This window comes from Hyaena hyaena, unplaced genomic scaffold (genome assembly GCF_003009895.1).
Source record: "Hyaena hyaena isolate Hyena2069 unplaced genomic scaffold, ASM300989v1 scaffold_454, whole genome shotgun sequence".
NCBI lineage: Eukaryota > Metazoa > Chordata > Mammalia > Carnivora > Hyaenidae > Hyaena > Hyaena hyaena.
Window position 1 is genome coordinate 692,576 of NW_024081086.1, and position 72,089 is coordinate 764,664.

The 72,089-nt window shown below is 36.0% G+C and overlaps 2 protein-coding genes across 3 annotated transcripts in view; both read right to left on the reverse strand.

Annotated features, from left to right (window-relative positions):
• Positions 1-3,764: 3,764 nt before the first annotated feature.
• Positions 3,765-44,889, reverse strand: LRRCC1 (leucine rich repeat and coiled-coil centrosomal protein 1). 2 transcript variants are annotated; one of them, XM_039253482.1, is made up of 19 exons: positions 44,754-44,889; positions 42,449-42,654; positions 42,073-42,138; positions 37,288-37,455; positions 34,984-35,159; positions 34,682-34,888; positions 24,495-24,688; positions 24,071-24,218; positions 22,888-23,036; positions 19,075-19,279; positions 17,818-17,957; positions 16,213-16,414; positions 15,632-15,817; positions 14,700-14,874; positions 13,203-13,366; positions 9,661-9,869; positions 9,430-9,567; positions 6,546-6,681; positions 3,765-4,294 (listed from the first exon to the last, which is right to left on the reverse strand). In XM_039253482.1, exons 1-19 carry the CDS (start codon positions 44,840-44,842, stop codon positions 4,172-4,174), a joined length of 3,081 nt encoding a protein of 1,026 aa, XP_039109413.1. In that variant the 5' UTR covers positions 44,843-44,889; the 3' UTR covers positions 3,765-4,171. The 2 variants fall into 2 exon arrangements, with proteins under 2 accessions (XP_039109413.1, XP_039109414.1); XM_039253483.1 differs by lacking the exon at positions 34,682-34,888.
• Positions 44,890-63,245: 18,356 nt separating this feature from the next.
• Positions 63,246-72,089, reverse strand: part of LOC120246137 (solute carrier family 7 member 13-like) — a 14,661-nt gene continuing 5,817 nt past the window's right edge. The window contains exons 3-4 of the mRNA XM_039253474.1: positions 66,580-66,941; positions 63,246-63,521 (exon numbers count right to left, since the gene is read on the reverse strand). Coding sequence (XP_039109405.1) covers positions 63,246-63,521; positions 66,580-66,941 — 638 coding nt within the window. The remainder of the gene's footprint in view (positions 63,522-66,579; positions 66,942-72,089) is intronic.

The window sequence follows — 72,089 nt, forward strand, 5'->3', positions numbered from 1 at the left end:
ACCTCTTTTAGGGAGTGACAGTGGGGTGAGATTGGGCAGGGGACTTTAGGAAGGACAAGGTATAAGCTATCCGATGAGAAGCAATTAGTTCAGACTGTGATTTATACCCCAGGATGTGGTAATAAATGTTGGAAACACCAGTATGACAGAGACATAATGAAAGAATACAGTTGGACTCCAGGCACTCTGAAAGAACTCAGTTATGTATTCTAGAGCAGACACTTGGACAAAAAAGGTGATCACAAATCCACTTAATCTATTAATGAGTCAATTATACTAATACGTTCAGCAGCTTGTGTCTCCCTTGATCACTGATTTAAGCCTTAAATTAGGCATGAGCAGCAATCTTGTATCTCCAAAGAAAGTAAAGGATAGACAAGATAATTACGGACCACCATTAGTGGTGGTATTGCTAGCCCATAAATCAAAAATCAGATGGGATATCAAAACCTCTTTATGAAAAATTTCCCAGTGAATAGTCACAACTTTGGTAGTGTTACTCTCCTACTCCATAAAATGTGGATTCATCCATTAACTGTTACAGATTTACTTACTGGAACTTGCAATGATGAGATCAACCTAAGACATTACTGCATCATCCACTACATTCATGATATTTAAATATTAGTAGGGTTTAATGAAGAAGGTAGCAACTGCTGTTTTATTTTCTAATAACAAAAAGGAGGAGATAAACTGCTATCCCCCCAGACACTCAGGGTCTGGCCACGTGAGTGAGCATTTTGGGATTCCAATGGATGAGGGCAGGTAGAATATCTTTTCCAATTACCCTCGAGAATACTAAACTGGAACTTCTATACCTAACATCCCAACTTTGCAGCTCAGCATATCTTCGCTTTAGGAATTTGGTGTGTTGTTTGTACTAAGATAGGCTAAATTAGTGAGTTTAAGTTAAGGTACTTTCAAATCAAGATTTTGGATCCAAGAGTGGGGAAATTGGATTAGGGTGGTCAAAAGGTGTAAGTTTTCAGTTATAAGACACATAAATTCTGGGGATGTAGAGTACATGATTATAGTTAACAGTTTTGTAGTGTATATTTGAAGTTGCTCAGAGTATATCACAGAAGTTCTCATCACAAGAGGGTGCCTGGTTGGCTCAGTTGAAGGAGCATATGACTCTTGATATCGGGGTTGTGAATTCAAGCCTCATGTTGGGTGTAGAGATTAAATAAATAAAACTTAAAAAAAAAGTTTTCATCACAAGAAAAAAGTGTGGTGATGGATATTACTAAATTGATAGTAATCATTTCACAATATATACATACATCCTATCATAATGTTGTATACCTTAAATTTACAGAATGTTACATGTCAATTAATCTCTGTAAAATAAGGGGAAAAAAAGATTTTGGATCCAGAAACCGGTAACAGTGTAGGCAGCCCTTCTTGGGCTCCACACCTCAGAAAGCCAAATGATTTTTTAAACCTCTGACCTTTGAATCTTACCTATGGAAACCTCCCCTCCCCACCCGGCCCTAAGCCTCCACATACAGGAGCATGGGTTAATATGGAGCCCATTTCCTTATCACACCTTTGTGATTTATTATTTGACTCATAGGTTTAGAAGTTGCTGTTTAACTTGTATTTGTGGACTTCTCACATTTCTTTCAATTTTAATATTTTTACCATGTGGGTATGACTCTCTTACCAAGAAGCTAATTTTCCTACTTGAAATTAGCTTCTTGGGAGTATCAATTCATGATTGTCAAAAGTTTTGACAAGTGTAGAGCCATTCTTTCTGCTAATATACAGGTTATATTTTATATATACCTTATTTATAATTTATATAGCTCACGCATTTCTCTCCCCTCTCCTTTGGTACTTCACTGTATGTTGGTGCACTTCATGCAATCCACGTTTCTGAGGTTCTGATTTTTCTTCAGGTTTTATTCTTTTTTTCCAGCTGTATAATCTTCATCAACCTCAAAGTTCAGATACTTCCTCTAGTCCAAATGCACTGTAGAGACCCTATAGTAAAATTATTTAAAAATATTTCTCTTTTTCCACTATTGGTGAGCATTGTTAACATCGCTTCCTTTACTTTTAAAGCATGGTTTCCTTTAGCCCTTTGAATATATGGTGGTTGCTTTGAAGTCTTTTTTACAACTAACATCTGGGGCCCCTTACAAGTACTTTTCTTTGCCTGCTTTTTTTATTCTGTATATGGGTTCCACTTTCTATTTCTTTGCATGTCTCATTTATTTTTCAATGAAAACTTGGCATTTTAAGGAATCTATTGTAAGCTCTTGCTGTTCTTAAGGAGATTTGATAAATTTTCGTGAAGTGTTTCATTTGCTACATACTCTTAGGACAATTTTCAGACTTTAAATGGTGTTTAAAAATACTTCTCATAAGCTGTGGTGGTAAACCAGGTCCACAGAGTTCCTTGCATTGCCATTCCAGAAGTGGAACCTACTCTGATTTTTTAGGAATAATTTTTGGGTTATTTCCTTAGTGACTATTACAGGAATTACAATATGCATTTTAATTTATCAGTCATCTTTAGATTAATTTGGCAAAACAAACTCAACTATAGCTGTATTGCTTCCCCTCCGACTTTGTGTTGTCACACACATCCCACCTATATATGCTGTAAATTCAATACAGTGTTAGAATAACTGACATATATAATGTCTTTTAATTAACAGAAGAAAAAATGTATTTATATAGTCTTAGGAAAACTTACCCACAGGATGCCCGAGTGGCTCAGCTGGTTAAGTGTCTAACTCCTGATGTTGGCTGAGGTCGTGATCTCACGGTTCATGGGTTCAAACTCTGCATTGGGCTTGATGCTGACAGCACAGAGCCTGCTTTTTATTCTCTCTGTCCCTCTCCCTGCTTGCTCTCTATCTCTGTCTCTCAAAATGAATAAAAAGAAACTTACCTACATGTTTATCGTTCCCAATAGTCTTCATTTCTTCCAGTGGGTTTAAGTTTATGTCTGGTATCATTCCTTTCAGACTTGAGAATTTGAACACTTCTTTCAAGGTAGGTTGGCTAGCAATAAATTCTATCAATTGCCTGGGAATGCCATTATTTTGTGTCAATCTTGACAGTTTTACTGGATGTAGAATTCTTGGTTGACAGTTCCTTTTCTTCCCATACCTCAACTATGTCACTGACTGCCCTCGTCTCTGTTTCTGACAGTCAAGAAACTCTACACGAATCATATTTTCTTGCTGCTTTCAAGAATTTCCCAAGAGTTTGACTATAGTGGAAACTGTCAGCAGTTATTTTTCCTCCCGACCCCATTATGCATGTTGGTTGATGCTGTCCCACAGATTTCAGTAGGACTCTTGCCTCTAATGAAATGGAGCCATCCCTCTCTTTTAGAAGTATTTACAGTTTTTTTTGTTTCCTGATTGCATCTAATTTTTAAAACTTAGTTCAGTGGCTATTAGATCCAAATAGTCTTTCTTTTAGAAACAGTATTTAGGTTTTTCTGCATGCATAGGAGCATAAGAGATGACAGAAGTAAAAATAAGAATTCTTTTATATTCTTATTAGATTAGAAGGGAAAATGGGAGTGAAACAGTAGTGTTCCTCTTGAGGAACAGACAATGTTTATAAAACCTTAAGTGTAATCTTTAATGAAAAAGTCATATGCCTTATTAAAAAGCGGTCATTATGAGTGATGTGGAGATGGCTACATGTGCTTTGTTAAGAATGCCACATCTTTATCATACAGACTTCAAATCTTTTCAGCTACGCTTATGAGCATTTTTAAAAAATGGAACTACATCAACTAAAGCATGACCAATAAATATAATTAGTTTTTCATCAACACAATAAGGTAACAACAAAGATGAAAATATTTTACCTTATATAGTCCAAATACTAATGTTAATTTCCATTTACATATTTGTAGGCAAATGTGTAATTACCAAACAATGTATATAGCACAGAAACAAGAAAGTGTCATAAATCTAGTTATTTTGATAGGCTTTTCTAATACACATAATGATCAATTTATTATAAAAACCTACAGATACAATTAAAAAACACTTGATCAAAAAGTCTTTTAAAATATAATCAGAATAAAATGTGTAGAAAGAGACATTTCAAAGTCATAGCAGTTACTACTATTACAATATTTAATCATTTTTACAATAGGTCTGCTGTTTCATTCCAATTAAATTCATTCTTAGAACCATCACATTTCTTGCTGAATTTCAGTTAGAGCAAAAGCAAGTTGCTTAATTTTTTCTTCTATTGCTTTTTTGTTCTTGCATGTTTCCTGCAGAAGTTCACGCATTTCTTCTTCAACTTGATGAACCTAAATCAACATATAAATTTACCTTTTTTAAAGAACATATATTTTAAAAATGTATTCTGAAAGAAAAAGTCAAAACTTTACTTTTAAATTGTGGTATTCATTTAAGGCAAAGAGGTTAGTATAAAGTAACTTGTTCAAATACTAATAGGGAAATCAATGTTTATACTGTAATACAAAGTACTTACATGGATATTGTCTATATGTCATGGGTTCTTGCGATAAGCACATGTGAATTTATTTTAACTCTATTTTTGAGCTTAGAAAAGTTGTAGAAGTTATACAGCTTCTCAGTAGCATATATGGACAGAAACCTAGTCTTTTGACTTAATCTTTCCACTGTCCTATAGAACATATGAATGAGGAGTCCTGAGTTCAACTAAAACATCAGTTCCTTACAGACTTTTAAAACTGTAATAACCTCCCTTCCTAAAGAAATGCTATAATCTAGTCTACCTCATTTCTAAAATTACTGTTGGTTATAAATTACCATCTTTTTGAAAGAGAATTTTATCATTTCTTCCTAAACTATATTCTCCTAGGATTCTCTGTATTTGCTACTATTAATTTCTGCTTGAAATTCTCTCTCCTATGATGCAACATTCCTGAGAGTACTAGCCATATGACCGTTCCTTTCTGTTTACCTTTCACTTCCTAATCTCTAATATAGATTTCCTAATGTTTTCCCTTAGAAATTAGTATTTCTCCTAATTTAAATGATCTTTTTTATGTCATAATTTACCATTTTTTCCATGATTATAACATTTAAGCTCTGGTGCCATTTCTCTAACTCTCAAACAGATACATCCCTTTGGTATTATTAAGTCTTACTGGCACTAGAGGTCCAATATCAAACTCATTATTTTCCCTTCAACTAAGGGCCTGATCTTATACTTTATTTCATATTACCTGATGCACCCTTGTTAAACTTGGTAGATTTTAAAGAAAATTTCTGAAACATCTGTTGACCTGAAATAAAATAAAGAACTACATTTTGAACAAGTTATACCTCCTTATTCATTATTTCAAAAGACTCTGTTGCTTCTTTCTTTGCACATAGACTCCTGAGGGTAATGCCACCTAATCACACAACTGTAATAATTATATGGAATCACTCTTTCCCAGTTACTGGTTTCTGAATCTCCAGTTGTACAGGTATCTCACTTTCTTACTGCCACTTCAAAATCAAGGAAAAATGGAAATTTAAAACCGTTCTACTAATCTAGTATGTCTCAAAAGAGTGGACATATCAAACCAAACAGAGGTTACCTGTTGAGTTTTAAAAATACCTGGATCTAACTAAAATATGAGGCACTTAGGAAATGAAAGTCTCTGAGGGGGGAGCTCATGCATATGTATGACTAAAAAGTTCTAGGGGCATCTGGGTGGTTCAGTCAGTTTAATGTTCTACTCTTTAAAAACATTTGTTTTAAGTTTATTTATTTTTGAGAAGGAGAGAGAGAGAGAGAAACAGAGAGAGAGAGAGAATCCCAAGCAGGCTCTGGACTGTCAGCATGGAGCCCAATGTGGGGCTCAAGCTCAAAACTGTGAGATCATGACCTGAGCCGTAATCAAGAGTCGGCCACTTAACGGACTGAGCCACCTAGGTGCCTCTGTGTTCCACTCTTGATATCAGCTCAAGTGGTGATCCTGTGGCCTGCATCAGGCTCTGTGCTAGGCATGGAGCCTGCTTGGGATTCTCTCTCTCCCTCTCTTTCTGCCCCATCTCAACTAGCAAGTGCTCACTCTCAAAATAAATAAATTAAAAAAATAAACAAAAACCTCTATAGGGTGCTTCTGATGTTGCCTCTGATTTCATAACACCCAAAATTCCTTTGTCAATGATATTAAATATCACTCAAGACTATCAATGATGGTCTTAAACCTTAATTAACAAAATACTTTTTGAGAGACTTTTCTAAAAATAGTGATGGATTGTATTTAATTTATTCACATAATTACCCTAAGGTACTTCCATATGAGACTAATTAGGGATATGTCAATTTTTATACAGAGATCATGGAGCAGGTGCACATCGGAATCAAAGTTATAATTTTGGTTTCCTTAGAATTCTACAACTTGTCTAAGTATTACTAGCATTTTGGCCTGGCTGCATGATAGTTTTGGCAACTTTCTTCATATCTATTTGGTCATTAAATCATACTGCCTTTTCTCTTTATAATTCTCAAAGATATAATGTATTTAGCTATATCAATTTAATACTGATTATCAAAGTGAATTTCATTCATAGTACCTTTAAATTTGCAGAATCAATATATTTCTGCTTTTCATTTGCTAGTTGTTTTATTTCAGCTTGATGAGCTTCAACAATTGCATCAACTTGTTTTTTAAAGGCATCATCCATACTATGAAGCTTTTCCACCGCATCCCTTAAAAAAAAAGCACAAAAACCATTATCTTTGTTTATAAATATTAGGATTTATTTTCTTCTTAGATGGCAACTCTTTCATTTTTTAAAAAATGTTTACTTATTTTGAGAGAGAAAGAGAGAGAGAGAGCACACGACTATGTGCATGGGAGAGGGGCAGAGAGAGGGAGAGACAGAATCTCAAGCAGGCTCCACGCAGAGCCCAACATGGGGCTTGATCACACAAACCTTGAGATTATGACGTGAGCAGAGATCAGAGATCAAGAGTGGACGCTTAATCAACTGAGCCACCTAGGCGCCCCACCTTACATTCACATTTTAATGGAAGTATAACTGCATTATATAGAAGGTATCCTGGGTATGGGTGCCTGGGTGGCGCAGTCAGAAAAGCCTTCGACTTTGTCTCAGGTTATGAACTTGCAGTTCGTGGGTTCAAGCCCCGCATCAGGCTCTGTGCTGACAGCTCAGAGCCTGAAGCCTGCTTCAGATTCTCTGTTTCCCTCTCTCTCTCTCTGTTCCTTCCCTGCTTGTACTCTGTCTCTCGCTCTCTCTCAAAAATAAACAAACATTAAAAAAAAAAAAAAAGAAGATATCCTGGGTAATAAAAGATGTAAGTAGTTCATCCAGTGGAATCTATTAGTAACAGAACAGGGTAGGAAAACATCAATAAAAATTTGTTACACTTTCATCCTGTAAAAGTACTTTGGTTCTCATTTAGTCTGAGTTTCAGCTTACGATTTATAACCACATTCATAGATAACAACTATCAGTTTTTTTTCTCCATGTGTTTGTAGTGTGACAATAATTTGAGAAGTGTACATTATAGGCAGATTTAGGTTTATGAACATGTAGATCTGACTTCTCTATGCTAATGTTTAACAGATAATGCTCTATGTTAGGAAACACATTAAACAGTACTGAATTCACAAAATTTTAGTGCTAAAAGTTACTTAGAGGCAAAAAAACCCATTCCTTTATATTAAATATGAATAAGTTTTATTAAAAAACTTAAGTCCATAATGAACATATTTTCTGCTTTTGGCATAGCCCATAGTAATAGTGGACTGAACACTGGGTCCAGGAATCAAGTCTTTCTTACGATGCCAGATGCAAGCAACCCTTAGTAGCCATATAACTTAAGGGCAAGTCACACACTCTGCTTTTAAGGTTTTTTTTTTTTTTTTTATTGTTTATTTATTTTTGAGACAGAGAGAGACAGAGCATGAGTGGGGGAGGGGCAGAAAGAGAGGGAGACACAGAATCTGAAACAGGCTCAAGGCTCTTAGCTGTCTGCACAGAACCTGATGCGGGGCTCGAACCCATGAACCGCGAGATCATGACCTGAGCCGGTCAGATACTTAACTGACTGAGCCACCCAGGCGCCCCAGCTTTTAAGTTTTTCAACTGTAGAAATAGGATAATCCTACCTGTTCTGCCAACCTCACAGATTTATTACTGGTTTCAAAATATATGAAAAAACCCCAATTATGTATTTTTTAAAAAGTTTATTTCTTTCAGTGATCTCTACATCCAATATGGGGCTTGAACCCATGATCCCAAGATCACGAGTCACATGTTCTTCTGACTGAGCCAGCCAGGCATCCCAATCAATTTATGTATTATAAAAGACTGTATAAATAGAATGTTTTTATTAAAATTCTATTAAGTTAAAAGTCTTCTTTCTTATATGCTAATCTTAGTCTATAATGCACAAAAGCATTAATGTATAAAATCAGGCCTTTACTGTTTTGCTATTAACAAGATGACAAACAATGCGATATAAGAGATTTTGAAAACTGTCAGGCTTTATGATTTATACTAAGTTTAGGAACTGCTATTTATAGGAAATGATTATTTCTTTTAGGATATTAAAGACTCTCAATTTTAACAGGCAGGAAAGAACAGGTTACCAGCCAACATCCCTGTATTAGTGCTGGTTGAAATCAAAGTGGAACAGGGTCCATTAGCAGACAAACAAGACACTGTACTATCAATCAAAACCTTTTCCACTTACACTGACTTAAGAAATCGAATTCCAAGTTCTATTAGACTTGATATAATGGGAACTGACCTCTACATGAGATTTTGCTGTTATCCACAACACTCTTTAATCTTGAGAAGACAACTGATCATTAAACTGTTACCTATTTTTCAAGGCAGCCAACTTTATAAATTCTTTTAAGAAGTCTAGTTACATAGTTTACAAGGTAAAATCTTCATTTCTTCTATGGTATTTTATAAAGTCTAACAGTGATGGCACCCAGATATACATTTTCTTCCCCTTCTTTCCAACTAGCTTGCATCCTCAGTTTGTGCAGGCCAACTACTGAAATCTGCTCCAGTTTCTCCAGCTCACTGCCTCTCGTAGTTAGGGGACTTCCTCTTCTAAACTTCACATATAATAGCCAAAAATATCACTAGATATTTCCTTCAGTTTGAAAATAATCACAGTAATAAAAACAAAATATTCACAGAGTAATTACTACTATGTGTCAGGCACTTAGTACTAAATAACTCATATAAGCCATATATATACATAATTACACACACAAAATTTAAACCTCACATCAAGCATTTAAGATAGGAACTATGATTATCTTCATTTTATAGACAATGAAAATAAAGCACTTGCTGAATAACTATGTCGAACATATTTTTAGTCCTTTTTTTCTTTCCTGCTTTTTACATATCTTACCCATCCCAATTCAGTGTTTATGCCGAAAGATCTCCCACATATTTTAGCACTTACTTTTGTAGTTCCATACTTTTGTCTCTTTCTGCTTTAAGTTTCCTTTCCTTGTCTTCAAATTTTTCTTTTACTTCTTTTACTTGCATTTCCAGATGACTTAGAAGCTCTCCTTTATCATGCCATTTCTGATTAAGGGTACTAATACAAAAAGAAATAATTTAAAAAATAAAATTGGTTATATGAAATCATTAAGACACATTTTATTTCTCAACAGGAAACACTATATAATACCTATAAGCTTTTCTAATTTCTTCAAGTTCTAATTCCTTTATTTTCAACTGCTGTTTTAGTTTTTCTTTTCTTTCATTGTGTCTTTCCAGTTTTTCAATTATGTCATCCAGTTGTGAAGATTTTTCATCAAGTTGTTCTTGACTACATTTTTGTATTTCAATGATCTTTTCTTGTAATATTTTGATTTGTTCTTCTTTTTCTTGCAAACACTTCAAGAAAAAAAATCAGCACTTTATTTTTATTAACCCAAATGCCTCATTTCCTAATTGGATTTAATTTGGTTTAAAATATTCTAAAAACTACAGATTAAAACATAAACTGTTTACTGAGTGTTTTTGAAAAGATTTACGGGACATTTTTTAATAAAAATCAATAAGAAACATCACTACTACTTTGTTTTCAGTGCTATTAAGAAAGATAAAATTCTAGGAGCACCTGGGTGGTTAAGTTGCTTAAGTGTATGACTTCAGCTCAGGTGGTTTATGGGTTCGAGCCCCACGTCAGGCCCTGTGCTGACAGCTCGGAACCTGGAGCCTGCTTCAGATTCTATGTCTCCCTCTTTCCACCCTATCCCCCCTTCACTTGCACTCTCTCTCAAAAATAAAAAAACATTAAAAAATTTTTAAAAAAAGAAATAAAATTCTTATCCCCTTTACACTTTTTATTTAAGTAAGTTAGCAATTAGCAATCATAAAGGGAGAAGGAAAAGCAGCACAATAAAAAATTTCAATTACATTTGAAAAAATGTTTTCATGATAGAAACAAAGAAAATTCTAATTGGATGACAAATACAGCAAAGATTGACATGCACAGGGCATGTGTGGCGCAAATTAAGTTGCTATTTCTACTATACTCAACAGAAGTGCTTTCTGCATCAGGATGACCAAATAAATGCTTTACTTCAAAACAAAGTATGATTTTATCACTATTAAAATGTCACATAAAGACAGGGTTTATATCTCCCCAAACTTTTTATTCTATCTTCTAGACCATGAGCCAGACTTTATCCTGTCTGCATACTACAAATCAGAGGATAAAGAAAGATCAAAACCACCTTAGGCAGTGCTAAATGTCTGCAGGCATTAGACTTCAGGTAGGTGATTTATTCCAATGACTATTTCTTTGCTTTGTGGGGGCATGCCGGCATGTCTGAACAGTCTGCTATACACCAACCACTGACATCAGTCTCTGCGAGTGAGAAAAGATGAACTTGGTAGTTCTTATTTTTACCCTCTTTACTCTGCCCCGCCCACCTTGCCTTTTTTCATTTTGGGAAGAAGATGGAGGCAAACAAATACTGGAAAAGGCCAATTTAAGTATGTACTCATAAGAATTATAAAGGATGCAGTTCAACTCCTCAGTGTGTTACATATCGAGAAATTCTAAGCAAAGATGTTGGGTAGTCTCCTAGTCTTGACCAACATTTGTATAAAAGTCATGAATTGTTTATTTTGTCCCCATGACTCTGAAGCACTTAAGAGTGAGCAGACTTGACATATGTTATGGGAGTTCACAAAAGCTATAAAAGATTCTTATGAAATAACCCTATTAATAAGAAAGAATGATAAACACTGTAGCATCAGAGAGTACTATGACCCATATATACTGAAAAGTATCAAAATTATATATGGGGAGGAAACAGAATTTGAAAAAGTTTCTGCTTCTGATTTCCATAGTTAGAAGCTAACTATAAAATCCATTTAATTGAAAATATCAAACTCCAAAACATCAAACATCATTATCAGGTTCATTTGCCTTTTGCAGAGACTTGTTTTCTCTATATGAACTTTCAATATGAGCCCCTAATTTCTCATGATTTGGGGCTAGAGAAAACCCCAAGAAAACATGATCAGTGACAAACTTTAAAAGACCTTGAAGATTTCTACTTTATGAACATCTAAGTTAACAATGGGTAAGGGTCATTATCTGTTTTAGATGAATTTACTGCTGAAAGAAATTATACCTAACTATCTCTCTCTGTTTCATGATTAGTGGGAAAGCACCATAATAATCATATATTTGAGGCTCATAGAATGGTCTTTAAAGTAAATGTAATAAGCTGTGGGGGAAAAATGATGGGCTGAAAAATCTGAATTTTTAAAACCAAAAATTTAAAACTAAAACTCATCTGAATTTTGGCTCCACTGTATCATTCATTACTAGTCATTTCCTTCCTGCTCAGAGACTGACAAGAAGGCAGTAGTCTTCCGTGGAAGTAGCTTTGTCAAATCAACGTATTATGCCAAGGTATTATATTCTCTGCTTTGACTTGTGAAATTTAGAAAGCAACACAAGTCTTTCTGTTTCATAGTTAGCTTAACTCAAAGGAAAATATGCTTGGCAAGATTTTTAAAACAAGAAAAAAGGCTTAATGCTAAAAAATTTCAATAATGTTCACTGCACCTTGGCAAGTATGACCCGATAGATTTCAAATTTTGGATATACTGAAACCAAATTTACATGGAGTGAACAATAATGTAATTGTTTAGGGTGATACAGTTCAGGCATTCATGGCCTAAAACTAGCTAAGGATATAGCAATATGATGACATATATTTATTTTCTGTACGAGATAAAGTTAAGTTCTCAAGGAGTTTCTTAAAGATGACTAAGAAAAAGAAAATTAAATCTTAGGCAGTTATCGCTACTCTGAAGAATGAGTTGTTAATTTTAATGGGTGATAATCTCGTTTAGAAGTTTTTTAAATACATTTTTCTCAGTTTTTACACTTAAAAAAAGTATTTATTTTGAGAGAGAGAGCGCTCGTGTGTGAGTGGAGGAGGGGCAGAAAGAGAGAGGGGGGAGAGAGAGAATCCTAAGTAGGCTCTGCACTGTTAGTGTGGAGCTCAACACAGGGTTCAATCTCACCAACGCGGAGATCCTGACCTGAGCTGAAATCAAGAGTTGGGACATTTAACCCATTAAGCCACCCAGGCACCCCCTCAGTTTTTACGTTAAGAGACAATCTCTAGAAGAAAATTTGTAAGATCAAAATTGATTCAGTGATCAAGATAACTTTCAAATTTTCACATAACATACTTTGAAACAAATAATCCTATCAGTATTCTTATGAAGATATCCATATTGGAGAAGAGGATACAAATGGCTTCCCCCAGGAACAAGCATAGTTTTAAAAACTATTTATACTTTTAAATATAGAAGAGTTGGGTTTTGTCACAATTTTGAGAATTTAGCAATATTAGAAGATCCTAAACAGTGCTCTAAAAGGATATTTTAAACATATAAAACATTAATTTTCTTAAGATTCCTAACCCTTTAATGACATTATTTTCAGTTATTTCACAGGACCAGAATAACATCCCATAAAATTTTGAGGTAAAAGTAATTTAAAGTTAATAAATAAAAGCCATGCAGTCCTCTTAAAAGGCAAAGGGCATAGATAATATAAGGAAACACAGGATACTCTGTCCCAAATTCCACAACAGTCGGGATTCACTGAGACAGATATTTATTGGATATTTTGATCCACAGATTTACAAATGTGCCACATGCTCTTTGTCCCAAAAAAAGTATCAAACTTACAACTTTTAATTTTCCAATGGTTTCGGTTTGGTCTTCTATGATTTTGCACTTAATTTTTAATGCATCATTATCACGTTCATTTGCCTTTCTCAGAGACTCATTCTCTTTACATAAACTTTCAATTTGAGCCTCTAATTTCCCACGGTTTAAAGCCAGAGATGATCCTGAGAAATAAACATCATAAATAACAAATTTTAAAAGACCTTGGAGGATTTGTATCCTATGAATATCTAACAATGTATAATATAGTAAATAAAAAGAAAAGCTGAATAAAAAAACCTAAATATATAAAGCATAGCATGAAAGGAAAGGGGAAGAGAACAAAAAGGCCTTTTATTTTATTTTATTATTTTTTTTTAATACTTTTATTTATTTCTAGGAGAGAGAGAGAGAGAGAGACAGCGTGAGCAGGGGAGGGTCAGAGAGAGAGGAAGATACAGACTCTGGAAACAGGCTCCAGGCTCTGAGCTGGCAGTCAGGACAGAGCCCGATGCGAGGCTCAAACCCACGAACCAAGAGATCGTGACCTAAGCGAAAGTCGGACGCTTAACTGACTAAGCCACCCAGGCGCCCCCAAAAAGGCCTTTTAAATACCTGTGACTCTCTGGAAAATCTAAAGCTATAAATCAAAACAAGTAACTCAGACATGTAATAATATTTAATTGTTCAACTTATGGCATACAAACAAAAAGAACCATATTAAAGATTCTTTTTTTTTTTTTTTTAAATATTTTTATTTATTTCTAGGAGAGAGAGAGAGACAGCGCGTGTGAGCAGGGGAGAGTCAGAGAGAGAGGGAGACACAGAATCTGAAATAGGCTCCAGGCTCTGCGCTGTCAGTCAGCACAGAGCCCGACGCGGGGCTCGAACCCACGAACCACGAGATCATGACCTGAGTGAAAGTCGGACGCTTAACCGACTAAGCCACCCAGGCGCCCCTAAAGATTCTTATATGGAAGGGACAAATGAGCAATTCTCTGCTAAGATCAACATCTAAATATTCATAATTTGTAATCTCTGAAGAACATGAAACAATATCTATCTCTTGCTTTAGTGATTGATTGGAAAAGAAAAGAGACTAAGAAGATTTACCTACACCTAAAGTGGTTTTCATTCATATACTATTTTCACATTTCTCCATGCATAACAAAAGTGTTACCAAATTTTTGGGAAAAAACCTGAATACTATTCAAAAAATTTAAAATCACTGTGTAAGAATTATTTCAATGACTTAGTCAGTTGAAGCACTGTAAAAGTATACCTGATCAGAAAAGTAGCCAAATTATATTTGGAAGAAAACAAAAACAAAAAAACAGAAGACAAAATGAAAGCTGTAACTCCGTAACTACTGTAATAAACTATTTTACATCTCAGGCATTTCATTTGGCTGTTTGGCTGGCAAATGCCTACTTGTCCTTATATATAAAGCATCACCTTCTTTTTTGGTGTGTCTTAGAAGAATGAGCTATTTTCCCTTTGAAAACGTGAAAAACTTACCCTGTTGTGCCAGCTCATGCCCCCATACTTTTCTTTCTGTCCTTAAACCATAAATTAGTGACTCCTTGGCAGCTAGCTCAGAAACAAGCTGGATTTTTTCATGCTTGAGAAGTTCTATTTGAATACTCTTCTGCTTGTCGTCTTCAATCAAGATTTCCAGGGTGTTGATTTGATTCTGTATATCCCCAAAAAACATCGAAAAAAAAGCAAAGTATTATATTTAAGTGCTTCATTTTTTTACTTTTTGCATTTTATGAGAAAAATGTTATTTAACCAAAGTAAATCCTCCTACAGTTGACATTACAGAAGGTTTTCATTTTAAGATAAGTGTACGTCATAAAATAAAGTCAAATTTTAAGGGACTGTTCCTTTAAGAACTCTGAATTTTATTCTAATATCAGTATCTTGAAAGAGCAAAAACACATGTAATACTCAAAATTTCTCACTCAGCGTTTATGTCAATAATCTAAAGGTCACTTTCAGGAATTAAGTTCTCTTGGGTAAAATACCGCAAATGTTTAAACCTGAGGCAACAGCACTATAAAGGTTAATTTAAAAATTACTATAGCTAGGTATATCTAAAGACTACCATGACCACCACAAAATTATCAGCAATTTGTGTGCTATTTCCCGAACTTCAACCATATGAGTATCACCATCACAATTTCTGCTGTATCACTGGACAACTTGAACCTACTTACTTAAGTACAATTCTTAAATTTACTTATTTTATTTAAATATTATTTCAGTGTAAGCAATACAATCTGTGAAATCATGGTTTAATCTCCTAGTTATATTACTTTTCTCATACACATCATATAATTAGCATTATTTAAAAGTTTGTAATACTGTTACTTCCTAAAATCATCACAATATACACTAGACTATGAAGGAAAAAATTAAAAGGGAAATATAAAGTTTCAATGTTTTACCTGTAAATTTGCTGCTGTTTCCTGTTTCAATTTTGAAACTTCTGCAAGTTTTGTTTTTTGCTCCTTCACCATACAGGTCAGATCTTTAATTAAAGAGGAAGATTCATTTTCTTTTCGTTGAGCCCAAACAAGAGCATGCTTGCTCTTTGCTAACTCAGTTGCAACATTTTCAAAACCATCTTTAACCTATATTTCAAAATTGCATTATAAATAGCAGTTCTCTAATATTTAGAAACTATTTGTTTCTGTGGCTGTGTTCTAATAAAACTTTATTTACAAAAACAAGCCTAGGGTCTTTAGTTTGTCAATCCCTGCTCTATAGAAACAGGAGAATTCAGGCTTCTCAATTCTTATTCCAGTGCTGTCTTTCCTTGACCATGTATAATCTCACTTAGTTTTTGCAACAGCACTGAAGAGTAGCTATATTTTTGTGAAGAAACCAAGACTCTAAGAATTTAAGTAATTTGCTTAAAATCATAGAGGCAATATGTAAATAGAGCTAGAATTCTAAAATGTAGTCCTCTCATCCAACCATATCTTGCTGATTCTGTTTTCAATAAAAAGCTAGATATAATCCTTACATCTTTATATCTTCTGGCTTCAACAGTTAAAGCAATACGGAATTCATTTTCTAAATCCATATACTGTTGGTTTAATGTATCGATTTTTTCTTGATATTCTTTTATATCTTGTTCATGCTTTCTTTCTTCTTTAGCTACTTCTTTAGCTAAGGCTTCCTGGAACTCAGCATCACTGAGAAACTCCCTTGTTTCAAGTTCTTTCCTGGAATAACAAATAAAAATCATAGGACATTATTCCTCTGGAAAGAAAAACTTTAAAGAGTTTAAATGGTTAGTAAGTATTCTGTATTCTCTGTTGTTAACTTAAAATCAGGTTCTCACTTACAGAAACAACCTGGCACAGGATGGTAGTTAGACGAAAACAAAAATTTTATTTGACTGTATATTCAGTGGTGATAGGAATAAAAGTCTATCTGTATCTTAACTGCACTGAGATAGTTCAGAATTATTTTATGGTTTCTAAAATTCTTCAGGTGCATTTGTAGAAGTTCTATTGCACTGTATATTCTTTGATATACAACTCTGACATGTAACTAATACAGTCTGGTACTGGGATTGGTTAAGAGAAAAAAATCAGTTAAAGTGTGAAATTATTCACTGATTTTTTGACATATAGGGCAAGTTTTTAATTTAAATGTGAGCTAATTCTTTAGTGTTCTCTACTATTTTTCCTGAATAAGTCAAACCCATGATACAAAATCCATTATTTCTAGTTTTGGTTTCTTTAGAACAAGAAGAGATATTTGTGAAGGAAACTAAGTACAAAATTTTAGATTTTTATAATGATTTCCCCCCAATCTTTTATAGTCATTCTGCCTCTGCATATGATGTTAATTTTCCCTAGAGCATTAACATTTAATTTATACATTAAAAATTTCATTTAAGTAAGGGCAAAACAAAAACAGGTTTGCAAACAAACACAATTAACTCATGGCAAATATACAATTCAACCAGTAGGCTGAATATACATCGCAAATAAACAATTCAACCAGTAGATAGCTAGCTGCAAGTATTCAAGTTATTGTGGACTTGCACTCCACAGAGAAGGTTGGCAAACTACACGTCACAGACCAATTCTCTTGGACCAAGACTCTTTTTATCGGAAATAAGCCTTCCTTGGATCATAGCAATGCCCATTCGTTTACATACTGTCTATGGCTACTTTCTTACTATAGAAATATAATTAGGTATGGCTAAAATATTTTCTATCTGGCCCTTCAAAGGAAAAGTTTGTTGACTCCTGCACTACAGAGGAATAAAGGCTATTGATTGATTTAACAGGTAGATACTTGGAGGTCAATTAAAATATCTTCTCTATTACAATGACTGACTTTTGTTTGGGCTTGGAAAAATGCAAAACAAGCTTAATTGTTAGAAGTTCTTACCTCAGTAGAGCCACCTATTTGTTTTTAAGCTATCAGTTCTCACTTTAAGACTGATTTTAATGCATAGATAAACATGTTATTTTCCATGAGCTAATTCTGTCAGGCTTTGCCACTGACCCATCAGTCTAGCTTCAGGTAAGGGAGCAGGTAGGGAGAAACCAAGAAGCTTCCTTTCTCTATTTTTAAATGTCATTATTTTCCTGATGCATTTTTCATTTACCTGTGTTCTTGTTCTTTCAATGCCAGAAGTTCATGAAGTTGTTGTACTTGTTCCTTTTCTTGATGAAGAGAAGTTCTAAGTAAACTTATATCTCTATCAGCAGCAGCAGCCTTGAGCTCCACCTCTTGGATAAGTCGTATCTGAGTAAATATATACAATTACAGTGTTTAGATAATACTCGCTCTGCTTCTATTTAATGTCAGTTCCCCCAAAGAAAACCGCCTTCTAAATAATAGAATCTGGTGACTAAGTTGATTTTTTTCAAAATTTATTAAATTAATGATGCTATGATCACAGAAAATATAATCTTAGAAGCATCAAACAGACTAGTATTAACTATTGCTTAATTAAATCACAGATCTCAATAATTTCTACTCAGAAGGCATGAAAATGAAATATCTTCAGGATCCTCAAAGAGACTTTTAAAACCTGGCTCCCATAATATAAGCCTAATAACCTACAATATTTCCCCCAACTATTCTTTTTTTTTTTTTCTTTTTTAAATGTTTTTTTTTTATTTATTTCTAGGAAAGAGAGAGAGACAGCGTGAGCAGGGGAGGGTCGGAGAAAGAGGGAGTCACAGACTGAAACAGGCTCCAGGCTCTGAGCTGGCAGTCAGCACAGAGCCCGAAGCGGGGCCCGAACCCACGAACCATGAGATCATGACCTGAGCAAAAGTCGGACGCCTAACCGACTAAGCCACCCGGGCGCCCCTCCCCCAACTATTCTTAATACTGCATTGCGAGTGCTAGTCAGAAATAACTCCACGGGTGAAGGGGGCCCCTGTCTGGCTCAGTAGGTAGAGCATCTGACTCTTGATCATGGGGTTGCTAAGTCAAACCCCACAGTGGGTATAGAGATTACTTAAAAAATAAAATCTTTTTTTAAGTTTTATTTATTTATTTTGAGTATGAGAGAGATGCAGGGTGGAGGGGCAGAGAGAGCGAGGGAGAGAGAATCCCTAGCAGGCTCTGCACTGTCAGAGCCTGATGTGGGGCTTGTACCCATAAACCGTGAGATCATGACCTGAGACAAAATCAAGAGTCCAACACTTAACAGACTGAGCCACCTACGAGCCCAAAAATAAAATCTTAAAAAAAAAAAAGAAAGAACTCCGCAGGAATTGTTATATTTAAATTAATTTTTACATACAGCCTAACATCTTTTAAGTTTACTCTATAACAATATCACTTGCTTCAAGATGAAAGCTATGAATTTGTGTTAATTCATATGACTGACAGATTAAAAGAGAAATACCTGTGCTGCTTGTTGTTGCCCTTTCTGCCTCTCCATTTTTTCTAATGCTTTTTCCAGGGTTCTTAAGTGTCTAATATGATCCTCTTGCTGATCTTTTGCTTTAATTAATTCAATACTTAGATTTTTTATTTCATTTTGAAGTTGGTGAACCATAATTTCGAGTTGTGCTTTGGAATTTTTCTCTTTATAAATAATTTCCTTTAACCTAAAGCAGAAATCGAATGTGGCTTTAAGTATATTATGCATATAAAAGGTTAAAAATTGCAGTTAATATTAAAGGTTACAGTACAGAGGAAGACTTGAAATAGGTTTCAAACTCTCATTAGGTAAAAATGGCTGAAAAACCTCTCTTCCATCCTGGAAACAAACACTGTGCCAAAAGGGAAAACATTCTACATAAATTAATGGAACTTAGTCTTGTATGAACTTTACCATTCAACAGCAAAACTTTACTAAACACCTAATTGGTTTTAGACATTATGCTAGTTATGGGCTTAAAAGCAAGCTAGATGGATTAAGATACAGCCTGTGCCTTCAAAGAGTTCAACATCTAGAAGAGGAAGGAGACATGGATACGGTTACAAAGCTGTCAGAGAGAAATGATATACAGATACCTGGAAGTCAACTTTGACTTCCCTGTATCTTCCCCAGACACAAAGTACTGATCACAGGTTTGTAACAGTTAGAGCCCTTTGATTGCGATTGAAAATTCTTAACTACTCGAAGTTAAAAGGAAGGATCTGTTGACCTATATAACCATTCAGAGGATGGAATGCACTATTCTGAGGGACCACTGAAACCAAGGCCTTGAAGACCACAAGGGCTCTCTATTTGTGATTCTCTACAGGCTGGTTTCTGCTTTCCTAATGTAGGCTTCCTTGTAAAGTATGAAGGAGAGAAGGAGATGCGCTCACATCCCAACAGCTATGAGGACCAAATAGAAAAGATTATCTTTTTCTAGTTCAACTTAGAAGAGTTCTAGGAAAGGTCTGATTAGTCCAATTTGGTTCATATGCCCATTGTATGCACCAATCACTGTGGCCATGGACTAAGGCATTACGTTCACTCAGCTGGGGTCAGATGTTCATCTCCTGACCAGTATTACAGGCAGTGAGGCGAATGATGAAAGGATACAAGTCTGATGTTTGAAAACGGGACAACTGAGGCATCTGGGTGGCTCAGTTGGTTGAGTGTCCTCTGATTCCTGGTTTTAGCTCCGGTCATGATCTCACGTTTTTGTGAGTTCAAGCCCCTCATCAGGCTCTGTGCTGACAGTGTGGAGTCTGCTTGGGATTCTCTCTCCCCAGACTCCACTCTCTTTCTGCCCTTCCCTGACTTGCGTGGTCTCTCTCAAAATAAACAAACTTAAAGTTCTTTTTTAAAAAGAAAATGGGACAACAAACAGCAAAGACACAGCCTCATGAAGAAATTACTGAGTTAGGCAGCCACTCCTATATGTAGCTACTATAATTTTCAGCTGTAATTGAAAAAAGTACATATATCCATCAGGTTCTATACTAGTAATTTCTCCAATTCTTATCCTTACCATCTCTCCTCTTACCTTTGAGAGTAGTCTCCAAACTGGACTCTCAACTCCAGTTTGGTATACTATATGAAAGACTATTGGCCTTTATTCTGTAGACTACCATATTTGGTGAATAGGGCAGAGCAGCTACAGATCAGTACAATCAGAACAAATATCTAAGTAAGAGATAAGGACCTAAACTAAGGTGACAGTTTGAGAATAAAGAAGAGATAGTTCAACATCTTTAACAAGTAGAATAAATAAGATATCAATACCAACTGGTTGTGGGATATGAGAACAAGAAAGAAGGAATAAAGAAAAAAAAAAAAAAAGATTCCTAAATTGCTAGCTTTGGTGGTTGACTGGGTGGGACACCATTTATTAGAAGAGAGAATATAAAAGAAGGGAGCAGAGTAAGTCTGCTTATGGAGATGCTGATTTAAGACACTTATGAGGAATGTACACAAGGTATTTCTTGTAGATAAATAGATGCTCAGATCTGTTGTTTACCAAGGAGATCTGGAGGGCATATAAAGATTTGGGAATTTATAGCTTAGGTATTAAAAGCATACTAGAGAAGATTCAGTTTTTGAAATAATGTATACTCATAGCATGGCACCTAGATGCTAGACTCTATTAGGGATGAGAAATGCAGAATTCTTACCAAGTCCTTTAAGGGGTTATAAAAATGTGTGAGGATCTAATGCCAAATTAATATTTGAGGTATAAATAAAAGTCAAATTAGAAATGATTATAGCTGAATGTTTAAGAAAACAATGAATACATAACATGGTAAACATGGACAACAATGGAGAGGTTAAGCAAGGATAAAGATGAAGTGTGCCCAAAGGCTTTCCATTTAAATGGAAGCTGGCTAGCAGCCCCAGACACTGCTTCCTCAAATATCCCACTAAATAATACCTACAATACAGAATAAAGCAAACATTCATACACATACAACTAAAAACAAGAGAAAACATAATGTCAAAATCTGGGAGAAATTTTAATTATAAAAAAAAACAAAATTAAATTAAAATAAAAATCACCAAACTCTCGGGCTGTGCCTCATAAAACTATAACTTTCTGGGAGGTGGGGGGAAGAAGATATATCCTCTCTTCCATGACTCAGGGTCCTAGGGACTCTATAAATCTACCATTGCACTCTGTTAGCTAAGTATGCACCTAATGCAAAGAAGAGTGCTGTTTTTCTGAGGTAGTCATAGATTGTTAATTTATCCATTCTGTTCCTTTACCCCTATCCAGCATCTTTTTATATCAAACATAGCATTTCCCAAAACAAATAAGACAGGGAGTTGGTGGCTGGTGGTAGAAGGACTAGTAATAGTATAATGCATCATATGTAAATAATTGAGGGGTTCTCAGAGAACTCATGATCAGTATTATAATTTTCCTTATAATCCATGGGTACAAAGTATGAGAGAAATAGGTCATGGCGAATAGGAAATAACACACAAGTATCATAAAATTTTACTAGTTAAATGCATAAAAGAACCTGGGAATTAGGCTAGGAGCTGTGTACATCAACTTAACTGATCTATTAAGATCACAGAAGGGAATTTATCCAACTGTACAGATAGGAAATGGAACAGTGAACAACTTCCCAAATGCTATTTGTTGGCAAATACTAAATCTCTAAACAGTGTGCTCATTCAAGGATAAGACATGAAAATCAACAAGAACTCTATGGAAAAAAGTCTTGTAACCGTTTGAGGAAAAGTATAACGTTACAAATAATTACCTACAGGAAAGAGAAGATAAAAGTTACTGTAATTTCAGAAAACTGGTATCCTTACAGAATGGAATAAGACAAACCTGCATTAAAGAATATATACAGGAAAAAAAAAAACAGATAAAATGGGAAATGGATTAGATAAAAACCCAGAAATGCCAGAATTAAGAAACCTCGGCTATCTGGTACCAAATCCCACCAGAAGAGAATATGCAGAGACCAAAAATGACCTAGAAAGCTGAAAGAAAGTTCGCCAGTCCCTATCCTTCACAGAAACCAACACGGTATAGAAAAAAATTGCCAATCCCTGTTCTTGCTCTTCTTCACTTATATTTACTTATCTAACACTTCCCAGCTTGAGGGGAGCAGCTTGATGGTACAAGGAAGTGTACCCTGAATCCTTCATTTACATAAAAAACTTATAAAACATTAAATCTTTAAATAAATTTAATGCTTTAAATAAACTGCAGTTTACACTACAGCTGGTGTAAACTGAGGCACTCCAGTTCCAAGTTAGGTTTACAGTTGTTTCCCTTACCTATCTGTGGTGAGCAGAGCCAGGGTATGGAAACCTTTTTTCTCCTTTACATGTTTGTGCAATTCATCAATATAATTCCTAAGTTTCTTTTCAGCTTGTTCAGCTTTCCATCTCTTCTCTCTCTCTTGGTCGAGTTGTTGAAGAAGTGTCTGAAAGAAAATAATAGAGTTATATGAACCTGGAAAAGTTACCTACTAATCTTTCACTGCCTCAATTTTATCATTTGTAATATAGAAATAATAGTTATCTAATTCAAAGGGCTGTGGTAAGAATTAAACAAACTAATGGAAGTACTATATAGAATAGCGCACAACAGTGCCACTTAATAAATGTTAGCTGCTATTATTATTGTCCTAGTGATTATTATTTTCCAACATTAAAGCCTCTATACTTGAGAATTCAGGGAGAGGAAACCAAGGCATGAAAGGTGTGATGCAGTTTAAAAAGCAATTATTGTACTGGAGCAACAGTGCACATTACAACTGAAAGTATAATTAGCATTTTACAAGTAAAGGAAGATCAAGTTGGTAAAAAATATAAATCAATGTGTTCTAAAAATTTTTAATAACATGAGAAAAATGAAGGCAAATACTGTAGAATATTTAAATTCCTGAAGGCCTCTTTGTTTTTCTTTTTAAGTTAAGCTACCTGCCCAACAAGGGGCTTAAACTTACGACCCCGAGATCAATAGTTGCACACTCTACCAGATGCCCTGCTTAAAGGCCTCTTAATCTGGGATCCATGCATCCCAAACTGGGTTTCAGCAGTATGCATGAAAACCTTGAAATTATACACACTTTTTGAGTGTGTATAAAATTAGAGTTCTCTGAGAAGACCCATAAATTTCCTTAGAAATTTAAAAGGGTCTAAGACCGAAAAGTTAGGAACCATTGTTTTAAGAAATAAGAATTTGAAAATTTTGATGTTTTTTTCCTCCACCAGCATATAACAAATGATTTCACTAAACTCTGACTTTAGATGAATGTGTGACTTTCATTCCTTTACAACTTACAAAAATATTATACAAAATCTGCAAATCAGGAAGGGAAAAATAACCAAAACCATCACCTCAATATAATTATATGCAATGTTTTTTTGCTCATAAAGACACGCATTATTTTACTAGGACTAATTTTACATTTAAAACTAAGATTCATTTTTTTCTTAATTTCTTACACCATACCCGGTAAGTGTTGTCTTCTAAGCAACTATTGTCTACTTTAATGAGTTCCTTCTTCTGTTCTTCTGATTCTTCTAATATATTACAGTTTGCTAAAGATGACCTTACATATAAGTCTTTAAAGAAAGGTTGTTTCATTTTACGATTACAACTGCAAAGAAAAAAAGCATAGGTAATAACTCAAAGAAATGTATGGTATCTATACTAATTTTCACAACTTAGGTAATGATAATCTATCAGAGAAAGGGATCCTTTTGTATACATTTATATACATGTACTGACCAAATCTGAGGCAAGACTGAAAAGTCAAATCTCTGACATTAGAAAAGTAAGAAATATCACTCTAAGACAGCTTTAAAGGAACAAGCCAACAGCATTAAATTCTATCTGTGTGCCTTCTTCAAATTTCTAATACTAAAACAATTACCTCATAAAAGTATTGTTTTTGTTGTGGTGCTTAATAGTCTGAATAGTTCTAGAATAGTATGGGATTTTTGATCTTCGAGGAATTCTTCTATTAAATTCTTTTCTGTTTCCATACTCGCTTTCAGAAGTCATATCTGTATCTCTTTTTGGTCTGAGATCTTTCTCGGGAACATTATCTCTTAAAGACTCAGAAGTCTAGAATAAAAGAACCAACAAAGTTGGTTAAAAGTTCAATTCAGTTAAAAACACTTAAAATGTGATTATTTCCTGAAACACTATGACTTTTTACAAGATTAAGGATTTATAAACTAGGTATGTTTAGAATTAAAGACAGGAAATTCAGCTTCTGGTATGGACAAGTAAGTTCCTACAAGGTTGATTCTCAAGACAGCAATCAAACTCTAGGAAAAATATAAACAAACAGCAAACAAAAACTAGTTGGATGCCCTGGAAAGGAACAAAAGCTGGTTTATTCTAGAGCGGAGTTGACACTTAGAAAAATGACCAGAATAGGGTGTTTCTGTTTTTATGTTTTTTTTCACTTGAGAGCTTAACATAATCAGCAGTATGTAGGAGAGGTAGAAAAATCATAAACCTTTAAGCCTAAAGAATCACAGGCCAGGGGCGCCTGGATGGCTCAGTCGGTTAAATGTCCGACTTCGGCTCAGGTCATGATCTCACGGTTAGTGGGTTTGAGACCTGCGTCGGGCTTTGTGCTGACAGCTAGCTCAGAGCTTGGAGCCTGTCTTCGGATTCTGTAACTCCCTCTCTCTCTGACCCTCCCCTGCTCACACTGTCTCTATCTCTCAAAAATAAATAAAACATTAAGAAAAAATTAAAAAAATAAAAAAGAATCACAGGCCAGTACAGACTGCACAAAGCCAGTACAGCATAAGAAAAAATAAACTGCTACCCAAGAGACAAATTTATAGTTCAAGTGAAAGCAAGTTAAATGTTTCTGCATCTAAAGTATCATTCTTTGGAGGGCTATCATAGCATCTGAAGACTCCATAATATAACATTCACAATGTCCAGGAAAAAATCCAAAATTATTCACCCTAAGAAGAACCAACAAAATATGACCTATTCTCAAGGAAAACACAATCAATGGAGACCTAACTTGAGAGGACTCAAATATTCAAATGAGCAGAAAACAACAGACTATTACTTGGCCATAAAAAAGAATGGAATATTGCCATTTGTGACAATATGGATGGACCTAGGGTATTTCGCTAAATGAAATTAGTCAGAGAAAGACAATACCATATGATTTCACCCATATGCAAATCTAAAAGCCAAAACAAACAAACATATAAAAAAAATCATAAAGTGACCCATAAATACAGAGAACAAACTGGTGGTTTCCATAGTGGAGGGGATTGAGGGACAGGAGAAATGAGTGTAAGAGATTGGAAGGTAAAGGTTTCTAGTTGTGGAATTAATAAATCAGCATAGGGAATACAGTCGATGGTACTGTAGTAGCATGGTATGATGACAGATGGTAGCTACAACTGTGGTGAGCATAATAAACAGAGTTGTTGAATCGCTATGTTGTACACCTGAAACTATGCAACACTGTGAGCCAATATACCTCAGTAAAAAAAGGTGATTATAATTGAGCTCAGTGATATAAAATATGCTCTTCATGAATGAAGAGAAAATTCAGGGACACCTGGGTGGCTCAGTCAGTTAAGTGTCCGACCTCGGCTCAGGTCTTGATCTCATGGTTTGTGAGTGCGAGCTCCGCATCAGGTTCTGTGCTGGAGCTCAGAGCTTGGAGCCAGTTTCAGATTGTGTCTCCCTCTCTCTCTCTGCCTCTCCCCCGCTCATGCTCTGTCTCTGTCTCAAAAATAATAAAAACTATAAAAAAAAGAAAAAGAAAATTCAGCAGAGAGACAGAAATTACAAAAATATGGAAATTCTACAGCTGAACTAAATATACATCTGAACTAAAAATTGGCTGGGCTTAAGAAGAGAATGAGGTGATGAAAGAATAAATGACCTTAAGGATAGTGGAGTGAAAATTATTTAATATGAATATAGAGAAAAAAAGCTGAAAAGATGGTAAAGTCTTCTGAAGCTGTGGGATAGTATCAAAAAGTCTAAGTGGAATCTGAGAAAAGGGAAAATGGGACAGAAAAATATTCGAAATGATGTCCAAAAATTTCCCAAATTGGGTGAAGACTAATTTATAGATTTAAAACACTCAGAGAAACCTTAAGCACGATAAACATGAAGAAAAGTAGCCTTAAGCACACTGTAGCCAAACTGGTGACAACCTAAACTAAAGGGAAATTCTTGAAACCATCCAAAATGAAAGGACACATTACATACAGGAAATCAAGGATCCGAATTAATGCTAACTTTGCATTAAAAACTGTGGAGGCCAGGAAGAAAAGAGCTGTCAACTTAGAATTCTATATTCAGCAAAAAATGTCCTTCAAAGAGGCAAAATGAAGAGAATTTGTTGTTCTCAGATGTCCACTACAAGATTTGTTACAGGAAGTTCAGGCCAAGAGTTCTGGCTGAAAGAAAATAATACTACAAGGAAACTAAAATCTTCAGAAAGAAATAGAGTATGCTATGACTCATATACAGATAAATACAAGAAACATTTAAATATTTTTTACTCTTAATTCCTTTAAAGCAAAAACTAAAATGTTGTCTTCTAGAGTTTATAATGCATCCAAATGAAATACAAATGGCAATTCTAACAAAGTGTCATAGATGCAAGAGTTCTACATTTTACACAAAATTATACAGTATTAATTCTAAGTATACTTTGAAAAGTCTATTTTTAGAGCCGCCACACACACTATGTGTGACTAAAGTATGACTAAAGAACCAAATAAAAATTAAGATTGAATTGTAAAAAATACATAGCAAGGGCACCTGGATGGCTCAGTCGGTTAAGCATCCAACTCTTGATTTCGGCTCAGGTCATGATCTCGTAGCTTGAGCTCGAGCCCCACCATCGGGCTCCATGCTGACAGTGCAGAGCCTGCTTGGGACTCTCTCTTTCCCTGCCCCCTCTCTCTGCCCTCCCCTGCTCCTGGTCTCTGTGTCTCTCAAAATAAATAAATAAACTTAAAAAAAAAACCCAGAAAGTAGAAAAGGTAGAAAAATTAATAAAAAAGAAGTGAGCAAAAAGCAAACAATGGAATGGTATACCTAAATCCAACTTCAGTGATTACAATGAATTTTAATGGACTATGGACTCTTCAAAAAAAGTGATAGCCAGGCTGAATTAAAAAAGAAGATCCACCTTATAGAAGACTCACTTCAATATAAAGATACCATCACATCAGCTAAGATGGCTATAAGCAAAACCACAGATAATAACTTGGTGAGGTCAAAGGTTATACACATAGTTACTATGTGACCTACAATTCCACTATTAGATATACAGAAAAAAGAAATGAAAATGTATGTCCACCCAAAAGTTTAAATGTGAATGTTCACAGAAGCATTAGTCATAATAGTCAAAAAGTGGAAATTACCCAAAATAACCAAAAGAATGGATAAAATGTGGTATATTCACACAATAGATTAGCTGACAATAAAAAAAATGAAGTACTGATACATGCTACAAAATGGATAAAACCTGAAAACATTACACTAAGTAAAAAAAAATACAGTCACAAAAGGCCACATATTGTATGACTCTATTTACATAAAATTTCCAAAAAAGGCAAATCCAGAGAGAAATAAAATTTACTAGTGGCTACCTAGGGCAGGAGGGAAATGGTAGTGACTGTTAATGTGTACAAACAATTGAATTGCACAGTAAGTGAATTATAACTCAATAAATTCCCTATTAAAAACTAACAGAAAATGTTTTATCACATAAATTACAAACATAAGAAGGCTGAAATGGTTATATTAATATCACAGAAAACAGACTTAAGAAAAGAATACTTCAAGAGACAAAGAGGAACATTTCATCAGGAAGACAAAGGACTTGTAAAACATGTATGTGCTTAATAACAGAGCTTCAAATATAAGCAAATATTGAGAGAATTAAAGGAAGAAACAGACCAATCCACACTCTTAGATGGAGATCTTAACATCTTGCATATAAGTGATAGACCAGACAAGAAATAAATTTTTAGAAAATAACTATCAGCAACTTACAGAACTAGACCAAAAAAAAAAAATCAGTAATGATACGAGTCATCTGAAAATACTATTAGCCATTCTGACTTAACAAGTTTATAATACACATTTTGTTTAAGTGCACAAAGAATATCCAACAACATAGACCATATGCTGGGCTATAAAATAAGTCTCAGTAAATTTAAAAAGAGTAAAATTATCCAGAATGTTCTCTGACAAAATGGAAGGAAATTAGAAGTTAGTAACAATAACATGTCTAGGAACCACAAATATTTGAAAAATAAACAAGAGAGTTCTAAATAATCCTTGACTAATGAAATCACAAGAGAAACTAGAAAATATTTCTAGCTAAACGATGAAAACAGATACCTAAAACTTAGTGAAATGTAGCTAATGCAATGCTCAAAAATTTATATTGCTTTAGATGTTTAATTAATTTAATTAGAAGACTGGTGTAAAATCAGTAATCTAAGAACTTACATTAAGAATCTAAAAAACGGGGAGTTAAGATAGTGGAGCAGTAAAGGGACTCTGGACTTGTCCTTCAAACACAGCTATATCAACATTAAACCATTCTGAACATCTAGGAAATTGATCTAAGGATTAACAGAACAATCTACATAATTTGAGGGAGAGAACGTGGCAGGTGCGTACAGCAGAGAAGTGAAATGAGGGAGAGAAGAGCTGAGGTGCAGCAGAGGGGAGGTAGCCGTTTTCACAGAGAGGAGAAAGACACAAGGTGAGAGAGAGGAGTGCATTGAGTTTGTGCAAGAAAGCACTCCCCCTGAAAGCATCTAGAGAGAGTGAAAACATGCCCAGGGGCCTGCACAAGAAGACTGTTGTCCAACAGCAACGACAAAGCACAAAGGAGAAGGTTATCAATACTACCAGTTTTTGATGAACAGCGGTAGAGTCGGAAGTTTCAGAGATCAGCCCGTATGGCGCTCTGGCAAAGAAGCAGGGCAGAGCCCCAGGAGCAGGCAGCGGTGTCCGAGGATCCCCTGGGTCAACTGGGGAGAAGCAGTTCCCCTGCCTGGAGTGTATTTGGTAGAGGTGATAAGCCCTCTCCCAGGCAAAAGATCCAGTGGGTGCCGTCAAGCTACCACATTCACCCGTATAGGAACAAAGATGCCAGGTGAGGGCAGCAAATTCTGGTGCCAGCTGTGTGTTGTGATTTACCATAAACTGAGCCACTGTCACTGCATGGTGATGTGACCAACTGTTTCTGGGGACAAGGTGGCCCTGGCCACAGCACAGTGAGACACTCCCTCAGATCACTGTGGGTTCAAACTGCAGGGGTCTCTGAAGTGTGGGGGTTCTAAAACACAGCTTTGCCTTAGATAAAACTCTGGAGAGGCACTTCCTGGCGGCAGACAGCTAGGACACAGACAGGAAAGGCGGGGAGCTGAGGATACAGGACGGGGGGCTGATGGCACGTCTGTGTGGGCATAAACTTCCCATTCTGGAGACTAGAGAGCAGAATGAAGCCATTCTTACCAGTAACCCATCAATACTTATCGATCCCAGTCAGCTAAACAGCGCCGCCAAGTGGAGAACAGAACTGGTACACCAAACCCCACCCACCTGTGCCTTCCTGGCACATCTCAACTAGGGTTAAGTCCTTTTGAGTGGCCAGAGCAACAGGCCACTCCCCCAGAATACCCGTCCATAAGCTCAGTCTACTGACCATAGACTGCTGCAAAATTTCAGCTCTAGTTGATCTAGGTTCATTTAGGGATTTTTTTTTGCTCATTTTGTTGTTGTTGCTTCTGTTTTTCTTTCTTTTGTTTCTTGGATATAGAATGAGCAAAATTTATTATTTTTTTAATTTTTAATTTCTTTTTCTCTTCTCTTTTTTCTATCAAGCTTCTCTTAAGCAGAACAAACACACTTTGGCTCTACCTTCCTTTATCTGATTAAAATGTAATTTTAAATTTTTATGTCATTCTATTATTATTATTATTGTTTTTCTTCCTCTAAAATGATTAGACAGAGGAATTCACCTCAAAAGAAAGAACAGGAAGAAATGCCACCCAGGGATTTAATCAATGTAGACATAAGATGTCTGAACTAGAATTTAAAACAGCTATAAGAATACTAGTTGGGTTTGAAAAAAGCATAGATGACACCAGAGAATCCCTTACTGCAGAGATAAAAGATCTAAATTCTAGTCAGGCCAAAATTATAAATGCTACAACCGAGACGCAAACCATGGAGGCCATAAAAATGCGGATGAAACGAGGCAGAGGGGTGAATTAGTGATACAGAAGATAAAATTATGGAAAACAAGAAAGCTGACAAGAAGAGGGAAACAAAGATAAAGGATCACAAAGGCAGACTCTGAGTAGCCATTTATTAAAATGTAACAACATCTGTATCACAGGAGTCCCAGAAGATGAAAGGAGAGAAAAAGTGGCAGAAGGTTTATGTGAGCAAATTATAGCTGAAAACTTCACTAATCTGGGGAAGAAGACAATAAAGTCCAAAAAGCACAGAGAACCTTCATTAAATTCAACAAAAGCCAGGCATTGCCAACACATGTAGTCAAATTCACCTAATTCAGATAAGGAAAGAATCCTGCAAACAGAATGGGAAAAAAAGTCCTTACCCTACAAGGGAAGACAGATCAGATTTGCAGCAGAACTGTCCACAGAAACTTGGCAGACCATAAAGGAGTGGCAAGATATATTCAATGTGCTGAATGGAAAAAATCTTTAGCCAAGAATACTGTACCCCGCAAGGCTGTCATTCTAAATACAAAGAGAGATTGTTTCCCAAACGAACAAGAACTAAAGGAGTTTGTGACCACTAAACCAACTCTGTAAGAAATTTTAAGGAGAATTCTTTGAGTAGAGGGAAAAAAAAAAAAAAGACCAAAAGCAACAAAGATTGGAAAAGACCAGAGAGCATCACCAGAAATACTAACTCTACAAGTAACAAAATGGCACTAAATTCTTATCTTTCAATAATTACTCTGGATGTATATGGACTAAATGCTCCAATCAAAAGACAAAGGGTATCAGAATGGATAAACAAAACAAGATCTATCTATATGCTACCTATAAGAGACTCATTTTAGACTTAAAGACACCTGCAGATTGAAAGTGAGGGGATGGAGAACTATCTAGCATGCTACTGAATGTCAAAATAAAGTGGAAATAGTCCTACTTAGACAAACTAGATTTGTGAAAAGAGATGAAGAATGGCATTATAGCATAGTTAAGGGGTCTATCCATTGAGAAGGTCTAATAATCATGAACATTTATGCCCCCAATGATAGCACCCAAATATATAAGTCAACGAATAACATAAAGAAACTCATTGATAGTAATACAATAATAGTAAATACTTTAACACCCCACTTACAGCAATGAACAGGTCACTTAGGCAGAAAATCAAAAAGGAAATAATGACTTTGAATGACACACTGGACAGGATGGACTTAACAGATATATATTTAGAATGGTTCATCCTAAAGCAGCAGAATACACATTCCTTTCAGTGCACATGGAATATTCTCCAGAATAGACCACATACTGGGTCACAAATCAGCCCTCAACAAGTACAAAAAGATCAAGATCATACCATGCATATTTATGGATTATAATGCTATGAAACTTGAAGTCAACCACAAGAAAGAATTTGAAAGCCGTCAAATACACGGATGTTAAAGAACATCCTTTTAAAGAATGAACGGGTTAGCCAGGAAATTAAAGAAATATATGGAAGCAAAAAAAAAAAAAAAAAAAAAAAGACAGTCCAAAACCTTGGGATGCAGCAAAGGCAGTCCTAAGAGGGAAGTACACTGCAATTCAGGCCACCTCTGGAAGCAAGAAAGGTCCCAAATACACAACCTAACTTTAATAAACCTAAAGTTAGAAAAGGAACAGCAAACAAAGCCTAAAGCCTGCAGAAGGGAAATAATAAAGATTAGAGGAGAAATAAATTATATAGAAACAAACAAACAAACAAACCATAGAGCAGATCAACGAAACTAAGAGCTGGTTCTTTGAAAAAATTAATGACATTGATAAGCCCCTAGCCAGACTTATCAAAAAGAAGAAAGGATCCAAATAGAGAAAATCACAAATGAAAGAGATCACAACCAACATTACAGAAATACAATTGTTAAGAGAACTCTATGGAAAATTATATGCCAACAAACTGTGCAATCTGGAAAAAACTGACGAACTACCAAAACTGATAAATGAATAAATATATGATGAAATAAGTAAAGTAAAATGTTGACGGTGGTATCTAGTTGGTGGGAATACTGGTATTCATTGATAAATTCTTTCAAGTTTGCTCTAATTTTGGAAATTTCATCATAAAATGGTAGGGAAACACTAAAAGACAAAAGTCTTCACAGAGAACTCTCAATATCAGTGTAATAATTATAAGTCCCATAGTTAAGAAAAATACTGTAGTATAATACATTTTCAGTAATATTATGGACTTTATTTATAAATTGCTTCTTTTGAAAAAAGAGTATTTATATCAACTGAAATCAAAATTCTATGTTTACCTTCCACACCAAGTAAGTAAGCAGACAAGAAGTTATTCACCTATTTTTTTTTAATATGCAGAGCAATGAGTCACGTTTTTCCCCCTGTTAGCTATTATTATTTCCTATTTTTGGTTACAAAGTAAGGAGAACTGCCACCATAACTGAGTAAAAAGCATGATGGTGGAAAGAGTACTAGACAGGGTATCACAGGTTTGGTTCTAAAGTTCAATTCTTTTTACTAATAAGGATGCTTAAAAGTCTTGAGTTTCTTTTCTATAAAATAAGAATGATCTATTAACCTCTATCTACCTGATTGGGTTGTTGTGAGAATGAAATGAGGATGGCGTAAGAAGGGCTGCAAACGTTCATTTCAAATTTAAGTTACTCAACTTAAATCTAACTTGGATATTAGAAGAATCAGCCATTATAAAAGATGAAAGATGAAATCTGAGGAAATGGAAAAGTCTAAAAGCTCAGTGACATGTCATCAATGATGTCAAAAAATGTACAGGCTGGCACTGTTGTCCCAGTTCTATTACTACCTACCTCTGTGGCCCAAATGAAATGTCTCGAGATTTCTGGCACACAAAATCCTTACAGCCTTATTCATTCACTGACCTAAGGTAGATCTCCTCTTACATAGCATTGTTAGTGTTGTAATTATGATAATAGTTCAGGATTATTAAAAAATCTTTTGAACCATAATTCCATTAACATTTTCCACTCCCCACCCCCACTTCATTTGGAGGAAAAACTTTTGATTATTAGAATTTAATTACAAATATCTAGGTCAAATGGACGTTTGACTAACAGCCTCTTTGGCCTGTACCACAGTGTTTCTACCCTACATCCAGGTTGGGGGTAAGTAATAATCCGTTGCATTCTGGGAGGTGTGATATTTAAGAAAACAGCTGCTGTTGCAGATCACAGCCAAAAATGCTAGAGCAAGGGTTGGAGACCTGAACAGCAATAAAATCTAGGAACTGTAGTTCATCCACATAGTTCAAATATTCTAAAAGCCAGGGTACTAGTAAAAGGGGTAAAAAAAAAAAAAAAAAAAAGAATATCTCAGGAAGTAGAGATTAATTTGGTGAGGGTCTGCTGTACACAGAATGAAGCAGGAGCTACATAAATTCACTTGTCATTCACCTCTAAGTTCTAGAAACAACTGAAGATAATAGGGGCCAAAAGTAACTCACATATCCTGTATGATAATAAACATTGAGTCCAAAGAGTTCTGAGATTACTTAAGGATGAAATAAAAGGTGGGTGGGTGGGTGGAAATAATGTGAAGCAGAGCAGAGCAACAAAGGAATTAGAGAATAAACATTTGAAGGACAACAAGGAAAATAAGTGAAAAAATTATGTTACCTTTTTCGATTACCACTATTATAAAACCACTATTAGAAATCCTATTTCTGTAAAGGAAAAAGATACATACATACCAATACTTTAACTATAACTTATTTCCATTTGGTTAGCTTGTATGGTATTTTTATTTTACATATTCTTAACTATCTTTTTTCCCAACAAACACAGTTTAGAAATATAGGAAAAATAGTTACGTCAGTGAGAAGCTGTAAAATTTGATCATCTAATTTCTGAAGTTTCATGTCATTATTAAAATTGTTTTCAATATTAACTTTCTCCGGCTCAGAAGACGGACACATAGATATAAAGGATGTCAAACGAGTATCTGTTGGTGATGCAAACTGATCCAAGGGAACTATCTCATCGATGGGTGGTGTTACCACTGGCATACTATCAATTATCTATGACACAGAAACAAACCAAAATCTTTTAAGTTTATATTATTAGTTAAAATTTGAAGGTATCTTTTATATTAGAAAGAAAAACAATACCATACCTCATCTTCACTTATATTTAGGGGAGAATCCGAAGAAACTAAGTTATCCAAAAGACCTTCAAAGCACTGTAGGTGTGATGAATTTATTTCTGACAAATTTACTGGCTCACCAAATATGTTCCTGCAGTCTAGGATTCTGAGTTGTGGCAACGTCTGGAGCATAATTGCTCTGTACCCTTGGAAACAAAGCATTCAAAATGAAAACTGAGGCATTAAAAAGTTGATTATTTCTAAAATACAGTAAATTTATCAGCTACCAGATATACCACCTAAATGTTAAAATTAGTTCTGGAATGCAACTAATAAACTTGTAATAAAAGCTCCTTAGTCATTCTCTACTATGTAATCATTAAATACAAAACAAACAAAATTCCCCACCACCTCTCCCACAAAATCCTCCTGGTGAAGATCAGGAAGTTAAAAATCGTCATTGCTGGATTTATCTTTTATAAAATTGCTTTAAAGTTATATTTACAGGATACCAGTAACCATTTATTCTGAACAGAGAGCCAAATGTGTCTTTTATTTGAAATATGATTAGTATAAATATCAGGTAGTGAGTAACAACTAGAAATCCAGAATTTTATTAATGAAGCCTCCAGCATTAGTAAACTTGAACATCCCCACTGTCACCTTACATTACATATAACTAAGATTAAGATAGGCAATCTATCAACTATTCAAGAAATGTTTATTTTCCCTAAGTACAATTAAATATGAGAAATCTTTTTTTTTTTTTTTCATTTATCTCTGAGAGAGAGAAAGAGAGACAGCGTGAGCAGGGGAGTGTCGGAATCTGAAGCAGGCTCCAGGCTCTGAACTAGCTGTCAGCAGAGCCCAACATGGGGCTCGAACCCACAAACCGTGAGATCATGACCAAAGTCAGTCGCTTAACCGACTGAGCCACCCAGGCGCCCCTAAATATGAGAAATCTGATAAATCAACATTAATTTTGCATGTTGGCTAAAGAAACACTTTAATTTTACTTAACTATAATTTTAAAACCAAGTACTTCTAAATAAAGGCAATGAAATGGTTGGAAGAACTTCAAAATTAAGAAGTCTGGCAAATTAATACTAAAATTTTGAAGGAAGGAAAGTAACTTTAGTAATAAGTATCCCTTCCATTCTAGGAGGATGGCAATCATGTTAAAATACCTCATCAAATAAAGAAAGTGAAAAACAAAGGTTAAAACTGTAGGAACTAGAGATTCTTAAGACAAATTGTTAAGAAAAAATCCAACTTGGGTTAAGTAGAGAAAAGAAAAATAAAGTTGTTTTAGCAATAAGGTTTTCTTTCAAGAAAAGGATTTCCCCAGAAAACTGAAGTCTGTCCTGATTCTTAGGGAGACTCTATATTACATGGGTTTAGGAAAACAGTTCATCTCAAATCTATTATATTCTTGTCTGAAATAAAATTTTCAAAACAAGCTCTCATTCTTGGAAAAGCCTTCATACAGCTGCATATTAATGACAGAATGGAGCCAACTCTATAGCCAACTTCTACCCAAGCAGAGCTTTAGAATATGTATTCATGTTCTACATCTGTCATCTTATTGCTTGGTTAAGCAATTTGAGATTAGCGAGTTTTAGAAATTACAGTCTGGTCCGCTTTGTATTTGCCAACTTTCAGTGATTCTGAATTAGATCAAATGGCATTTCAGCAGCACCTTCTATATATCATATTAAGTTTAAGCTTTCTTTCAAAAATCATTTATTTATTAATAATCTAATACATTCACAAACAAAATTTAAAAAGTACACAGGAAAAAGTTTTCCTAACATTTCCTTAGTTGCAGCTACCCTTTGCCACCATTTTGGCATTTCCTGAACTCTAGCTACTTAATACTGGAGTTAGCCATTGTTAGCAATTTTTGGTGTAGCCTTTAGATATTTTACATATATACTAAGCAAATACCTATTATATGCAATGTTTTGTAACCTGCTTGCTTTTCTTTCTCTTAATAATATATCTTGGAAATAAGTGCATACCAGTAGCTAAAGATTCTATATATTATTTTTATGGCTGCACAGTATTATACTGTAAGAATATATCATAATAACATGATTTAATTTGAGGCATTCACTTATCAAATACTGTCTACATAGAATTACTTATCTGTTCATCCTGTGTTCTTAATAGCAATTTGTCTTAAAAATTATTTGCCATTATGTTTTTCCAAATATGTAATAAAAAGTTGCAAAGTTTATGACATATAAAAGGAGGTCATAAGCACCTGCTGCAGAAAATAAAGGACCTTTGAATATGAACTGTTACAAAAAGTATTAAATTAATTGCTCATACCTGGTACACGACAGACAGGGTTATCCTCTCCATTTTTCTCCAAAATGAGATTAGTCAAGAAGTGCAATCCTACCATACACTGAAGTAAGTGATGGATACTATCGACACAATTACTATGTAGGTCAATATATCTGAGTTTATGTTTAATTCCTTGAAGGGGAATCAAACCTGCAGTAAGGGAAAAAAAAAAAAACTTTTTTGATACCATCAAAATCATTTTGCTTAGAACTAATTAAAAAATAATTTTTATATGGGTTAGATTTTGAGACAAAGGAGCAGCATTAATAAGTCTCTACAAATAGCTACATCGAATAATTACGGCATCACTAAAGTTTGAATAAACACAGGTTTAGCATCTCTTTGAGGCCCTAGCCCAGAGGTTCCTGGTCTCTGGCTCTCTTCAAACAGAACATATGGACCTCCCAAGGCCAATGTTATGTACTTAGATGAGAAGCATAAAACAATGACTTCAGGTTCTCAATTAACACATCTTTTTGATTAGCAGACATAAGCCAACACTGCAATATCCTTCAATTTTGTTGGTTTGATTATAAAATACAAATGGGGGGGAGTGGGGATGGGCATGGAGGAGGGCACTTGTGGGGATGAGCACTGAGTGTTATGTGGAAACTAATTTGACAATAAACTATTTGTAAAAAATAAATAAATAAATAAATAAATAAAATAAAATGGGAAAATAGAGAAAAAATAAAATAAAATAAAATACAAATAGCACTCATTTGATTTCACTCCCTGATAATAATTCTTAACATGAGTGAACCTAGAGCACGGTAACATTAGGAACTAGGTTGCAGCAGAGGTGACTGCTGCCTGGTACCAGTGACCAGCCTTTGACTTTAGCTGCAGCTGCGGTGGATGGGGCCATGTATACTGCCAGAGTGTCTCCCTGGAGCACTTCATGTTTCTCTTTTCTTACCTCAGAGCTCTCTTCAAAATGGAGCTTTTGAATGTAAGAGAGTTAAAATTTCCAGGGATATTCTCAACAGAAGTGGGGCTGTCAGTGGATGAATGCTAGCCTCCCTTCTTTTGGAAGGACTATTCAGAGATATACTCTATATTGTTCCCCCAAATGTCTTCTATACAATTTTGCTTGGTTTAGTACTCTCCATAAACACAAATTCAACTTTACCCACCTTTTTTTACCTCTTTAATTTCTACAACCTGACTGGTACACTCTTCTCTTCATCTTTACTGGGCTAACATCTACTTCTCTTTCTTACAGGATTGCCTCTTCTTTTGTTCACAGTCCTCATCACGAACATCAACTCATCCCTCATGTCCTCAGTAAAGTCTTCACTGACAACTCTCTATAAGATCAACTCTCTATAAGGTCAGGCTTTCTATCATGCATTCGTATAAGTACTCAGCATGTCGTAATTTCCTGTGACAATTCTAAGCCTTGTTCCAGGTTACTGGTTCTTCCTCTCAGGCTTTAACTTTATGTTCCTCTTCAATTTTAAAGGCTCATTCCTGGTCTCCCACCTCTATTCATATGCTATCCAGAATGTCCTACAGTTTCATGGTTACAAATACCATTGATGTGCCAAATCTACAACTCCAACCATGATTCCCAACCCCTAACCTGCACATTATACAAAATACATACATACATGTCTAATAGGATTATCAAATTAAGACAGATCCTTACTTCTCGTCCCCTCAACTCTAAACCCGTTTCCCCCTAATCTCTCCCACATCAGGAACCAGTACCATCATCCACCTGTCACTACAGAAAAAACTCACAGCTGATTATCTTTGATTCCTTTTTTCTTCATTTCCTTATCTCAATCCATAAGCAAATCCTATGAACTTTACCTGCAAAATATATCCATTTGCTCCTCTACACTACTCCCATCCTAGTCCAAGTCTCCATCACCTCCCATCTAGACCGCTGGAATACCTTTCCTAACTGGTCACTTGACTTCCACTCCTATCCTCCTAATACTCACTCATTGCTCACTCGGCAACCAGTGACCCTTTAAGAACACTTACTTGTTTAAAGCCCTCCTACAGCTTCCTACTGCACCTAGAATAATATGCAAACTTTTACCCTGAGTATGAAACTGTGGTTTGGCCTTTGCCTACTTTCTCATCTCTTTTCTTAGCATATTAACCCCTCATTTGCTATGTGCTAGCCCCATTACCCTTCTTTCTGTTCCTTTATCAGGACAAGCTGGAAGCTGATGTGCCTTACTAATTTTGCATGCTCTTATATAAACTGCCTTTATTTATTGAACACATAAAATATTATCATTCTAAGAATTATCTATTAGAACTTACAGGGTTACCTGTATTTTCTTAAAATTCCTTAGGGGCGCTTGGGTGGCTCAGTCGGTTAAGCATCTGACCAGCTCAGGTCATGATCTCACGGTTCGTGGGTTCAAGCCCCGCACAGGGCTCTGTGCTGACACCAGCTCAGAGCCTGGAGCCTGTTTCAGATTCTGTATCTCCCTCTCTCTCTGACCCTCCCCTGCTCATGCACGCTCTCTCTCTCTCTCTCTCGGAAATAAATAAAACATTAAAAAAATTAAAAAAAAATTCCTATTACAATTGAAAATAAAGTCACTAAAAGGCACCCTTTATACGGGTAGAGATCAATATACTTTAATAAGCATATACAGTTGTGTAACCACTACCGTAACTAAAATGCAGAACATTTCCATCACGCCAATCAATGTGTCCCTGTTCCCATTTTCAACCCTTGACAACTAATGCTGATTTCTGCCAGTGTAACTTGCCTTTGTCAGAATGCCATACAAATGAAATTATATAGTGCAACCTTTTGTGTCTTACTCCCTGCACTTACCCTAATTCTTTTTAGATTTACCTATGTTGCTGCATGTATTAATAGTTAATCTCCTTTTACTGTCAAGCATATTCCATCATGTGGATGAATCACAATTTGTTAATTTGTTTACTAAGTGGTAAACAAACAGATGGTTTCCAGCTTTGGGAGATTATAAAGAATCATATAAATATGATTATATAAAAAGCTATATAATCATATAAACATTCATGTATAGGTTTTTGAATAGATATGTTTTCATTTCTCTTCAATACCTAGGAGATGGATCACATGATTATATGGTGACTGTATGTTTAATATTATATGAAATATTAAACTTCAAACTGTTTTCCAAAATAGTTGTATCATTTCAGTTCTCCTCACAGTGTATGCAAGTTCTAGCTCTCTACAATCTCACCAGTATTTTGTACTGTAAGCTTTTAAAACTATCTCTTCTAGCAGGTATGAAGTAGATCTGATTACGGTTGATAATTTGCATTTCCTTAATCACTAAGGATGCTAAATATATATGTTTTTTCATGTGCTTATTTGTCATTTGGATATCCTCTTGGGGAATGGTCTGCTCAAATCTTTTGCTTATTTTTGAGGGGGTGACATAACTTATTTTTTGTTTTTCTTCCCCAATACAATGTAAGCCCTATGACAAGAACCTTATCTATTTGTTGATGTTGTTTATCACTATAGAACAGTATGTGATACAGTGATCTTCAATAAATGTATTTTGAGTAAATGAATGAGCAATTCTTACCCAAGAGTCACACTTTTCAGACAAGGAAACTGCATCCAAACAGTAATAATATACTTTGTTCAATATCACAAAGCAGTGATGGAGCTAGGGTTCACTCAATTCTAATACTTTCACATCTTTGGGGGAAAAAGTTTATTTTTTTATTTTTATTTTTTGGAGAGAGAGAGAACGTGCAAGCAGGGGAGAGGGGCAGAGGGAGAGAAAGAGAGAATCTCAAGTAGGCTCCATGCTCAATGCAGGGCTCTATCCCAAGACCCTGGGATCATGACCTGTGCTAAAATCAAGAGTGGGATATTCAGCTGACTGAGCCACTCAGGCACCCCAGGGAAGAGGTTTTAAAAAAAATTAAAGTATTCCTGAGGCGCCTGGGTAGCTCAGTGGGTTAAGCGTCCAACTTCAGGTCAGGTCATGAATTCACAGTTCATGGGTTCGAGCCCTGCATCGGGCTCTGTGTTGAAAGCTCAGAGCCTGAAGCCTGCTTTAGATTTTGTGTTTCCTTCTCTCTCTCGCCCTCCCCCACTTGTACACAGTCTCTCTCAAAAATAAACATTAAAAAATTAAAATATTCTTGCTGTTCTAGCTTAATGGTAGGGACTAGTTCTTTTTAATTTTCTGTATATGAAATACCTGACATGTTTAACTTTTGTAGACATGCTAAAAATCAAAAAGAAAAAAACTTATTTGATCTTCAATTCACAATAGCCTTAGGAATGCTGTATACCCATATGGTCTAATATGCTAGCACTAGCCACATAAGGCTTTTGAAATTTAAGTTAAAATTAAATTACCAATTTAGTTCCTCACTACACTAGCCACATTTTAAGTGCTCAAAGGACACATCTGGCTATTAGTTGCCATACCACACAGCACAGACATATAATATTTAAATCACTGTAAAAAGTTCTATTGGAACTATTCTTCTTTATGTAATAGTATATTGATTAATTATGATTAAAACATTATTATTCTCCCGAAGTAAGTCTTTCTATCCAAGTTTTTCTGTTGCTGAACACGCTAGTTTATATTCCTATTTTTTATTTTAGTTGTAGCTTTGGCACCAACCAAAAAGAATTATGACTGAAGTATACTCTCTAGATGATATTTTTGGTCAAAAATGGAATTATTCAGTTTTCAGCATGCCGAGCTCAGCCTAATCCATCACATGTGGCAAACATTCAGCATTACAGAAAACATAAGATTATGTACTTACCACTAAGATCATTGATGTGGTTATAAGACAAATTCAATCTAGTCAGATTAATTAGTGTTTCAAGTCCTAAAATAAAATAAAGTAAAATAAAGTCTTTACAGAATTCAAATAATTACTTATAGCTATACAGTATTACTATTTCAGACAGTTTTGAAGCAAATCCACAGTTAGATAACAGTGAAATCAATTTTACTGGTATTTTGATACTTAAATACTTAAAAAACTGGTAACTTTTCTAGAAGAAAACTTTTTATGTAGTATACTTTTAGGTTCAGTTTTCACAAGTTTATAACTTATTCCATTCTTCTGGGAAGAAGAAAAGCAGACTTAAATCATTTTCCTCATGCAAAGTATCACATGAAAATCACTTACAAACCTTCTATTCTTGTGATCATATTGCAGGACAAATTTAAAGTGCATAGTTTTGTCAGTGTATTTAGCCCTTCAATTCGAGTTATTTGATTAGATGACAGATCTAAGTGTTGTAAATTCCAAACATGGTCAATGGATTCGATTTTTGAGATGTTATTGCAATGAAGATTGATGGCATGAAGGGTTGAATCTAAAGATAACTCTGATATGCTACAAGAGAAAATATGTATTATCAAAAATAATTAAGAAACAGATTTTAAAATCATGACCAAATAATTAAAATCAACCAAATACCATGTAGATTAAGTATGTGCTCTACTCATTCTATAATGAAATCCTTCCTACTTGTGGTAACCTTTCAATAACTCATAAAGTACAGTGCTTCTTACCACTCATCAGTATTTTAGGTCATAGAGATAAACAAGAAACCCACTCAACAGAGGCAAGTGACCCTAGGCGCTTCTAGGTTCTACATATATCAGCATATAATGAAGGCTGTAATTGTAAAGGCCCTGGAATCATAATACCCCAGATCAAATCTGCATTCTACCATCTTCTTTTGCTAAATTACTTGAGTTAAGTGAGTTAACCTCTCTAACCCTCAGTTTCCTCATTTCATTTAATCCTCACAACAATTCTCAGCAATTGGTATCATAAGGCTACTGAAGTTTGCAGAAATTAAATAAGTTGTCCAAATTCTTGTAGTTATTACCTGAGGCAGTATAAATCCAGATCTGGCACTGGAGCTTATAATTTTACATTCTTCACCATTTGCAACAGCTATTTAACCGAGAATGTATTTGATTTCAAAAGAAACCGTTAGTTATTGCTATCTCTAGTGAAAGTATATTTCTAGTGCTATTTCTAACTAAGTCCATTCTCCCTCCTATAAATTTGGAATGCATCTTCCCTAAACAGAACTCATCTCTTACTTCTCTCAATTACTGCCATGTATTACCACAACCCTTCCTGAAGATGATACTTTGAGGAATAAAAACTACAGTGCACATAGTTCAGAGATGCTGGATGGAGGAAAAGCCGGTAATAGGAACTCACAATGTCATGGGCATCTGTTCTAGGTACGGTAGCAACTACTATAGAGGAAACTTAACTCTGGCAAAAGTGCAAGTTTAGTACTCAGGGAGTAAAATGAAAACAAGGGATTCTGGTGTGCTTCCAAATTAGCATCAAGAATTTCAAATTTCAAATTAAAACACAAAAACACTTTAAGTATGCCATAAGATCATTCACTCCTCCCTTAGACTTCAGACTGAAACACCTAAGAACTCCCGGCAGAAAATTTACAAAGTCATTTGTAAATTTCAAATTACCAATCTCTAAAAGTGACTGTTTGAAATATTTTCCAATTATCTATCTACCGTCATTTACTGAGGCATCATTTAGAGCCAGGCCTTATGCGATTAACACATGCTCATAATGACAGCCAATTATTTTCTGACACATTTCAGTTTTTGGAAATTAGTACTTTGCAGACAACGTGGTACAGTAGAAAATGCAGACCCTGAAACCAGACAGATGTTAAAAAACATCTCCTTGGGGTCTTGTGGCAAATTGTAGATCACGATCCAGAACAAGATGGTTTAATTATCAGCAGCAAGGTTCTGCCTACCGCAGGGGACGCGCAAAGCAACAGCATGTGCAAAAGCACAGAGAAGCCTACGATGGAACTGCCAGTAGCTCAGTATGGCTAATCAGAGTCATGAAGAAATGGTTAAGAGGTGAGGCGGAAAAGGTAAGCACGGACCAGTCAGTAAAGCAGAACAAAGAACCTGGTATGTCATGCATAAATCTGGGCTGCATGCACGAGGGAAATAGTTAGCTAAATATGATGTTTAGTACTTTCAAAACGTATATGGATATATGTATCATAGTGCTCTGCAAAAGACAAATTAGAATGTAGGTATAGAGAATTGAGGCAAAACGAAGAGCAAGCAGTAAAACTTCGCTCCACGGTTGCTAGAGAGACCACGGTGCCACTTTGTGTCGAAGTAAGAGAAGGAGCAGAAGAGACAGGACAGAACGCGAGAATGCCAACAATTACAGAGCAAGTAAAAAATTAGAAAAACAAGGAGAACCAGTAAAGGAGGGAGGATCGTCGTCAGGGTGGAAAGGAATAGGGACAATACGCTGGACGTGGTAGTTCAGAGCACTTGTGCAGCAGTAAGGCGGGAGGAAGCCGGACAGCGTTCGTGCGTGATCTGGGTGAAGCTGCGCTGCCTCTGCTCCACCGAGGCAGCCACCTACCCAGACCCCGCGCGGGCGGCTGCTGGCTGAGCAGCACCCTCTACCTTCTCAGGCCTTTGTCCATGAAGCACAAATCCCCGTAGCTGCTGTCGCCGTCCTCATTTTCAACTTCCGCCTCCACCGGCGCCTCCATGGCACCGCCGACGGGAACCGTGGTCTTAACCGGCGCCCAGAGCTGGGTGGGAGAGCCCGGAACACGCCTCCGGGGTGAGCGGAAGTCCAGCCCGAGGGGGCGGGGCAAGGACCCCCGCCCGCCCCCGCTTCCAACCGACCGCACGGCACTTTCCCGCCCTGCTGGTGCCGCAAAGCGGGAAGCCTGATTTTCTTCCCCAAGGGCTTCCCTCCCTTTTACGGTATCTAGGGCGCAACTCTCGGGACTTACCGTAAAGGGAAACGTGATTCCGTGTGGTAGCCCTTGGGGAAAGAAGGAGTTTTTCCTATGAAGCTGTACCGTTTGATTTTGGGTTTGATTTTAGACTGACTTCTGAAGCCGATTTGATAGCAGTTTGTTTACAGAACTATGCTCCTGCGTACCTGTTAGATGTTCCACCACCGGCCGTCGCGCCTACTGTTGGTTCAGTAAACATTTATGGGATGCCTTACATATGCTAGGCACTTCCCTGTGCCATGAGGAATAGGTTGAAACCCATTCTCGTTCCTGGAAGCCATCACAGTTCAATGGAGGAAAGAGAATTGGCGTACAACAGGGTGAGTGCTAGGAATAGCACTGGAGCATTTACGCCAAATATATAGAGGTGTGGGTAAGTGGGAAAGTTTGCTAAACAGTTATTGATGACTGAGCAGAATCTTGCTAGGTCAAGGGGAATTCTGAAAATGAATGACATTTCAGGTAGCAAAACAACACCGGTAGAAGGCGGAAGAAGCCTCCTGGTAGAATTGCTCTCTAACTCATGAGAGTATTTAAAAATAGAGACAAAGGGGTGGCAACTCTGAACCTGTCACTATCTTGAACTAAAATCTTTGGTGGTCTCTCATTAGCAATCAAATGAAGGCCTAACTTTCTAATCTAATACTGAAGATATTTCCAGACTTAAATGTTAATTGGTCTCCTACTTCTTAGCTATACCTATTACATTCTAAAATTTGTAGCCACCATTCGCTATTTCCTGTAATCACGTGCTTTGTCAGATGTCTGCAGCTCTTTCCAACAAGAGATGGAGGTAGAATCTCTTTAGTGATCCTTGATTCTGGGCTCGCTTTTGACGTTTTTTGGAGGGGGACAATACATTTAATTCTAGTGCCGGGCAGAAACAAGTTACTCTAGCTAAAGACACACAGCACACAGATACATGCATGAGCCCAGAAGTGCTTAGCTGAACCCATCCCAAACTACAAAATAACAGAAACGGTAGTTAAATGAAGTGGTTTGTATTAAGCCAGTAAATTCTGGAAGTGTGTTATGTAGTTTTAGATGGTAAGTCACTAATCTCTGAATATCCATTAAAATACAGATTTTTCAGTGGGGATAAGTATTATAGTCTTACCTAATACAAATAACTGATGTAAGAAACAAATTATGTTGTGGGCGCCTGGGTGCTCAGTGGGTTAAGTGTCCAACTTTGGCTCAGCTCATGATCTCACAGCTGTGGGGCTCATGGTTGTGGGTTTGAGCCCCGGGAGGGGCTCTGTGCTGACAGCTCAGAGCCTGGAGCCTGTTTCTGATCCTGTGTCTCCCACTCTCTCTGCTCCTCCCCCACTCACCATCTGTCTCTCAAAAATGAATAAACATTTAAAAAATTTTTTAAAAAGAAACAAATTATGTTGTAATGATACTAAATGTACTAGATCTTTCCTCCAAAATCATGTATATTATAATTAATTAATTAATTAATTAAAATATTGTGTAGAGTCACTGGAGTTCAAAAAATCTTAGTACTTAAGAATTGACTTTTTAAGGGCACCTCAGTGGCTGCCAGTTAAGCCTCCAACTTGATTTCAGCTCAGGTTGTGATCTCAGGGTCATGAGAGCAAGCCCTGCCCTGGCTCTGCTCTGGGCATGGAGACTCCTTAAGATTCTCTATTTCTTTTTCCCTCTGGCCCACCCCACACAAGGGCTTCTGCACATGCGCGCTCTCTCTAAAAAAGAATTGACTTTTTAAAATGATAGTTCAATGAACTAATTCTTCTGTTGTTTGTCTGATGGTTTTTTTTAAATACAAATGCTTAGAAACTGCGGTTTTGCTTCAAAATTATTTGTAAAACAAAATTTGTTCAATAAGTTTCTATAGGAGACCTAAGTTCTAAATTTCAAAAAGTCTATCATTAATACTCTAAATAATATGTAATTAACACTTTTCAATTACTGTAGTTTCATATTTTTAAATGGCACTTCAATTTGTTTTGGAGTTGCTTTACATGCTATCTATAAAGTATTCATGGGGTGCAAAAAGGGCAGTATATTTGGAATCAGTTCTATGAGTGTGGGATCAAGATGGGATAGGCAGTCAGACTGGGCAGCAAGGTAGCATTGTGAGGAAGGCAGAAAAGAAGTGTCTGTTCTGGAAATACTTACTTAGAAAGGCTGATGTGTGGTGAAGGTGTGTGCACATGAGAAAGCAAGAGGGGAGAATAGAACATTAGGCTTGAGTCAGATCTTGGAGAACCTGCAACAGTCAGTTTAGAAGTTGGTATTTGGTAAAGGGGGTAGTGATGGATTGATGTGGTGGTTGTAGCAACTGTCAGAGGGAGGTTTGGAGGAGATGCAAGAACACAAGATAGCAGAGTATTTAAGCAGGAGGGTGACAGGACTAGATTTGTGTTTTATAATGAGAGATATTAAACTAGTTAGACTTATTTTGTATGTTAAATTACATGGGAAACTGTCAAATAAATGATGATAAAGTTTCTTAGGTTAGAATATATGGGTGAATACTATTAATATAACCATTCTAGAATGTATATGAAACTTCTTAAAATTTTGACATGTCCTGGTATAATGAATGTTATCACTTGTACTTCTACTTATTGAAGTGCTGTGTGTCCAGGAAATCACCACATTTCCTCGTCAAGTCCATTATAATGAGCTCTCATCACTTCTCTAATGACGAACATTTTTAAAAAAGGCTTTGGTTATTTACAGACAGTTATTATTTTACACTGATACCTTTATAGAAGGTTCCCTGCAAAAATGCTTCATCCTCAAGGAGATTCATGGAAAGGACTTTTGACAAATACTGGTTTCTGATAAACTTAAGGTCATATACCTAAACTGTGTAAGAATTTCCAGACTGGTGGGAAAACCAGATTCAAGCAGAACAAGAGTTAATAACATGGAACTGAATGAACTAAAGAAGATTATAATTTTATGACTTCTTATTTGAAACATTGCTGGTTCTCTAATGTTTGCTTTTTCAGATTTAAGGAAACTTTTTCTCTTAAGCTGTCTATGACATAACAGTTTGGTAAAATATACTTTTGTAAACAAATATGAAGCTTTTATCTCTTTCTCCCTACTTGATCCCTACAGAATTTGGACACTCTCAGTGAGTTTTCTCATCTTCATGGCAGTATAGTTATTTGCATAAGTTCAATAAGAATGTGCTCACTTTGTAATAGGATATAATTGGAAGCATTGGTTATATTGCGAAGACTTACCTAGATATCATTTTTGAGAGAGATACATAGACTCAGATATGACCAGACAACTGTAAGGAACTAAATTTTCCCCTTGGAAAAATCAGCCTGGTAGCTTGCTTCTAGAGTTCTTACCAGGTGAGAAAGGAAGGTCACTTCTTGCAGCTGCAGTAGCCTTAGGATATTTTGGGGACCTTGAGAAGAGAGGAATTTACTCACATATATAGATATTACAGGCAAGTCTGATGGCAAGTGTTTGACTTGTCTTCTTTGTCTCAGAGACTGTTAAAAGTTCATTCTGAAAGATTCCTTATGAAAAGTTCTAGCAAAACAGATTTTAAAGAGCCCAGGGCACCTGTGTGGCTCAGTTGGTTAAGCGTCCAACTCTCTTGCTTCAGCTCAGATCATGATCTCGCTATTTGTGAGACAGAGCCCCACATCAGGCTCCACGCTGATAGTGCAGAGCCTGCTTGAGATTCTCTTTCTCTCCCGCTTTTTCTGCCCCACCTTGTGTTGTGTCTCTCTCTCAAAATAAATAAATAAACTTAAAAAAAGAGCTCATATGATCAATCACTATTCTTGCTGCACTTATGTAAATAATAAGGCCAAGAGTTGTTGAAACTAGACTTATTTTTCAAACAAATTAGTCTTTTTAAAAAAATTTTTTTATGTCTTTATTTTGTTTTGAGAGAGAGAGAGAGACAGAGAGTGAGTGGGAGAGGGTTAGACGCAGAATCTGAAGCAGGCTCCAGGCTCTGAACTGTCAGCACAGAGCCTGATGCGGGCCTCAAACCCATGGACTGTGAGATCATGACCTGAGCTGAAGTCAGATGCTTAACCAACTGAGCCACCCAGGCGCCCCAAACAAATTAGTCTCAATTTGGCTATCTTTAGTGGAAATGAGGGTGATTTTAGAGAGAAAAACTAAATTCAATAGCACACCTTTGTGGATATTACATTCTAAGTTCTATTGTTTTTGATGGCTTATTTTTGCCTATAAACTGGACTGAATCCTGAATTTTGGTTTCCTCAAGTATCTGGCTAAGACTCTCCAAACTAAAATTTTGAATTTCCTCCCTGCTTTTGACTTGGAATCATAGAGAACTAAAGCTGCTCTTTTTCCTGAAGTCCTGTAAATGAAAGCTAGATGAAAATGACATGATATTGATGTCAGAGAAGTCATCCAAATGGCCATGTTTAGACAATCTTTGTGACTATTGCTCTATGGGCCACTCAGAAAATCACAAGAGAAATTCAAATGGCAAACCAGGAAAATTTATTAGATTGCCACTGTCTGCCATGACTTTCTATCTGAAGATGCTTTAAGGCTGACATCTAGAAATCTTCTCACTGGTAGCACTCAGCACTCAGACCCTGGGTTTATACCATTAACCTCTGTTTTCCTTTTAATTCTATGGAGATGCTTTATATTAATTACCTGATTGCTTGCACAATATAGACCTAACTCTAGAAGCCCATCTGCAAGATTGCCTCCTGAAATGAGGCATAACTGTTTAACTGAACTGACATATTCTCAAGACTGAGGCTGATTCATTGAGCTATGGAGTAATCTATCAGCTTGACTTCTGGATTGTAATATTTCTTCAATTTTCAAAAATGAAACTGAAGGAATTTAGAATAAGTCTCCCCAAAATGTGCCACTTTCTTAACTACCTAGAAGAATCTAAATTGGGAGGGAGGGAGAGTACTTTTCCTGAATAAGAGTTATGACCGGAGATACATTTTATCTGATTGGACCATCTGTATGGCAGGGCAAACATCCAGTTACCAAACATCTGCTCTTTTTCTTGTTGCCTTATGTGTTGACCTTCTCTCCTATGAAGCCCCAGACCCCTATTCCATTCCTTAGCTTCAGGATTGCATTATACCTCATTTTACCTTCCTGTCTTTGAATCTCTGATGTTTTTGAAGTTCCCATATATACAAAATTAAATTTGATTTTCTTCTGTTAATCTGTCTCGTGTCAATTTAATTCTTAGACCAGCGGGTAGAATCTTTGAAGGGTATAGGAAACTTTTTCCTCCCAACAGGATACATTCATTGACCACAATAATATACTTGAACAAAGTAAAGAAAAACTCATCAAAAAAAGAGTCTATGTATGTTGACATTTGAAAATCACACTCCTTAATAAATGTAAATGACAGTTTATAGCTGTATGATGACTGAAGCAATCCATATCAAGATCTGTGGCATTTGGGCAAAAATTTTTCAGGAGAAAACTAGAAATTTGAATGAGTTATTACATAACAACAAAACAACAGAAGACTGAAAATCAAACTTTTAATTCAATAAGCTAGAGTGGAGAATGACATCAGCAAGATGGTGGAAAAGGAAGTTCCAGCCCTCATTTCAATATGTGCCCAAAGTACCTTTAGGAAGAGCCCAGAATCCAGTTAAGTAGTTACAATACTTCGGACTAGTACAAACCAAGAACAGTCACATTGAAAAGGCTTAGAAGAACAATTCCACTTTATCTGCTTCAGCCCCTCCCAAAGCCAGTTCAGCTCAGTACCAAAAGAGATCACCTTGGCCTCTCTTAGAGGCAAGAGTAGAGCCTTTGGCCCACTTAGGTCCTGGCCTTTCTGGGAGCTGTCTGAGAGGCTGGTTTCTGTGTTACCTTCAAACTTACCTATGGAACTGGTATAGTTTTGTGAGGGCAGCTAAGAACAAAGGAACAGAGAAGAATGGCTTGCTGCATGCCCAATACAGCTCTGCTAGATAGGGAGAAGAAAGACTACTTTACAGGAAAGAAAGAACAGTGGAGTATCCTTCCATAGCCTGGCTCCTGGTCCAGCAGTCAGACACCAGAGGGAACAAATTATGGGCTGCTGAAGAAAAAGACAAAGAGACTGGAAAAGCAATAGAAAAAAAAACCCAACAAAACAAAGAGGTGGTTTTTTGAAAGGATAAAATCAATAAACTGTTATCTAGATTAACAGGAAAAAAAGAGAGAAAAAATAAGCTAGAAAAGATAAAAAATATGCCCCGAATTAGTCGATGAAAGAAAATATAATCATCTTAAAAGAAGCAAAAAGTCATTTGGTAGATTCAATAGTCTGTCATAATTAAAATCTTAGCAAGTTGAGAGTAGATGATGATGCCTTAATTAAGTAAAAGGCATCTACTAACCACCTACAGCAAACATCATCATTAATATAAAACATTGGAAATATGCTCATTAGAGTGATGAGCAAGATAAGGATTTTTATCTCTTTTAAGATAAATCAATGCTGTAGGAAAGAAAAATATGTTTTAAGACTTTAAAAAGAAGAAATAAACTGCTTTTATTTGCAGAGAACATGATTTTCTTCATATATTCTCTTGGATTTTCTAAATTGACATTGCAACAAAAATTATAAGTGATTATGGAGAGAATGTACCAGGAAATGTGCAAAATTTTATGGAGAACACTAAAGCTTATAGAAAGACTCCTCTCCTTCCCAAAAAATGTTTAATTTAAAGAAAGCTGTAATCGTTATTGTGAAGATGTCAGTTCTCCCCATGTATACTTCAAATAAAATTTTATCAAAATAAGAATCCTGACTGACTCTTTTATGGAACTTGACACAATTATTCTCAAATGTGTATGATTTCAAAAATTAAATTTGAAGGTGAAAAGAGATTTTACATTTGAAATGACTATACATTTTGATTTAACGATTTTAATGATGATGTCTTCAAGTTCTTCATGGTCACTATCAATGAGAAACTTTACTTACACAAGCAAACAATAAAATAAATTTACAAAATTGTTTTTTTTCACAGTCCTCTGTTGTGTACCTCTATCATTTAGTATTCCAGCCTCTCTACTGCCCCAGCTGTGCTCCATAAACACCTAGAACCCTGCATAGAAAAGCTGATTTATACAGCCAGATAGTAATAAAGTGTGATGAGCAGCCATTCTTAAAGGATAAGCAAAAAGTTTGATCCAAAGATTGAGGAGAGAAACAGAGGCTCCAAGAAGTCTTTTGAAAAAATAAATTGGTGCTCTGCTTTTAGGGAAGATCGTCCCTGGCCCTGCGTGATTAAGAATGGCAAGAATAATCACTGTGGCACAGAGCTGAAATACTCAGGGAGACGGGTAAGTTCAGTGAAGAATATTTTAATACCACTGATATAAGACACAAAGATACCTGCCCCTGCTGTGTCACTAAATATTACAATATTTCCACTGGAGAGTTCTATTGGTCTTGGGAGTTGAATGATTTTTTTTTTTTTTGCCTTTTTCCATTTTTTAAATCCTGAAAAGTAATTTTGAAACTTAGCATGGATTGCCATTTCTTTCTTTCTTTTCTTTTTTTACACTTTCCCTTCATGTTTCTAGAAGCTTTCCTTTTATTTAACCATTCCATCCTTCCACAAGCATTTTATTATTGAATCTAATTTGGTTTATAAATGACTGATTAACTTGCGAATTGTTCTCTGATTTTGTGATTCCTTTAAGGCCAGAGTTAAAGTGTTTCACATGTTAATTATTTTTTAAAAAATCACATATGCCAGTGAACAAGTTAGTCACAGCTCATTAAGAAAGGAAGGTTTCAAAAATTCTGGGAAGAAAAGCCTTCTCTGGGGGTGTAACACTGATATTATTTAACTCTGAAAGAATAATTGGTAGATGAGTACCAAATGAAGAAATTGTAGTTTAATAGAAAGAATGTAAACTTTGCATTCAAGTGGGCAAAGGTTTGAATCCCGCTCTGTCACTTACTCGTGGCATGGTTTATAGTAAGTTGTGTTATTTTTTTGGAATCCACATTTCCTCATTTATAAAATGTGGATAATAATTTCATATTATAGGATCAGTGATGTAGTGTTGAATGAGAGTATATATGTGAAACGTCTATTAGGATTAATTTATATATCTATATTGTCCATGGAGATATATGCAAACCCATCTAGTATTAAGTGTATATAGGCTACTGCTCTTTCTTTAATTTAACTTAATCTATAGGTATTAGTCCACCCAATACGTATTCATTAATTCAAACAATTATTCGTTCATTACTTTTGTAGCAAGATCAGATGTGGAGAGATTAACTTGTGTTTTGTTTATTTGTTCTGATGTTTTGTTCATTTCATGCATATTATATAATAAGCCAAAGATGGCCTTTGTATATTGGACCCTAGGTTGTTTACCTCTTTGGAGCAGACTGAGACCCATTACTTCAAACTTTTACACATTAGATTGTTTTAAACATAGTCCAAATAAACATATTATTAGCCATTTAGAGCTTGCTTACTTTGCATACCTCCCCCCCCCCCTTTAAAAACAGTTCCCACCCATTGCCTCATGGCAGACAGCCTCTCCTCTGCTGTCCCCCCCCCCCCCCCCCCCCCCCCCCGGCAAAACTGCATTTTACCTGTGTTAAGCCTAGGTAAGGTAAGCCCAGGGCAATAAATACCCCAAGCTACTGCTGCCTTTGGGGGCTTTCTGCCTCAGAGCTTGCCTATTTGCTGCTGAGTGACAACACCTAAATATGCAAACCATTCATCCTGGAGTCTCTTTTTCCCCAGAGATTCCCTTATCTGCTTCCCATTACGGATGGTGGCTTGCCATGGCCTCTGGGAAGTCTCATGCTGTGAGTGATTTCCTCCACATGTAAACCAACTAAAGTGTTGCTCAAATAAAGCTCATGTGTGCTACCATGACCTCCTGATCTTATCTTTTTTCTTGATCAGCCTCAGAATCTCTGGAACCCCCTAAAATGCAACAAATATCTATCTAGCACCTACTATATGAAGGATCAAAACAAATAAAGACCTTTTATATTCTAGTCAGGACAAAGTATTCTACTCAGAGGAGAGATAAATAAACAAATACACATGCATGTATAGTATGTCAGGTGGTGATGAATGAAGGATGTTTATTGAGGTAGAGTAGTAGAGATGGTGGTGATGTTTCTATGGAAGGAAATGGTTAATAGTTGGCAGATAAATATTTCCCAACCACAGGGACATATGAGAATTTCACCTTCAGTTGGTCTTTTTGCAATATCAACTAAAGGATTTTATTCTTTGGGAACAAATATGACTGTCTTGTCGGTTCTGATAGTTTTCTGCTTGTTTTTTGATATTTCTGTAAGACAATGAGAGCTAGGAGCTGACTATTTTGCCATTTTGCTGCCATTACACAATCTGTTTTGGTTTTAATCACAAATTTTCTAGCTTGTGGCTTGTATTTTTACTATGCTTATAATATGTATTCTTTTTGAAAATTTTAAAATTTAAATGTACATTGTATAACTTTTTTATGACTTGTGCTTTTTAGGTTTAATTAGCTGATCCCTATTTTAATATATTAAACTTATTCTCTTAAGTATATCTAAATTTAAAATGTATACTTTTCACATTTAGGCCTTGCACCTAGCTTCTGTTTATTTGTTTGTTTTTCTAATGGTATGTGATGAGTTAGGAATCCAATTTTATTTCATCCATGTGATTAAGGCAATTGTCCTAATGCTATGTATTTTGGTTTGGAAATAAAATAATCTGCAAATCTATTTTTACACATATTCTGTAAGGACACAAATCTAAACGTCTAAACCAAACTGACTCCATGACAGGCTTTAAGTTTCCCCTCTAAACTAAAAGGCCTAAGTTTCAGCTTCCCTGAAACTATCAGGCAGTTACACATTACCCAAGGCAGGAGAAACCACCCTTGCAACACCCAATCAGGAAAGGCCAGCAACCACCCTCCACATTACTGAGGGAGAGGCCTATGGATAGAAACTATAGATAGAACCCTGTTACCTAATGTTAAAGTTAACCCGTTAGTCACCGAACAAGACCCTAGGCTCGCTCTGTGATTGGTTGAATTTAAAGGTACTCTAAATGTTGTAATTGGATCCCGCCAAAAGTAACGAATACTCTAGACAATGTGTATGGTTAAACCCGCTGTCAATAGTGTTGAATAATTATGATTGGGTCACTGTTCCCATGCCACAACTTCTGTAACTCCCCCGTCACAAACCCCATAAAAACCCTACTCTGCCTTTGATCGGGGCTCTCAGCACGGATCCACTGCATTGATGAGGTCTGGGAGCCGAAGCTTAAGCCTGAATAAACGCCCTCTGCTTTTGCATACATGACTCAGACTCCTTGGTGGTCTTGGGATTTTGGGGAGATCGCGATCTGGGCATAACAATTCGATGTAAAAAAGTTATAGGGTTTTGATTCAGACAAACTGGTTTTTAATACAGATTTTATCACTTAATTTTTCCGTGAGCTCATTCAAAGGATTGGACTTTCTCTGATCCTGTTTCTTTACCTTTAAAGATGGTGGGTAGTGGGGTGCCTGTGTGGCTCAGTTGGTTAATTGTCCAACTATTGATTTCAGCTCAGGTTATGATCTCAGGGTTGGTGAGATCAAGCCCCACGCCAGGCTGTTTGCTGACAGTGCAGAGCCTACTTGAGATTTTTTGTCTCCTCTCTCTGCCTCTCTGCCACACATGCACACATGCTTTCTCTCTCTCTCTCAAAATAAACATGAAAAAAAAAATGGTGGTTGGGAATGCCTGTCTACCAAAAGTTGTTTTGACAATTAAAGGCAACATATAAAAATTACCTGAAGGCACTAGATTAAATATTTTCTAGTATTGCTTGTGTTACTATGTTTTATGTAACTCCCCTCTTGATTTATATTTTCTACTCAATTCTATTCAGTTTAATTTATTGTATTCTTTTTTCTATTCCTATTTTTGCTGCTAGACTTTGCCCATTAGTATATACTCAAAGTTAAAGATTGCTTGGAACTTTTAAATGTTTATCTTTAAATAAATAGATAACCCAGATATGAACCAATGCAGCATGTTTCTCTTAAGGTATGCAAAGAGACATACTGTATATTAGAGACCTATTTTCTTTATGAGAATGGGACAGTGTCTTCCCCCTGGTTCTACATAGCCTGAGGACATGATTTCCTTTGGAGTCAGGACTGCTAAGTAGGAAATGTTAACCAATAAGTAAATCAGTGAAGTAAATTAGCCATAAGGGTAAGTGCAATAATCCTACATTTGGGGATAGTTTTTTTAGGTATTTCAGCTCTCCTGTTAAAAAATTAGACCATTTATAGTATATTTTTTAACATTTATTTATTTTTGAGAGACAGAGAGAGACAAAGTGTAAGCAGGGGAGGGGCAGAGAGAGAGGGAGACAGAGAATCTGAAGTAGGCTCTAGGCTCTAAGCACAGAGCCCGACATGGGGCTCAAACCCATAAACTGAGGTCATGACCTGAAGCTGGAGCTTAACCAACTGACCCACCCAGGTGCCCCAAGACCATTTATAAAAAATAACTTCTTATATAACCTTTGAAAGTGGCTTCACTATAACATATAATAAAAAGGAAAGTGACCTTGCAAACATCATGAACATATTTGAACATTTTTGTTGAATGTTTATCATGTCCTGGATGCATGTAATTATTCAGGAAGCAATGGAATTACACTTTGTTTTGGTGTCTCAGTGCTATATCCCTGATCCTAATATGAACCTCTTAGATGAGAATATAACAGCTCAGAAATACTGAAGGCTGGGCTATCTGAAAGGAGCTGGAGCTGGAGCTAAACTCTGACCTTGTGGCCAACATGTTAGAATTGTGACTAACTGAAAGAAGAGTGTTGTCATCAAAATGGTGGAACGAGATTTCTCTACCATCTTCCCCTTAGAGAACACCAATGTTGCAATCACCCACAGACAGAACCTTTGTGGAAGTCTAGTAGTCCAATAGTGAAGTTCTAGCACACTGTTGGAGCAAAAAATTTCAATATTAGACACATTGAAGAAAGTAAGGTGAACAGTCTGACTTTGCCCACATCATCCCTTCCCCAGTACAGCACAGCTCAGGCCTTCTTGACCTGTGATTTCTCCCACAGGGAAAATGAAAGTATGAGTAAATGTCTAGCTTCAAGATACTGCCAAAGAGTCCCACATCTCTCTTGGCACATCCAGGTGCTGAGTAGTGGGCAGAGTGATAGGGAGTGGGGAGTGGCTGGGAGAACCACAGCCAGGGCCCAGAATGGAACCTATCAAAGGGATGCAGATCCTGCTAAACACATAACAGATCCATCAGGAGGCCTGCCATGAGCTGCTGGGAATCTCACAACTCACTAACAAGTATCCCTAGTGCTTTGTGTACCTCACATATACCCAGTCCCACTCCTTGGCTGGCTCCCTGGCCATGCTCTTGAGAGTGAAGAGAATGAACCTTTTCAGACAGTTAGCAAGCATTTGCAGAAACCTGGCTCAAGTATGTGGGCCGGGGAGAAACTCCAAGCTTGAGCACTCAGCATCGTGTTAGGGAAAGCAAAGGGGAGACTGTTAGCATACAGCCTGGCTTTTCAGGTTCAAGAAAATGTATCAAGCTTAAGAATTCTGCTATGAGAGGGAGTGAGAAGTGTGGATCAGGTGTACCCATAGAAAAGGGCTGAGAAAACCTCAAAATCTCTAGTAGGGCTGACAAGGTATTTCTCTCCCAAAACCAATCAATAAAGACAGAGAGGTGACTACTTTAAATGCAAAGACAGAAATTCAAGGCTTCAAAGAACATGAAAAAAGAAGGAACAATGACACCATCAAGGGAATACAATCATGTTCCAGTAATCTAGAGCTTGGAGATCTGTGGTTTACCTGATAAAGAATTCAAAATAGCAGTTTTAAGGAAGCTTAATTAGCCGTAATAGAAAGTTCAGCAAAATCAGGTAAACAATAAATGAATAAAATAAAAGGTTTAACATATAGATAAAAATCATTAAGAGAGCCAGACAAATTCTAGAGCTGAAGAATACAATGAATGAAATGAAAAATGCAATAGAGTATTACCAGCATAATAGATGAATCAGAAGAATCTGTGAAGTAGAAGATAGTTCTTTTGAAATTATCCCCTTAGAAGAGAACAAAGAGAAAAAAAATTAAAAGGAGCAAAGAAAACCTATGTGAACTATAGGATACCATTAGAGAAATAATCTATGGATTCTTAGAATGTAGGTACAAGAGATAGAGAAGGGGGGCAGAAAGAATATATAAAGAAATAATGCCTGAGAACTTCTTAAATCTGCGGAGATATTTCAGCATCCAAGTCCACAAAGGTAGCATGTACCCCAGAATTTCAATCCAAAATGATCTTATCTAAGACACATAATAAAACTGTCTATCATTAAAGACAAAGAGATAATTTTAAAAACAAGAAGGTAAAAAAAAATTCTCTCACACGAAGCAGTCCCCATCAGATTTCCCAGCAGAAACCTTGTAGTCCAAGAGGGAAATAAAGATTAGAAAACCAATAGAAGAAATAAATGAAACAAAGAGTTGGATTTTTGAAAACAAAACTAAAACCTTTTATCTTGATTATAAAAGAGATAGAAAACTTAAACTCAAAAATGAAAGAAGAGACATTATAATTGATACCACAGAAATACAAAGAACCCAAAGAGACTAGGGTAAACAGTTATACACAATGAAACTGGATAGCCCAGAAGAAATGGGTAACCTAGAAATATATAACCTACCAAGACTGAATCATGGGGAAATAGAAAATCAAAATAAAAAAAATCAGTAATCAAAAACTACCCAACAAAGAAAAGCCCAGGACTAGATGGCTTCAGTAACACATTCTACCACACATTTAAAGAATTAATGCCAACTAATAGTGTTCAAAAAAAGTCAAAGTGGAGGGAATACTTGCAGACTCACTTTGTGAGAACATTTACCTGATATAAAAACCAGACAAGAAACTATAACAAAAAGAAACTATAGACCAATACCCCTGATGAATATAGATACAAATATTCTTAACAAAATGCTAGTAAACTGAATTCAACAGCACATTAAAAGGATCATCCACTTCAACCAAGTGGGATTTATTCCTGGAATGCAGAGATGATTAAACATATACAAGTCAATTAATGTGATACATACACCAGATAAACAGAGTGAAGGCTAAAAATTGCATGATGATCTCAGTAAGTGCAAAAATAAAAACAAAAACAAAACTAATTGATAAAATTCAACATTATGATAAAAACTAGGACTCAAGGGAGATTACCTTAACATCATGAAGGCTATATGTGACAAGCTCACAGGTAACTTTATACTCAGGGATTAAAAACCAAAAGCTTTTCCACTAAGACCAAGAAGACAATCTTACCACTTCTTTCACATATTACTGGAAATCCTAGCCAAAGCAGTTAGCCAAAAAAAAAAAAAAAAAAAAAAAGAGCATCTGGTTGGAAAGGAAGAAGTAAAATTGCTTCTCTTTGCATGTGACATCATCTTATAGGTACAAAACCCTAAAAGCTTTACCAAAAACTGTTAGAACTAATAATTGAATTCAGAAAAGTTACAGGATACAACTGTACACTTATAACCAACAAATTGCAAAGGAAATTAGGAAACAATCTGAATTCCAATAGTATCAAAAACAATAAAATACTTAGGAATAAATTTAACCAAGGACATGAAGGACTTGCACACTGAAAATTATAAAACATTGATGAAAAAAATGAAAGAAAACAAATAAATGGAGAGGTATCTCATGCTCATGTATTAGAAGACTTAATATTATTAAATATCCATACTGTCCAAAGCTATCCATAGATTCAATTGTAACCCCTATCAAAATCCTATAGAATATTCTTTTACAGAACTAAAAAGAACAATTCTCTAATTCATATGAAACCAAAAAAGACCTCAAATAGCCAAAACAATTCTGAAAAAGATATCGTACTCCTGATTTCAAAATATATTACACAAATAGATGGTTATTAAAACAGTATGATATTCATATAAAGATAGACACATAGACCAATGAAATAGAACAAAGACTCTAGAGGCAAATTCACACATATATGGTAAACTGATCTTTGGTAATAATGCCAAGAATACACTTTGGGAAAAGGATGGTCTCTTCAACAAATGGTGATGGGAAAGATAGAGATGCACATGTAAAATAATGGAATTGAATCCTTATCTCACATTATATACAAAAATCAATTTAAAAATATATTAAGGATTTATTGGAAAGAATTGAAATTAGAGAGTATTGGTACTCTCATATTCATTGTATAAAATGTGGAAGAAACCCAAATGCCCATTGATATATAAATGGATAAAAAAAGTGATATGTACAGAGAATGGACTATTATTCAGTCTTTAAATAGAAGGAAACCCTGCCATATTCAACAGTATGAATGAACCTGGAGAACATTATGCTAAGTGAAATAAGCCAGTCACAGAAGAACAATACTGCATGATTCTACATATATGAATAAGACATCTAAAATAGCCAAATTCATGAAAGCAAAGAATAGAATTGTGGTTGCAGGGCCTGGGGTAGGGGGCAACAGGAAATTGCTAACTAAGGATGTGAAACTTTATAATATATTTTAGAGGTCAATTGTACAACTAAGAGCCTATACTTATACTGTATTAGTACTTAAAACTGTGCTAACAGAGTAGATCTTATATAAAGTGTTCTTATCACAATAAAGTTTAAAATAATAAAAGAAAAAGGAATTCAGAAGAATAAGAAACTTAGAAACATGGTTGGATAAACTGGCTTGGAGTCTTTCATGAAGTTGCAGTCAGGTGTTGGCTGGGGTACTGTTATAAGAAAGTTTCCCTGGTGTTGTAGGATCCAGTTTGAAGGTAGCTTCCTGAAATGACTATCATGTTGATGCTGGCAAATTGGTTTTTCTCCATTGTGTCCTCTCTGTGGGATAACTTGATTATTCTTTTTTTTTTTTAATGTTTTTTAATTTATTTCTGAAAGAGAGAGAGAGAGACAGCATGAGCAGGGGAGGGTCAGAGAGAGGGAGACACAGAATCTGAAGCAGGCTCCAAGCTCTGAGCTAGCTGTCAGCACAGAGCCTGATGTGGGGCTCCAACCCACAAATCGTGAAATCATGACCGAGCTGAAGTCGGACGCTTAACAACTGAGCCACCCAGGCGCCCCTTGATTGTTCTTTCAACAAAGGCCTTTGGTTTTGACCAGAGCAAGCAATCCAAGAGAAGGCCTCAGCAGCAACACCACTTATGACCTAGCCTTGAAGGTCACACACCATTACTTTCTTCCTATTTTGCTCAAGAGTAACCCTGACTCAATATGGGAGAGAACTGCCTCGGCATGAATGTCAAGGGGTGAGAAGAACGTGGGCTATCTTGGAGGTTAGCTAATATACCTTTATATTTTGGCATGATTTTAGGGAGAGGTAGCAGTAAAAATATCCTCTCTTAGTTGGGAGCTTATATTTTTAGTTTTCTCTATATACCAGACAATTTCAGTGGAGTCGTACATCTGTGTTCTACACATGAAAAAATATTTAGTACGTGAGTTAAAAAAAAACCCTTCATTTCATGTTTCTCATATCATTACTGAAATTGCATGCATATTTTTGACAAATACTTTATATATAAGTTTCCTGGGGCTGTAACAAATTGCCACAAACCTGGTGGTTTACAACAACAAAAGTTTATTCTCTCACAATACTGGAGGCTAGAGGCCAAAATCGGTTTCACTGGACTGAAATCAAAGTTTTGGCAGGGCCGCACCCCCTTCAGATTCTAGGGAAAAATCCATTGCTTGCTTCTTGTAGCTTCTGGTGGCTGTTGGCATTCTTTGGCTTGTGGCCTCATTATTCCAGTCTCTGCCTCCAGAGAGACGTACATTGCCTTCTCTTCAGTCTTGTCTAATATCCCTCTACTTCTCTTTTAGAAAGATATATGTAATTGCAGTTAGGGCCTACCCAGATAATCTAGTAAGATGTCCCTCATCTCAAGATTTTTAATCACATTTGTAAAGATTCTTTTTCCATGTAATGTTAGTTACAGAAGTTCTATTAATAAGACCTAGACATTTTTTTAATGGAAGTATAGTTTTATATACAATATTATATTAGTTTTAGGTGTACAATATAGTGATTCAATAATTCTGTACATTATGCAATGCTCACCATGATAAGTATAGTTACCATCTGGACCTGAACGTATTTTTGAGCATCGTTATTTAGCCTATCACACTTTATAGAGGTGAACACAAGGGTTTGAAAGTAAAACAAATTCTTTTGATTGGTATCACTGTGAAGAGTTTAGACCAGTGAGTAGGAAGCAATATATAGTTTTTATTAATATAAAATCCAGACTTACAATATTGTCTTTTTTTTTTTTTTTTTGTGGATGCATCTTACATTTATTCAATAAATGTTGACTAAATATCTGTTAACTACTGTTTACCCATGTACTTGTCTTCTTGACAATAACTCTTTTATTTTGTTTGTTTGTTTCTTTGATGGTTGTTGGAGGAAAGTGGTGAAAAACACGTTGGACACTAGGGAACTAAGGCTTCAATTACAAGCAAAAGAATTACAATTCTAAACAATTTGAGGGTGCTTTGGTGGCTCAGTTGGTTAAGTGTTGGACTTCGACTTAGGTCATGATCTCACAGTTTGTGAGCTGGAGCTCCTTGTCGAGTTCTATGTTAGCAGCTAGAAACCTGGGGCCTGCTTCCAATTCTGTCTCCCTATCTCTCTCCCCCTCCCCTACTCACGCTCTGTCTCTCTCTCTCTCTCAAAAATAAATAAACATTAAATCTAATATAATTCATAGATTAAAAGCAGGCTCCCTGCTGTCAGCACATGTTTCAGATTGTGTCTCCCTCTCTCTCTGACCCTCCACTGTTCACGCTGTTTCTCTCTCTCTCAGAAATAAATAAAACATAAAAAAAAAAAAAAAAAAGTAGGCTCCCTGCTGTCAGCACAGAGTCTGACATGGGGCTCAATGTCACAAACCATGAGATCATGACCTAAGCAGAAATCAAGAGTCAGATGCTTAACCAACTGAACCACCCAGGAGCCCCAAGTATATACATTTTAAAGCAAAGATTAAATGTGCTCCTTCATTAACCATTTACAGATTTAGGGGTGCTTATTTACAAAAATATTTCTTCAAGATGTTTTTTTCCTGTTGAAACCTCTTCATCTTTGTCTTCAGGTGGTGAAACAGTAAATAATAATTGTAAATAACAAGTGATTTTGTCAAAAAAACCAGAACATTGATTAAGGTGAACATGAAGCCAGTAACACAATAGTCCACTGAAAATAAAGATAAACCCATAGATATACTCTACTTTAGGAGACTGAATCATTGGTGTCAAAAGTAGAAACAAAGATATAGCTATCGATCCAAATATAAATGGCAAACGCACCTGAAAGTAAAAAAAAAAAAAAAATTAAGATTAATGGTGACTTTTTCCTCAAAAGTTCAAAATTTCTATAAACAATATAAGAACATCCTCATTCTGTTTGGAACAAAGGTTTGAAACTGTCAGGGAGAAAACTGCAAATATATTTTCAAATATATTTAAAGAGACAGTTTCAGTATCATATAGTACATCAATGGCAGACTAAATGAGTGTAAAAAGTGGAACAGTATTTATTTATATTTATTCTATAGTTTTTATGAATGCCTACTCTATTCTTCAGATATTGTCAATTTATTTACTAAAATAAGTGCTTTATTTTCAAGCGTAGGAAAAAAGATACATTATAAGAAATCACTGTCAAAAATAAAAAATTAACTATGCCATTCTAGTATTAGTCACTGGAACATTCTTAGTTTTGGGAATTTGGCATAACTGTAATATTTGGTTATAATACTTTGGGCACGTACCAATTTTTCTTAGAGCAGCACTATTACATCATAAAAACAGCAGAAATGTTGGAATCAGAAAAGTCTGGTTGGAAATGCAAGTTCTGCTGTCTTAATTGTTCATTCCTTCAAGAACTATCTACTGAATTCCTATGTGCCATTTGCCATGCTAGGGACGCAGAGGTATTTAGGAGAGATAAAGAAGATTCCTCTCCAGGGAGCTTAGCGCCACTGTTCAGCTATATTACTTTGGGCTACTTAATTGATCTGGTCCTCAGACCTATTTGCAGAAGGAGCCCCCTAACTGCCAGTCCTGCAGTCCAAGGTTGCTGTCACTACACGGTGAGACCCTTGGGGTCCTACAGCCTGTCTCAACTGAAGGAAGCTACATGGTGGGCTGGCAGGTGCTACAAGATAAATGTGTTCAGAGCTTTGTAATAAAATATCCCTGAAATATGTGTGTTGTTGCCATTAAATATAAAGTCTGAATGTTGGGGAAAAAAAGGGTCATCTCCAACCCACCTGCAAAATGAGGTTTTATCTAAAGCTGGTCTTTTACCTAATGCTGAAGTCTTTGTGAGAATTGTATACAAAGCACTTCAGTAGAACATGATCAACAAAATGGCGTTTCTTAAGAAAAAAAAATTTTTTTAAGATTTTATTTTTAAGTAATCTTTACATCCAATAGGGGCTCAAACTTATAACCCTGAGATCAAGAGTAATATGCTCAACCAACTGAGCCAGCCAGATGCCCCAACAAAATGACATTTCTTAATTAGTTTTAGAACAGTGATTTGTATACATTTCTTACACTTCTATAGGAGAGGCTAATAAGTTTCTTGATTGAAAGATTCATTTTTATTTCTCTGAACTTCCTAGAAGAGTACCTGAAACATAACAGATAGTTACTGCATATTTGTTGCCTCAAATCCAAGATATTTTCATTCACTTTTTTCAACAGGAGGAATGGCTAAAGAGGGAGCCATTTGATGGGAAGATATTGAAGATTGTCTAGACTAGAGTATCTTAAAATATGGTCAGTTGGTGGACTTCTCTGCATAAGAACCCCCAAGATAATTGATAAAAACATAGACTCATAGGTCCCAATTGACACTGACTGAATTAGAATTCCCAAGGAGGAGTCTGGGAATTCAAATTTTAAAAAGCACATTCAATTGGTTATGATGGTCACTGTCATGAAATATGGGACTCCCATTTTACTTTCTACACAATCTCTACAGCCAGTAAGTATCTTAAAGGGGTCATTTTGATTATATTTATGATACTGTTAAAGAATGAAACAAACACTATTTGAAACCTCTTAGGATTTACATTATAGCAAGGTACATCTTACATTACACCAAAACAAAATAAATGAAAATAAGAAAGAAGGAAATAAACATAGATAAATAATAAATTTCTTTCACAAAATGCATGCCAGAAAGCCCTATATAGATTTTGAAAGCAGGCCATCATAAGGTATAAGGAAATCATTTATATAGGAGAGGCCCAAGTATTCTTGGTGCTAAGATCAGAAAAAATTTCCTTAGTAGGTCCTTTACAGAATAAAATATTCACCAGCCTTCTTTTAATAAATGTAACAACAATATGGGCTCTGGAATCAACTGTCTAGTTTAAATTCCAGCCCTCCTTCTTTTAGCTAGAGTAATTTACTTAATCTTTAAGTTTTAGAATTCTCTTTAGATAAACAGGGTGACTAAGTGAACCTCTGGAGACTTTTTGGCCTGAATCTACTCATGCCTCCTTTTTAATTAATTAATTCGTTTTTTAACCTGGGGCTTGACCTCACAACCCCAAGATCAAGACTTGGATGCTTAACCAACTGATCCACTCAGGTGCCTCTACTCATGCTTCCTTCTAATTCACTTTCTACAGTATTGTCAGAATAGTCTTTCAAATGAGTCTAATTTTATTTCTGATGTATATGATTGTTTGAGTAGTCACTATGTACACAAGTGCTCCCATCTGAGGGAGCAGTGTGGGGCTGATATCTAGCTTGTGCTTTTTTCACTAGGCTGTGCCTGGGCATGGAGCTATGTCTGCCTAGTGGAAGGGATGTTTTTGTATATTTTGCATAAAGATACTCTAGGAGCCTTATGGACATTAGCTAGGAGGTAGTGATTTTATCTTGCAAGTTCAGGTTCACAATATTTGTAATTATCTAAACTGAGGCTTAGATTAACATCTTATTGATCTTATTGTAGAAAATGAAGACTCTATCAAGGATATAATTAAGAATGGAATGCCATATCACCTATGTTGGGTTGTGCATTGAAGAGACGATTTTGAATTGGGCCAATATTCCCCCCCCCAAAAAAAACCCCCAAAACATTACTGTCTCATTCCTGGAAGATAACAAAACTGGTAACTATCTTCCTTATGGAGAATCAATTTTGACCTTTTACTCAATAAAAATCAAGCCAAAAGTAGCTCATATAGCCAATTATACATCAATAAACTGGAACATAGAGATCCAGATCAGATGTTTAATAAATTGGACTCATTATTGATTAGAAGCATCCCCTAAAGGTTAAAGAAATATATTTCTAGAAAGAGAGTAGAAAGCTAATATTAATATTTTTATATTGATTTACCTTATAAGGTCTAGGTAGATTGGGGTCCTGGTACCTTAGTTTAAGTAAACCTATCATATATAGCCCTCTTAAAACCCAGGTTGCTAATGCTGAATATTTTATTAAATGGATTAAATCTGAGGATATAATAAGACAAGAAGCTAAAATGATTATCTGGGTGATAGCAACAGTTGGACTGAAGTAGTTATTAAGCATGGAGAAGATCAAGGGCAGTTGTCCTTCTTGGCTTGCTGTGTAGAATAGCCTTGATGCTGAAAGCACTGTGCTACATATGTTGCTAACTATCGAAGTTGAAATCCCAAAGGAAATGACCCATTGCATGGAAGGGATGACTTTGTCCATCCAGGTGACAGCAACAGCATCTGAAAAAAAATTCAAAAAAGTCAGTCATTTTTGCTTGTTTGCAAATATGGCAAAAATTCTTCACTTCTTCTTGCAACTGTCCTCTTTGTAATCTGACTTGACCCCTCATTCTGAAAGGGAGTTTCTTTATCAATTCTTGAATATGGTCTGGCCTGTGGTCTACTGTGGCCAGGAGAATGCATTAGAAGTAGTAGTTTGCCGGCTCTGAGCCTATAACTTGAGAACTATCACAGAGTGTTGCTTGCTGTCTTGGAACCTTATTTAGCTACCATGTGAACAAGCTCAACCTAGTCTGTCAGAGACAAACCATAGTAATTCTGGAGCCTGAAAATGCATCTTATAGACTTCCAAATACAGGGAGCATAACTGACATAGGGCCCCGGCTACCACACAATGAAATCCATTGTGGCATTTCTATGAAAGCCATGCACCCACAGGTTGTTCCCAGCTAATATCTGTGAGGTAGAGACACTAAGAAGGACTCATTTATCTGATGGCTAACTTTGGCTAAAGGGCTCCCTGGCAGATGTGCCAAACCTTTCCTGTACTGCATTTCAGTCTAGGATGTTTTTACCTATCTTTCCCTCTTTTTCTTCTTCACTCTGGTTCACACTCGCATTGTGGTCCTATGGCTCTCCCAGCCTTACTTGACTTCCTTCTTGGTTTCTCTAACACAAGCATTTCTCTTACTAAATTCCTTGCACATTTAATTCTTTCTTGGCATTTGCTTCTCCAAGGACTCAAACTAACCTACAAGCTGAGTCCCCAAAGAAATAGGGAATCATGGCCAACCTCAATAAAGCTGCTTACCCAAACTGCAGAGGACTGCAGACACATGTATGTCTCCAACAGAGAACCAGAACTGCCGAGCTGAACTCAGCATAAGTTGCCAACTTGTAGAATTGTGAACCAAATACGTGGTGGTTGTAAACCAATACATTTGGGGGAGGCTTGTTTGGCAACAGTAGATAAGTGATAGTCACAAATAGTCACAAAATAAAAATAAGAATAGAAAAGATTTTCAATGGGGGTAAATATAGGCATTTAGCTAAGACAAATAACTGATACTAGAAACATAAGAAATTATGTTGTGACAGCATCAATTATGCTGCAAAATTTCTCCAAAATTATTGGCCATTGATTACAATTAAAGTGGAGCTCAAAATTATATGACACGATTGCATTATCTTTACTACCAGTGATGTACTGGTCTCTTTCATTGATAATTTGATGAATTGATGGTTTAGATCTTTTCCTTTTTTCAACTGCAAGTGCTTTGACATTTACAGTTTGGCCTCTAATAATTTCTTTGGAAAATTGAAAGCATTAAGCTTTGTTTCTATAGGTATTTCTATCCTAAAATTGTCTAAATTTTAATTAATTAAATTAATTAAGCATTAATTAATTTAACATTAATAATGTTAACAATCCTAAAATTTAGAGAGATGATTGCAATTATATTCTAAGTTTATTCACTATACTTCATTTCATGATTTTAAATTACATTTCAAATGCTGAGGCATAGGAGCACATGTACCCCAATGTTCATAGCAGCACTCTCCACAATAGCTAAAACATGGAAAGAGCCTAAGTGTCCATCAACAGACGAATGGATCAAGAAGATGTGGTTTATCTATACCATGGAATACTACATGGCAATGAGAAACAATGAAATCTGGCCATGTGTAGCCACATGGATGGACCTTGAGGGTGTTATGCTGAGCGAAATAAGTCAGGCAGAGAAGGACAAATATCATATGTTTGCACGTATAGGAGGATTAGGAGGAACTTGACGGAGGAACAAGGGGGAGAAGAAGGGCGGAAATGGTGGGGGAAAGGGAGAGAGGCAAACCATGAGAGACTCTTGAATGCTGACAAAAACTGAGGACTGATGGATGTGGGGGGGAGGAGGGGATGGGCATGGAGGAGGACACTTGTGGGGATGAGCACTGAGTGTTATGTGGAAACTAATTTGACAATAAACTATTTGTAAAAAAAAATAAATAAATAAATTACATTTCAAAGTTTCTAAGGTAAGCTTGAGACTTAGGAGGAACTTGTGAGGGCTCAAAGGATATTGAGTTTAGAATCAATCTTATGAGTGTGACATCAGTCAGAAGGTAGGTATCTAAGTCAGGCTGGTGAGGTGGCATTGTGAAGGAGGCAGTGATAGTAGTGTCTAACCTGGAAATGGTAAGTTGTTTAGAAAGGATAATGGGTGCCTAGGTGGCTCAGTCGGTTAAGCGTCTGACTTCAGCTCAGGTCATGATTTCACGGGTTTGTGAGTTCAAGCCCTGTGGCGGGCTCTGTGCTGACAGCTACCTCAGAGCCTGGAGCCTGTTTCAGATTCTGTGTCTCCCTCTCTCTCTCTGACCCTCCCCTCCTCATGCTGTCTCTATCTCTCTCTCAGAAATAAATAAAACATTTTAAAAAATTAAAAAAAAGAAAGGATGATATGTGGTGAGGGTGTGTGTACACACCTAACAGAAAGTTAGGCTTGACTCAGATCCTGGAGAACCTTCAGTGGTCAGTTTAGAAGTTGGTATTTGGTGTATTTGGTGGTGATGGGATGGTTGCAGCAGGACACAAGACAGAAGAGTGTTTAAGCAGGAGAGTAACATGATTAGATTTATGTTTTATAATATTAGCTTTAGAGACTGAGTGGATGCTGGATTAGGAGATTAGAAGTGAGTGTATAAATTAAGAGGATGTTGCTGTAGCTCAGATGATAAAAGTGAGGGTCTGAGTGGGCACGCAGAGGGGGAAAATACCCAATGAGCTCTTAATGGGGTAGAGTTTACAGGACTTGCTGACTAGTTTGGAAGTTGGTGTAAGTCAAATTACAGTTCTGTACCTCATTTTAATAGTTAAAAAAAATCTCCTTTAGTGTTACTGCTGTATTCCTGTAAGACCAAATTGTGAGAGGGTGTAATAATAACATGTTATTATTAACTTATTAAAATTTAGGGATGTCTGGGTGGCTTAGATGGTTGATCATCATCTCAGGAAATGATCTCACAGTTTGTGGATTAAAGCCCTGCATCGGGATCTGTGCTGACAGTGCGGAGTCTGCTTGGGATTCTCTCTCTCTCCCTCGCTCTGTGTGTGTGTGCTGTCACTGTTAAAAAAATAAATAAACTTTAAAAAATTTATATTTTCTTGGGGCATTTGGGTGGCTCAGTCAGGTAAGCATCTGACTTGGCTCAGGTCATCATCTCATAGTGAGTGAGTTCAAGCCCTGCATAAGGCTTTACACTGACAGTGTGGAGCCTGCTTGGGATTCTCTAGCTATCCCTCTCTCTTTGCCCATCCTCCCCACTCTCTCTCTGTCTCTTCCTCTCAAAATAAAGAAATAAACATTTAATTTTATATTTTCCTTTCATTTGTTTTTAATGTAGCATTTAAAAAATTGTATTTTATTTTTACTTATTTTTTTAATGTTTATTTTTTTTTTTATTTTGAGAGAGAGAGAGAGAGAGAATGAGAGGAGGGGCAGACAGAGGGAGAGCGAGAGAACCCCAAGCAGGCTCTAACCGCTGTCAGCAGAGTCTGATGGGGGGCTTGAACTCATGAACCATGAGATCATGACCTGAGCCAAAATCAGGAGTCAGATGCTTAACCGACTGAGCCACCCAGATGCCCCTATATTCTCCTTTTAGAAGCAACATAACATTTTTGTACTAGTGTCAGAGAAGATGCATAAAGCCACCTTTTGACTTTTTGAAACTTGTATAGGTTTTTTTTTCAAAATAAATTTCAAATCTTCTTATTTTTCAAATCTTCTTATTTTGTAAAGACTTTGCACATCAGACCAGTCCTCTTTGTGACTTCTGCTTTGCAAACTCCTCCACCACAGGGGAATTCTAGTTACCCGAGTGTCCCAGTGTGTTGGCTCTCGTCAAGCTCCTCCCAAACCACACACACTCTATTTGTACACGATCAGATACCTCTGTGCCTGTCTGTCTATACAGTATTTTTGTTGTTTATGTTTTTATTGGTGTATTACTTGGACTTTATCTAGAATATTTAAAGAGTGAGTTGTTTCAGTAAATGAACTTTCTAGATAACTTCTTTCAGGAGTAACTATCGGTTTTTAATTAAAGTTTGATGGAATTTTTCTAATATATTTCAAATACTACTCTGCCATTTTAAAGTAAATTGAATGTAATTTAGCAATTTCTTAAAGGCTTGGTGTTTTCATAAAAGCTTGCCACTTGATTCCGTGTAAATATGACTTGGCATTTGAAAAATGGTATTTTGCAGATCTCAAGCACAATATGCCAATCATGGAAAATATGAACAATATAAAAAAAGAAGTAAAAACTGTAATTTTTATCATTCAGATGACACGATTTACTACTAACCTTTTGTTCTATCTCTGTTTAGTCACATCTATGGGTGTCTCTTATATAATTATTTGTTTTAATATAACTTATTATCTGATATATATGAATGTATCTACCTACTATTACTTACACTGATAATAAGCCATGCTAGTGGCAGTGATGCAGGGCTTTGATTTGGTTTGTTTGTAAATTGAGGCATTTTAGTGTGGGATTTGGAGTTGGCCCACCTGGGTTTGAGTCTGTCAGTTACCAGGAATGTAACTGTGAGCACCATACTTAGAGGAATTGGGAAGAGTATTTTTTTGATGGTCAGATCTTGCAACTTGCTGTCCGCATTACACCCCATTACCTTCAGTAACCTGGACCAGACACGTTCTTGCGTCATGAGAAGAGCATGACCGAGACCCAGTTTTGGATCTTGGTCCATTTCTTAAGTTCCCTGAGCTAGTTTCCCTGTCTACAAAATGAAGGCAGTACTGCCTATTCCAGTTATTTTGAGGATATGTATCTGGGTGTACCCTAAAGGGTGAAAATTCTTCTAACAAAGTATCTCTTCTTTGCTTTCTTGCTGTGCTTGCTCTTGTTTTTCTTTATCTCTACCCTTTCTCCTCTGTGGCCCTCTCCTCCTTCTCTTTCTTTTTCTAATTCTTGCTTTTCATATTCTACTATCCTTAGATCTTTTTCTTAGCACATGCCCTTCTTTATAGATCATTTAGATGATTATTTTTCCTTTCCTCATAAAAGCCAAAGCATGAATACATCGTGTTTATATTCTTAGGGGTGTACTAAACATTTCTACAG

Bases quoted from the DNA above. Each gene is read 5' to 3' on its own strand.
- LRRCC1 (XM_039253482.1), bottom strand. From the start codon at position 44,842: ATGGAGGCGCCGGTGGAGGCGGAAGTTGAAAATGAGGACGGCGACAGC. The intron at 42,655-44,753 runs GTAGAGGGTGCT...TTTCTCTTGTAG, and splicing joins ATGGACAAAGGCCTGAGAAG to CATATCAGAGTTATCTTTAG. The intron at 9,568-9,660 runs GTATTATATAGT...TTTTTGTATTAG, and splicing joins GAAATTAGAAAAGCTTATAG to TACCCTTAATCAGAAATGGC.